The sequence below is a fragment of the Aphidius gifuensis genome, linkage group LG2 (genome assembly GCF_014905175.1).
Source record: "Aphidius gifuensis isolate YNYX2018 linkage group LG2, ASM1490517v1, whole genome shotgun sequence".
In the NCBI taxonomy this organism is placed as follows: domain Eukaryota; kingdom Metazoa; phylum Arthropoda; class Insecta; order Hymenoptera; family Braconidae; genus Aphidius; species Aphidius gifuensis.
The window spans coordinates 13,179,510-13,243,253 of record NC_057789.1 but is presented as its reverse complement, the minus strand read 5'-3'; the positions used below and the strand labels follow the sequence as shown (position 1 = coordinate 13,243,253).

At 27.4% G+C, this 63,744-nt stretch overlaps 2 protein-coding genes and 1 pseudogene across 2 annotated transcripts; 1 reads left to right on the top strand and 2 right to left on the bottom strand.

The window, feature by feature from the left end:
* Positions 1-13,037: 13,037 nt before the first annotated feature.
* LOC122850400 (3-hydroxyisobutyryl-CoA hydrolase, mitochondrial-like) lies at positions 13,038-39,591 on the top strand. Its single transcript, XM_044149553.1, has 5 exons — positions 13,038-13,260; positions 13,393-13,447; positions 30,863-31,327; positions 31,560-31,834; positions 39,578-39,591. The coding sequence occupies exons 1-5, from the start codon at positions 13,038-13,040 to the stop codon at positions 39,589-39,591; spliced, it is 1,032 nt and encodes a 343-aa protein (XP_044005488.1).
* Positions 39,592-49,966: 10,375 nt separating this feature from the next.
* On the bottom strand, positions 49,967-53,096 carry LOC122850399 (annotated as a pseudogene).
* A 3,841-nt stretch (positions 53,097-56,937) lies between these two features.
* On the bottom strand, positions 56,938-57,925 carry LOC122850398 (MKI67 FHA domain-interacting nucleolar phosphoprotein-like). Its single transcript, XM_044149552.1, is given in 5 exon segments — positions 56,938-57,179; positions 57,270-57,378; positions 57,458-57,573; positions 57,645-57,741; positions 57,812-57,925. Coding segments are annotated over 5 exon segments (678 nt in total).
* Positions 57,926-63,744: the final 5,819 nt, after the last annotated feature.

The following is a 63,744-nucleotide window of genomic DNA, read 5'->3' as shown; positions in this document are numbered from 1 at the left end:
CATACTCTTTGACTTAGTTTAGCCATCATGTTGTTTTTGTTCAACTGAAAACCCAGAGTTGAAGACAGAGAAAGAAAGATAGAGAGAGTGAAAGTTGAAACAGAATGTTGGTACTTGGTAGCCAAGAAGACTAGAAATACTTTTAGTCTTCTTGTTGGTAGCCTCAAGTCTGGGACTGCTGTCACCCGTAGTCCGTACATATATGTAAACTCACAGTACAAGTGTGTGTACCTGCCGATATGTGGAGGTGGTAGCTAGGGATGTGCGATAGTTGAAAAGAGACCGATAATAATATATCGGCGATATTAAAAAAATATTATATATCGGCCGATATATATTTTTTAAAACTATCGATATATCGATAATATCGCCTAAAAAATATTATCGGTATTTATCATATAATATATCGTTGAAATAAAAATAACAATTTCTTTTTTTTTTTAATTAATATCTTATTATTATTAATTTATTATATTATATTAATAGAATTGAAATTTGATGTCAAAATTACAAATTCACAGTTGATGCTGTTTATATTTTTTATTTTTCCTTTCTTAGCTCTGCTTGTCCTTAGTCATTTATTTATTTAACAAATAAAATACATGTCATTTATTTTTATTAATTTAGAAAACCAAGGACAAGCAGTAGCTAAGAAAAAGATGAAGCTAAGGAATTAATGTAGCCCAAAAAATCATGTGAAAATTAATTCATTAAAAATTATTATTTGGCAAAATAATAATTTTTAATAAATTAATTTCTCCAGAGAAATTGACATTTGGTAACATCTATTCCTTAGCCCCGCAATTGCCATGAGTTAATATTTTTTTTTTTTAACAAATAAAGCTATCAACAAATGGGCTAATGTTGTCAAATGTTAATTTTTTAAGAATATTAATTTCTCCAGAGAGAAAGCTATCAACGAATGGGCCAAGCAGTGTTGGGTTTGTATAATACCGCGGTATCATACCGGTCGTAAACCTCGGTATAATACCGGTATTATACCGCGGAGGTTTCATACTTTCATACCACGTTAGTAGCGCCATCTGTAGGAATTTTTCGTATATTACGTCACACACCATTTTGAATTGCTCATAATTTAAATTTAAGAATATCATTCCTTTAATTATAGCATAATAGTAATAATCTTCATCCTTTTCTCAGACTTTTGTCAGTAGTAATAAATTTATTGAATATATTAAAAACTATTGACAAATGTCTAAGGAAAGGATGAGGCTTACCTGTTAATTTCTTTGGCTCAATTAATTCTTTATAAATCAATATGTGGCAACACCCTTCCTTAGTTATTTTTTCCATAGTTTTTTACTTTTTTATTTATGTAAAAACCTATTGGAAAAATGTCTATGGACAGAATGTTGTTTACATGTTAATTCATAAAATATTAATTTAGCCAAAAGAATAACCATTAGCAAACATCCTTTCCGTAGCTAATTCCCATAGCTTTTATTAATTTAAACAAATAAAAGTTATATGAAAATAGTAGTTAGGAAAGGAAGTTGTCACATACATTTATACGAAATTATTTTGACAGAGAAATTAATATGCAGGCAACATCCTTTCCTTGGGATATTTTTCCCATAGCCTCTTTTTATTTATTTAAATAAAAAATGGTCATGGTGAAAAATGGTAGCTGAGGAAAGGATGTTGCCTGCATGTTAATTTTCTTTGGCAAAATTACTCGTATGAAGTAACATGTGATAACTTCCTTTCTTAGCTACCATTTTCCTATGACCATTTATTTATTTAAATAAATAAAGAGCTATGGGAAAATATTATCCAAGGAAAGGATGTTGCCTGCATGTTAATTCTCTGGCAAAATTAATTTCGTATAAATTAAATGTGATCCTTTCCTTAGCTACCATTTTTCCTATGACCATTTATTTATTTAAATAAAAAAAGGTCTATGGAAAAAATATTAGCTAAGGAAAGGATGTTGCCTGCATGTTTATTTCTTTGGCAAAATCAATTTCGTATAAATTAACATGTGATTGTCTTCTTTCCTAGCTACCATTTTCCTATAGCTTTTATTTATTTAAATAAATAAATGGTCATAGAAAAACGGTAGCTATGAAAGCGATGTTGCCTGCATGTTAATTTCTTTGGCAAAATTCATTTTGAATGAATTAACATGTGACAACTTCCTTTCCTTAGCTACCATTTTTCCTATGACCATTTATTTATTTAAATTATAATAAAAAGCTATGGGAAAAATGGTAGCTAAGGAAAGGATGTTAATTACTTTGGCTGAATTAATTCTTTAGAAATTAACAGGGAAGCTACATCCGTTTCTTAGCCATTTGTCAATAGCTTATTATCTGTTCAAATAAATTAAAATACATTACTGTTGTTGTTTTTATAATCAAATATTGTTCATATTATTTGTTTATTCTGTAATACATCTATTAATATATCAACAAAAAATTTGACATTCGAGAGTTTTATGCTGGTATGGTAGACAATTTTGATGCCATAGGGGGCGTTCCTGAGTTTCATACTTTCATACTTTCATACCGGTATTATACCGGTTTAATACTTTCATACCGGTATGAAAGTATTAAACCCAAAAATCGACCATTTACCCAACACTGGGGCCAAGGAATGGATGTTGTCAAATGTTAATTTCTTTGGAGAAATTAATATTCTTAAAAAATTAACATTTGACAACATTAGCCCATTTGTTGATAGCTTTATTTGTTAAAAAAAAAAATATTAACTCATGGCAATTGCAGGGCTAAGGAATAGATGTTACCAAATGTCAATTTCTCTGGAGAAATAAATATATTAAAAATTATTATTTTGCCAAATAATAATTTTTAATGAATTAATTTCCACATAATTTTTTGGGCGACATTAATTCCTTAGCTTCATCTTTTTCTTAGCTACTGCTTGTCCTTGGTCTTCTAATTTATTAAAATAAATTATAATAATTTTATTTGTGAAATAAATAAATAAAAAACCAAGGAAAAGCAGCAGCTAAGGAATTAATGTGAGCAAAGAAATTAAGTGGTAAGCAACATTAATTTCTTCCCAAAATAACTACATCATAATTCTTTAGACATTTATTCATTTAACGAATGTTATTTTGTTTGTTTCAAACGGTTTTTAATAATCAATAAAAAAAAATTTATGTCGGTAACAACAGTATTTTCTGAAAAAAATATCGGATATCAATATATCGGGGTCAAAAAATATCGGCGATAATATATCGATATATATCAATATAATATTGGCCATTAAATATATCGGTGACTATCGCACATCCCTAGACTGGTAGCAGTCTGTTGCAGTCGTTGCAGTATTGCAGCTCAATGATAGCAAGATACGGTCTTGAAATCAAGATTACAAACCACGTGGCAATCGACTTTATAAGGTATGTAAAGTTAAATACTATTTTATTCGCGTGCATCGGAAAAAAAAATGCATATAAAATACAATCAATTTACGGAGAAAAAAAAACGACAAAAATTGTTGAGAAAACAGGAGAAAAATTGTTGTGCTGCACAGCAAAGTAGTGGCCATGTTAGAACTCTACAATATTTGTTCTGCCGATTGTACAGTTTTTTGTTCATCCGGTAGAGTAATAATTGCCCTGTTGTTTAAGGTACAACCAGGGAACATTAAAAATAATGTCGATTTTACGAATTTTATAGACTAGATAATTGAAATAACGATACATCTTTCTATGTAATCAGTTTTAATTGTTTCAATATTTGTTTTTGATTAATTAAGGTTGTTTGTAAATATTTGAGTTTCTACTCGATTTTTTTTTGATTAGGCTTTTTTTTAAAATGAAATAATTATCTATGTTGACAATTTATTTCAGTTTTTTTTGCCTCGGCTTTTTTTAGATAATGAATGTCAAAGTTGACAACTTTTATACTCTCGTCTCGAATATTTTTATCTCTCGTCAGCTATCTTTCGTCTCGTCTCGACTTTTCTCGGTCAATAATTCATCTTTGGTAGTCCCGAGTGGAAATTTCAGTCCGATTCGGATCCAGGACGGATCCGGTTTACCTGATTACATATCCGAATCGGATCAGGCTGGCCGGATCCGATTCGGACTGAAAATGTAACGCCGGCTAGGCTCCGAATCGGATCCGGTGAACCGGATCCGGTTACAATAAGGACACCGTGGCTAAATCGGATACCAAATTATGTATCCGAAATTACATTTAAATCGGATCCGATTTTACATCCAAAACGGATCCGATTTTACATCTAAAACGGATCCGATTTTACATCCAAATTGGATCCGATTTTACATTCAAATCGGATCCGATTTTACATCCAAATCGGATCCGATTTTATATTTAAACCGGATCCGAATTTTGTTTTAAAAAAATTTTGATTTAAAAAAAAAAATATATTTGCTTTTTTCAATTATTTTTTTTAACAATCATTATTAACAATATTTTTATCTTAGAAAATTCAACCTAAACTAAACTAAAATTCCGGATTTTGCGGGGATCGATCTCGGGGCTATTCTGTTCAAAGTCGGCAACTCTATCCTATTGACCACGGCGGCGTACGTGGAATCCATAAAATCAAAAGTCCTTTACAAGTGTAGAAAAAGTTTCAAAAATTACAATAGAAAAACTTGATATGATTAATTCTATATATATGCAACAATGTATTTAATATTATCAAAAAATAAAATGACATTCTGAAATTAATTTTTTTTTTTTTTTCAAATACTTGGATCCGTTTCAATCAGGAAAACTGATCCGGCTTACCTTAGCCAAGCCTGACCGAATCCGGAAGTTAACTTTGACAAAAAAAACAAACTTCAATTAAAGTCCGGCATTCCGGATCCGATTCGGATCAGGATAGAGTAAGGAAAACCGGATCCGGTTAGCCTTAGCCAAACCTGACTAAACCCGGAGATAACTTTGAAAAAAAAAATAAAGTCCGATTAAAGTCCGGCAATCTGGATCCGATTCGGATCAGGAAAGAGTAAGGAAAGCCGGATCCGGTTAGCCTTAGCCATAACGGATCCGAAAAGGGTCAGGAAACCCGGATCCGGATTACCTTAGCCATACTGGATCCGATTCGGATCAGGATCCGGCCAAGCCGGATTCAATTTCCACTCGGGCGTGTTTTTTACAATATAAATAATAGATCCATTACTTTGATTTTTTTATAATTTTTTTTTAAATTTTTTAATGCGAATTATTTATGCTTAGATATTATTTGGTTATTCCAGTAATTTTTCTGCGAAAAACAAATATAATATGGAGAATAGATATATGTTATCTACTGTACTATACATAAAACAAGAAGCAATATAAATTATATTATAATCAACATTGATGAAAAAAAATCAAAAATTTATTATAATAGATTTAACAAAATTATGAAAGCATTTAAAGTATAATCAATGAACCAAAAAAAAATTTATTGAAAACGTTTTCAATAAATTTTTTTTTGGTTCAGTGATTATCTTTAGATGCTTTCATAATTTTTTGTACAAGTAATCTAAAACGGGTTAAAATTGTATTGTAAGTAGATTGAAAATATATAAAAATTAAAAAAGATAAAAACTAAAATATTTATCTTTTGACTTTTCTCTCGCATATCGACATCGGTGTCTCGTCTCGTCTCGAGTTCTCTCGTTTATCGCGGCATCACTAAATTGCTTGCTTGCTAGCAGTAGCAGCAGTAGTGTTAGTATCTGTCTGTATATGCACAGACACACTGAAAAGCCAATTTTCAAGGCAGAAGCGCAACAAAAGTTCGGGTACCCGGGCATAAAATTTAGCCTTACGATATACGGGCCCCTCAAACTACAAATATTGGTTCGACTATGAACTTTTACAAACAACCTTAACTGTTGAAGTTGATCCTTTTTTTCGAGGTTAAACATAGGCTCTTACGGAAAATAATGTTCGGCTTTTCATAATACCCCGCTTTTCAAAAACTCAAGGATGAAACTAGAAAAAAAGACGAAAAAACGTTAATAGATGATAATAAATTTTTGTCTTTGTCTAAATACTTGAGTAGAAGTGAGAAACAGTATTCTCTTTCTAATTTTTCGTTAATTTCGCAACTGAATTCACCTAGGTCCCTCATGAGTATATAATGTTTTTAGGAAACATCCGCCAGATGTCTTTAATTTTGCCTTGGTTGTACCTTAACAAATTTTGTCATGCTTCAAACAAAAATAAAAAATTGATAAATATACAACAAAATTTGTAATGCTCCAAAAAAAAATTTTTGTATTTAGTTTAATAATTTTTATTATTCCACATAACGAAAATTCGCTAAAACCATATTTTTTTTTTTCAAAATTACGGAATAAATTTTTATTATGATAATTAAAAATAAGAAACAAACAAATTAATTCAAATTACGATGCTTTGATATATTTTTGATATTTATTACCAAAGATTAAAATAAAAAATCTCTGGATTAAGGTCGAAAGTAAAGAAAATTTCCCTTTTATGAATTTTTGATTTTTTGAGCTTAAATGAAAGCCTGAATAATTATCTATTTCCATGAATTATTTCAAATTTTTCTCACTAGTTTTTTTTAAGATAATTGATGTCAAAGTTGACAACTTTAACACACAAGGATATGGATAGAACACACATTTACGCTTGTAATTAAAAAAAGTCTTTCTATTTCTTTTATTCGTCGTGCTGCCTCATGTTTTTTGGCTATGGTAGTATGTGTGTGCCTATCCAGATGGAATACAGACACGCATACTATCAAGAACCTGTCAGTGAATATATTTGGACAGAGGGACACTGAAAATATTTTTTATAACCATATGTAGATGCGCACCCTCTTGGGCCCAAGCTTTGTTCGACGATGGGATTTACTTTCGACCTTAAGGGAGTACCTCTGCGATAATCGAAATAGAAAGTCTAGAAAAAAGCGTAGTATTGATTGCAACAAAAAGTCTACATCGGAGCCCGAAATTTTTGCCAGATACTGTACAAATCCCAGCCAATCACGGCCAAGTTGTGTTCAGGAAAACGCTCGGATAAATGTGTACTTGTGTTTGTGCGAATGTATGATGCTTGTTGTGACAGCTGTTTATTTATAGTTGTAAATTGCAAATAAACTTCAAAGTTACTGGAGGTTACTGTTGATTGTGAACAATAAAATTAGCCATATTGCATGCATGCCACTTGCTTTTGTTACTTATTACAACTGTAAATAGTATGTTTATAATTATTATTGATAATTAAATAATATTTTTTTGATTTGTACTTATTAAAATTCATGGAAAAAAAATTATGTCTACCCAGCACAACAAAAAGTGACAGGATAGGATTTCGCCTCTAGTTTTTCGTGCTGTCAGAACAATTTTAGTCGTTTTTTTTTCTCCGTGATATTGATTTGTATCAAGTTTTTTCCATTAAATTTTTTAAATTTAATATTTCCCAGCATCATAATCCATTGTGATTTTTTTTTTTTTTTAAGTTGCACGAAAATTAAAAATGGAGACTGATTCAAATGAGATAAATATGGACAGTGCAGATTTAATTCCTTCCGAATGGCATGAAAAATTCCTTACATTTTTAAAAGAAGAAGTAAGTTTTAGATTATATATAAATATAGTCTGAATATTATATATATATGTATATAGTCTGAATATATTATATTTTTATACAGCTATACTGTAATTATTTATCGTTAATTGAATTGAAAAATAAATTATTAATTTTTTTCATATAGAAGGAGTCAAAAATAGCTGAAAATAAAGAATTATATGGATCTAGTGATTCCGAAAATGATGATGATAACGATGATAATACCAACGATGATGATGATGAAGATGAAAGTGATTATGATGATTATTATTATGATGATGATGATGATGATGATGATGCTCATACTAATACTTACGATGAATATAGAAAAAAACGACAAGCACAGTGTGATTCGCGTATGATTCGCATGACTCCTCTAATTGCTAGTCAACCACGACTCGAAAAAAGTAAGAAAATAACAACACTATAATTTTTAATGATATAGAAATATAATTTTGTATTATACTCTTAATAGTAAATATACTAATGAAAATATTTAATTAATTTTTCAGTATGTAAAGATGAGAAGAACAAATTTCTTTCTAGCTGCTTTACAAATTATACACTTCAGAGCAATGAAAATTATTCAGTTGATGAAATACATAAAAAAAAAAATGATCTAAAATACTTACTGAATCTTTGTGGATTCAATTTAACAAGTCTGGATTTATCATGTTATCCTAATTCTCAAATAATGCTGATAATCAATGCTAATTGTCCAAATCTTTGGGAACTTGCATTAGGGTTTAAAGAAATAACAAGTCAAGATTTTGAAAATTGTTTTTCTAATATATCTCACCTTCAAAGGCTGACGATTGACTGGAAATGTAAAAATTCAACTCTACCAATGACTTTAGCCAAGTCATTAGAACAAATTAGTGGAACTTTGACAAATTTGGAACTTTTGTGTGGCTTTCTAGAAAATGATATTTTTTCACTAGATTCATTAGCTCCGGTAAATTCGAATTTGTAATAAATATTATATCACAATAATAAATGTTATCCATTTTTTAAAATTATTTTTTTTTTTTAGGTATTTCCTCGTCTAATCCTTTTAAAAGATTTAAGAATAAGGAAATTTGGACTAAGTCAACTATTACTCCAGTCGATAAGTGAAATAAAAAATTTGGTTGATCTAAGGATAATATTTCGTTGGCAAAAAAATGTTCCAATGTTTGATACAAGAATCAATATGTATCCAATCGGGAATTTGAAAAATCTCTGGTTTTTATGGATTGATTGTGATTATGGCGTTACAGATGAACTTCTGATTAATATTTGTAATAATAATAGAAAGTTAAAGAGTTTACATATAACTGGCAGAAATATAACTGATATTGGTATGAGTGCAATTAATAATTTAAAACAATTGCTTTTTTTAAATCTTAGTTCAACTTCTGGTCTTTGTTTTCCGCGAATAGCAAAAAATAAATTTATCACTGATGAATCAATTCAATGTTTATTTAATAAAAGACTGACATCGTTGAATATATCAGATTGCATCAATATCACTGATAAATCAGTATTTAAACTTGTTGAAAACTTACCAAATTTAACATGTTTACATATTAAAAATACAAAGATAACTCGTGAAGCTGTCGAAAATATATATGAATTAAAAAAACAACGTAATGAATCAATACAAGTACATCATTCGGTTCAAAATAATTATTGATTATTTTCAAATCATTTGTGGAATCAAAAGTTTTTTTTTTTTTTTTGAGTCTAGAGTTAGATAAGTATAAAAATTATTATATAAATGTAATGAACAACAATAAAAACAGTTTTATTCTCAATCAATTTATTTTCGTTTGTTTGTTATTTCTCGATCTGAAAATAATTTAAAATAGTGTTACGTACCAAGTTGAAAAATTAAAATTAAACTATGAAATAACAAAAAAAAAGAAAGTATATGTTAACCAAAATTAAATAGGCAAATAATCATAGAATAATTAAAATACATCAACTTGGTATTTCACGTTAATATTAAAAAATCCTCTTATTTTGTTATTCCCTACAGGGTAACGGGTTAGGAGGGAATGTGTATGATTGTAGATGTACCTTTGATGTAAGAATTAATCCGAAACAAATATTGTTGAGAGCGTGTCAATCTGGATGGTCGCCTGTTGATGTTGGTAGTCTCGAATAATCCAAACGGTAAAATAAACTCGAAGCACAGAAAAACAACACCCCGGAAAAATGTCACAGTCAATTATTTTATAAAGTATTAGGAACAGTCCATTGATAAACAGAAAAATAATAATTCAAACACAAAGATTATTTAACTTAAATTCACTCTAAAATTTTATTTATTAGCACGAAAAGATTAAATTGATTTTATTATTTATTTAATTTGATTTTATAAAATTTAAATTTAAATTTAATTTAGATATTGCCCAAACAAAAGTTGTCGCAAGAGTGAAGCTCCTTAAATTATAAAATAATAATTCCCATAAAAATTAAATTAAAAAGTAGAGATGATCTTAGGTGGAAACATCTTTGACCAATCAAAATTGATGGTTCTCATGATAGTCAGCATTTAATTGTTGCTGAGATATTATTCTAAATAATTAATAAATTCAACGGATGTTAAATATCGAGTTGCTGATTTAAAAATGCAACTGCGGCATGAGAAAATAAAATTTAAAATGAAAAATTATATTGAAAAAGTAAATAATATTTGAAAAATGTCCATGAGGCAATATTATTATTAAAAAATAGAAAGATAAAATTTATGTGCTACTCGATATTGTACTATATCCCTTGAATTTACCAAATATTATTTATTAATTAATTATTTTTAAATATTAAAATACCAGTACGTAACAATAGTAAAAATAATATATTTTTAGTATTTGTTATCCAATTAATTATAATGAATAATTTTTATATAATAAAAAAAATAGTAAAAAAACTGTTAAAAATTAACACACTTAAGTGTTAAAAATAGTATTAGTTTTATTTATTTATATTTTAATATTTTTCATTTATAAATTTCTTATAGCAAATGATCATTTTACATCAGATTGACATTGCTGTTAATTTTTACAACTGCATTGAGGCATCACGTTTTGCAAGATTTCTCTCATCTCTTGTAAACCATTGAAGAAAGAAAATTGAAGGTGCAAGAAAATTTTAATGATAATTATTTTCATCTTTTTTTTAAAAATTCATATTATAGTTTTGGAAGTAGTGAAATATGAAATAAAAAAATTTAATCAAACCACAAACATTTACTGTATTTAATAACACACGATACATAGATGTGCGTTAAATTAATTTTGAGCTGAAAATATACATTATTGAAATTAGCTGTTTTCGTTAATAATCAATAATTAATTTTATTATTAAATAAAAAAGCAATTATGATGAATAAACTCTTTGTATAAATTTGTATTCTTTATTTTTCAAATAAAAAATTAATCAATAAATTCTATAAATAATTATTTAATAATATAATTATTGATGAATTATTGATATTTATATTTACATAGATTTCCATCGAGTTGAAAAAAATAATAATAAAAATAAAAATAGACATTAGAAAAAAATTATAGAAAGGTAAAAGGTATATTCATTGTTATCATATGACACTTGTGATTAAGTTCAGAACAATAATAATAATAATAATAATAATAATAAAGGGGGTATTTCGAGAGGGTGATGAATTTGTTGTTGGTAAAAGGTTTTATAGCATGACGCACCAAACGAAACGGCCAATCCCGGAAATAAAACAAAAATTACAAAGCAGTATAGTAATTTCTATTCAACATGGGTTTTAATTTTTAGTTAAAATTTCTCTCAGTGTATACATCCATATTATATAAGCATATTATATATATAAATATATGTGCTATAAATTCAAATTGAATATTCTAATACTAATGTATAAATATCGAATATTATTTTTTAAAAAAAATTACATTTATTGTTTTTTAAGCTGATTCAGTATACGAATTTGAAAAAATAAAAAATAATGTTTAATCTTTCAATCATTCAACGAAAATTTTGGAGAAAGAGAGAAAGAGAGAGAGAGTCTGGGATTGCCGTCAACCGTACTGTACGGCCCTCATGTATCGAAAGGTACGTGTACCTTTCGATATGTGAGGGCCGTAAAGGCAGTAGCAGTCAAGCAGTGTTGCAGTATTGCAGTCTTGCAGTCGTTGCAGTTCAGTTGCATAGCAACAGATAGCGAGATACGGGCTTACAAGCAAGGTTACAAACCACGTGGCGATCGACTTTATAAGGTATGTAAGGTTAAACACTATTTTATTCACGTGCATCGGAAAAAAAATGCATATAAAATGCAATCAAGTTTTTTCGATTGAATTTTTCAAATTAAGTATTTGACGGTATAATAATTCATTGCGATTTTTCTTTTTTTTTTAAGTTAAACGAGAATAAAATATGGAGACTGATTCAAATGAGATGAATATAGAGACTGCAGGTTTAAGTCCTACCGAATGGCATAAAAAATTCATTTCATTTTTAGAAGAAGACGTAAGTTTGGAATTATTTATTATATTTTTGGAGCTACGGTAATTTTTCGATTTTCATTAAATTAAATAATAAAATATTAATTTTTTTTTTATACAGGAAAAGTTATCAGCAATATTTTTAGATGATGAAGTTATAGAATCCTTGAAAATCGATTATGGAGATAATGACGATGAATATGAAAAAGAACAAAAAGCACATTCTCATTTGCGTATGATTCGCATGGCTCCTCTATTTGCTGGTCAACCACGACTCGAAAAAAGTAAGAAAAGAACAACACTATAATTTTCAATGATATATATATGTAAAAAAAAATTTTGTATTATACTCTAAATTGTAAATTTACTAATGAAAATATTTAATTAATTTTTCAGTATGTAAAGATAGAGAGAACGAGTTTCTTTCTACAAGCTTGACACATTATACATTTCATCAGATCGATGAAAATGATTCAGTTGAATTATATAAAAAAACAAAGGATTTAAAGTACCTGTTGAATCTCTGTGGAATTAATTTCACATGTCCAGATTTATCATGTTATCCTACTTCTCAATTAATGCCAATAATCAATGCTAATTGTCTAAATCTTTGGGACCTTGCATTAGGATTCAAAGAAATAAAAAGTCAAGATTCTGAAAATTGTTTTTCTAATATGCCTAACCTTGAGAAGCTGTCGATTTACTGGAACTGTGGAAAAACTCTACCAATGACTTTATAGCCAAATCATTAGAACAAATTGGTGGAACTTTGACAAATTTACAACTTTTATGTGACTTAAAAGGAAATGATTTGTTCTCACCAGATTCATTGGCTCCAGTAAGTTTGAAATTCTAATAAATATTATATTACAAAAAAAAAAATGTTGATTAATTTTTAAAAAATTTTTTATTTATTTTTCAGGTATTTTCTCGGCTCACTGCTTTAAAATGTTTAGAAATATGGAAATTTGGACTAAGTCAACTATAACTCCAGTCGATAAGTGAAATGAAAAATTTGAGTCAACTAGAATTAACGTCTCGTTGGCCAAAAAATCATCCAATGTTCGATACAAGAATCAATATGTATCCAATTGGAAATTTGAAAAATCTCTGGTGTTTAAGAATTGATTGTGACTATGGTGTTAAAGATGAATTTTTGATTAATCTTTGTAACAATGCTAAAAAATTAGCGCTTTTAACTGTAACTGGCACAAATATAAGTGATATTGGTATTTGCGCAATTAATAATTTAGAAAAATTACACAATTTCGATCTTGGTTTAACTTTTAGTTTTTTTGTTCCGCGATCAGCAAAAAATGAATTTATCACTGATGAATCAATTCAATGTTTATTTAATCAAGAATTAGAAACGCTGAATATATCAAATTGCATTAATGTTACTGATAAATCAGTACTGTAACTTGTTGAAAACTTACCAAACTTAACAGATTTATATATTGAAAATACAAAGGTAACTCGTAAAGCTGTCGAAAAAATATATAAATTAGAGAAACAACGTAAGAAACCATTGAAAGTACATCATTCTTTTGAAGATGATGATTGATTATTTTCAAATCATCAGAGAAATTAAATAATGTTTTATTTTTTTGAGTCTAGAGTTGAATAAATAAAAAAACTGTTAGTGTATTATTTTAATAAACAACAATAAAAACAGTTTTAATTTGAATATTTACTTGTAATTAATTATTATTTTTATTCATTTGTTATTTCTTTTGTTAAAACTAAAATAACAAAAATAATATATTCCTATACTTTTTATCGAAATAATAGTCATGAATTTTTATCAACTAGTTGACCTTGACGATAGTGAATAAGTATTACTAGGTATAATATATATTCGATTACCTAGATTATAATGGTAGATTGCAACCAGTAATCACCAACTATATACTTGCTAGCTAGTCTACTATGTTAGTTTATAATCGGCACAGTCATTCAGCTAATTAGTTAATAAATATTAAATATTTATGATAATATTATTTATTAAATAATGGGAAATGATTGAGATTAATTTATAAATCATTTTGTCATCTTAAAAATTACAGTATTGCATTCAAAAAGATATACGACAATATATATATTAGGTGTTGATATTTTTCTTCACTATCTTCATACAAGTTATATTAAGTTTTAAATCATGCCAGAGTAATTTGAACTATTGAAAATTTAGGTAAATATTGTTTTTCCATTTGATTAACATGAAAGTTTAATATTATTTTATTTTTATTAAATACGTTGGTCTTATTTTATAGAGTATTGAATTTTATAGCATATAATATTCATAGTTTTGATCATTTACAATTTTGTTTTTCAGAAAAATTGTAAATACTACCTTTTTGAAGCATTATTTCACTATTTTTTTTAATTGTAAATGATCAAAACTATGAATATTATATGCTATAGAATTTAATACTGTATAAAATGAGACCAACGCGAACTTGAACGGTCGAAAATTAAAGCCTCCATGATCAAAATAGTGAATGAAGTGTATTAACCCCATGTTAATCAAATGGAAAAAACAAATGACTCCTGAACCACCTCTAAATATTTTTCAATTGAGTTCAAATTTTTTCTGGGCATGATTTAGAGTTGTATGAACTTGTATAAAGATGGGTGAAGAGAAAAAAAAATATCGAAAAAAAAAAAAACACCCTAATATATATACATATATATTTCCTACTATTATTTAAAAAACAAAAATTACATTCATTGTTTTTTAAGCTGATTCAGTAAACCAACTTTAAAAAAAAACGTAAAAAAATAATGTTTAATCGTTTAAATTTTTAACATGAATGTTAACTCAATTAAGAAAATTGGCGGTATTGCCGCTTGGCATTAGTGCCGGCTCAAGAAAATTATTGAGGGGGCCAAGTCGTTGGTTCCCCAAAATATATTACTTTTATATTGCGTAAGATGGAGCTCGGGGTATCGAAATATACCCTGAATATATAATAAGATAAAAAGATTTAGAAATAAAATTAAAAAAATTGGTGCGCCTACCGCAGGACATTACACCCCCACAGTAAAACCTTTCGTTCAGGGAACGCAGTGTACGTAAACGGAAGGCTTATCGTCCGATTCCGTAATTATCTACGTCCATATTTTACCTTAATTCTAGGTTACATTTTTACTTAGTATCTATAGTTGAGTCTAGAAGTTCTCGAAGTTCTGGAAGTTCTTGACGTTCATGAAGTTATTTTCTTTTTTTTTTTTTTTATATTAATTTATTAGAGGTCACGAATTCCATGGTGCAGATTTTACATTGATTAGAATTGCTTTTCTTGGTGATTCTTTGGCAGTTGAATGGTAACTAGTTGTTCCACTTTTCTTGCCCCTTGACTTGTTGGATGGCTATTCCACGATTACAAGTTGTGCTGTTCCAGCAAAATTGGATTCATAGGCATTTGCTACGTTGTTGGCTTACTCTCTGGGTAATAACCTTTTTTTTGTAAAAATTTTTTTTTTGTTGGGTTGATTTGTGGTTTGCTTAATATTTAGCAGCTGCTGTTCATATTTAGCAGTATGATCAGTACCATAGAGTTGACAGTTAATGTTTGATTAGGTTTATATTTGATCTTCAATCTTTATCTTCATACACAAATTGTATACATAAATTTACCCAGTGAAATTTTGTCAACACCTTTTTACAGCTTACACAATGGATGTCCACCTTGTCGTCATTATTTGCCTACCAAGTCAGGTTATGGATGACATCGTAATTTCCCTTGATGATATCCTGGTTCCCTCCAAAATTCTTCCCATCTAGTGCATAAACAAAATCATCATCTGCAATCGATTGTACCTGTGTTACAAAGTAGCACTTGACGTATTTTGCTGACGCCATATTGTTGTCACCTCGTTCTTGTTGTTTGATGAATTGTTGACTGATGCTGATGATTACCATTAAACATATATATAAATTTTATTATCCTACTTAACGACTATTTCTTGTCTTTAAAATTACGATTTCCCGATACTTATTTCTACATGCTTAAGGTATAACTTGCCAAAATGAAAAATAGTCTGAGGCTCATGAAATTAATAATTTAGATAAATGAAATAATAATGCATCTTTTTGTCAATTCAGTTTTTATGTTATAATACTTTTTTTTTTTTAATAATTATTCAAAGTTGACATAATTTAGAGAGGTTAAACATGGGCTCTTATAGGAGGAGGTGTTAGAAAATATCTACGAACTTAACAAAACAATACTTGTTTTGGTCTCACCTATCCCAAAAACTAATAGATAATAAAAGAAAAAATAAGGAATTTTTTGATATCAGGATGAAATGGGCTTATAAGACTAAATCTCACGTAATTAATAAAAATATAAGCTAAAAACACGATTTTTAGCAATTTTATGAGAACAAGTATTGAGGCTCTGGCAACAGCGCATTGAAGCGGGAAAATTTAAACAACAAATTTAGCAAAATTTAGCATCCATGTTTAGCTTTTACACAGCATACACACACATACATTCATGAAATAGATATTAAGATGGCGTCAAGATCAGTGTTGCAAACTGACAAAAAAAGCACTATTGCCGGGGTCATTACGAGAAAATAAAAACTAATTAAAATTGTTTAAATTACAAGAATATGATTTATTATGCAATAAAATAGACGAAATGATAAGATTCTCTAGTAAAAAGTATTATTAATAAGCCACAAACACCCGAAAAAGATCCATTTTTTTAGTTATTTGGGGTTGGCAGCGCAAAAACTATCCATGTAAAAGCATAGGCAGTATATTTAGGACACGCCCCCAAAAATTTTGGCAAGTTATACCTTAAGCTTTTTATTGCGTATCATTACCCCGCTTGAAGGGATAAATAATTCAGAGATTATTTATTCCTCCAATTTGGTTCTTACTCTGTTTCTAATTCAGTTATCAATTTATCTTCATATTTTACCTATTTATCTAATTATTTCCGAATATTCATTTTTAGTTTCTTCGTAATTTCACTATTCTTTTAATTGTTCAATTGTTTACTTGGCCACTATCATTATTATTTACCTATTTCTTATTTATTTATTTAATATATAGAAAAAAAATTTCGAAGATCAGGGAGTTTATCAAACCTGATTACCGTTCATATTTGTTGTTACTGCATTCCTAAGAAAGCAGCAACTATTCGAGAGACCACAAAAAAAATTTATCAGAAAGATTATTTCTAATAGTAAATAGCAATCCTGTTTTTCCTTTCTACTGTTTTAATATTTTCTCAAGATAGCCAGGATTTCGTCGTCTCGTCAGACGTCTTATCCCTTCATCTTGTTTCAATATTTTCTAAAGATAGCCAGGACTCCGTTGTCTCGTCAGACACTTTATCCCTTCATCTTTAACCCCTACGGTAAGCGTGAGTTTGCCCACCTTTTTTCCTTTTTGGAGAAGGAGATAGAGAAAAAGAAATAGTTATTAATTTCATAGATTATTCATGCAATGATAGTTTTGTTTCCATTAGTAATTATTGAGTTCGATTATTGGGACGTCCCTTTCCTATAATAACAGAAAAAAAAATTTATGCTTGTTATTAACTGCAGCTGCATTTCTTCGTGTACACGTTCTTAATTTATCGTAACACTGGATTTGGGTTGTAATCAGTTAGCCGACAATTGACGGGCCGACATAAAACTAATGATTGTAATCGATTGTAATCGATTTGTACTTCAATGTAATGTATTTGTAATTATTTGTAACCCCCCTCATTAATTGTAATTAATTAATCAAAATTCGACGTTGCACTTAGCCGACAATTCATAAGGAACAACTGTAAAAATTAATTTATGATTGTATTTTATAGGAAATCATTTGTACATTCCAAATGTATATTTGTAATGTTTGTCCGAGGTCAACTTTTTTTTAAATTAATTAAACAAACATTTAAAATTAATTGCCTAATGAAAGCTGTACGGCGCATGCGCGTAGATTTTTTTCAATTATCCGGTTCAGTCCGATCCGGTCCAGCTGTCAGCTGAAAAAGATGGCGGCGGATGTTTATTTACAATAAAAATTATTAACAACAACAACAACAACAACAACAACAACAACAACAACAACAACAACAACAACAACAACAACAACAACAACAACAACAATCAGCAACAAAAAAAAATAAATTGGAGTAAATTAATATAAATAAAATTATATTGTTGAAGTAAATTTGATTGCTGTTTGTTGTTAATAATTTTTATTGTAAATAAACATCCGCCGCCATCTTTTTCAGCTGACAGCTGGACCGGATCCAAAAAAGTTGACCTCGGACAAACATTACAAATATACATTTGGAATGTACAAATGATTTCCTATAAAATACAATCATAAATTAATTTTTACAGTTGTTCCTTATGAATTGTCGGCTAAGTGCAACGTCGAATTTTGATTAATTAATTACAATTAATGAGGGGGGTTACAAATAATTACAAATACATTACATTGAAGTACAAATCGATTACAATCGATTACAATCATTAGTTTTATGTCGGCCCGTCAATTGTCGGCTAACTGATTACAACCCTGGATTTGTTCTATAACACTTTAAAATATTAAAAATTATTAATATGTATCTTTACCATTATTAAGAATGTTATTCCCATTCAAATTCTCAGGATTCTTTCGAATTTTCTATGATTTACTACTGTCTCTTTATGCTGGGTGGTCAGCGCTTGAAAATTAGAAAATATTATTAATATCATTACCTCCTATCTACTGGATGGCTAGTGTAAGAAGAAGTATAATTTTGATAATTTTTGAGATCGGCCATCGTCCTACCTTCCCCCCCACAGTAAGCGTGAGCTTGAGGGAGGCAAAGCCTTACGCTAAGCGACACGTTTATACTTTCATAAAATTACGTCTACTTTTATACGAATTTGCATATACTTTATTAACTGAATTTATTTCTGCATATCCGGAAAAATTGCACTCTATATTACTTGGCGAATTTGATTTATTTTCATTTTAATTTGGGGTTAAAATTTCTTCTCCAATTTTATTTATTATTTTCCTTTTTTCTTTTTAATACTATTAAATGCTCTTTTTTTTTTCTTTTTTTTTTTTTTTATATTGGTTAAATCGTATAATTTCATTTTCAGATTCATATTCTTTCTCATGCAATAATTTTTCCTTCAATTCGTAACATATTTTATTAACTTTTAAATTTTCATTTTTACTCTCACTCAAAGAATTTTCATTTAATTTTTCATTGATACTCTCACTCAAAGAATTTTCATTAAAACTCTCACTCAAAGAAGTTTCATTTATACTCTCACTCAAAGTATTTTTATTTATGCTTTCACTCAAAGAATTTTCATTTATCATTTCACTCAAAGGATTTTCATTAATACTCTCACTCAAAGAATTTTCATTTATGCTCTCACTCAAAGAATTTTCATTAATACTCTCACTCAAAGAATTTTCGTTAATACTCTCACTCAAAGAATTTTCGTTAATACTCTCACTCAAAGAATTTTCATCAATACTCTCACTCAAAAAATTTTCATTAATACTCTCACTCAAAGAATTTTCATTAAGACTCTCACTCAAAGAATTTTTATTTAAATCAACATCATTTATTTTTAATAATTTTTCATCAAAATGCCTACCCAAAGGGCTTTTATTTTTAATAATTTGATTCACATTGAAAGGTAATTTTTAACGTTTTCAGATTGGACATATATGAGAATGAATTTTCAAAATGTTCATTTTTAACATGTTTGAATCTCACTTGAAGTTTTTCGAGATTAACACAATTTTCATTAATCAACGGCATTATTTTTGAATCATCATAAGCTAATATATTTAATTCTTTTAAATAAGTACCACATCGATTTATCAATGGTACCAAAAGATTTACTTTGTCAATCCAAGACGAGGTATCATCACATTTCCAATAATTTAATTCAATTTTTTTTTCATTACACCATGAATAAACAAGAGCGTTTTTCCAATTTTTGCAAACTGTAAAATTTTTTAACCACAATGAGTATTTATTTATTTTTTTTATAAAATTATTCTTTTTTATTAACTTACCCAATGCAAGTTTTGGCCTCTCGAATACCGATATATACTTAAATATGGGAACCAAGCATTTTTCATTATCATAAATTGTAATTTTTTTTGTAGGTCGATCATTCGTATTACACTCGTTGTCACAGAGCGCCTAAAAAAAAAAAAAAAGCTTTAATCACAGAATCCAAAAACTCGAAAAAAAAAAAAAAGTCCTAACGTCAGGCTTTGAACCCATATTCATGGGTGTAAGAAACTAAAAGTTGAATGGAAAAAGAAAAGCAAAAGTTGGGGTAATCCAGAAAAATCAGAGATAATAATAATTACGACAGGATTAAGAGCTATTAATTACTTCTAAAAAAAAAAAAAAAAAAAAAAAGACAAAATGATAGTTATTAGTAATAGCTTATTACATTTTTGACATTCTCAGTTTCAATAGTTATATTTACAAAATATAAATATAACTAATTATTTTATGATTATAATAATCTAACTATTTATAATTATTATTTCTATAAAAAGACACTTACCAAGTTTCCATCTTGTGTTTTAATTTTCGTTATAGAATCCATATTTTTCAGTGCTACCGCGTAAATATATTATCAAATAAATATAGCTAATAGAAACCCGAAAGATTATTTAATTTTTTACAAAATTTTATTGAAAATAATAAATTCCACTGGATTGAAAATAGCACAAGATATACACCACTATTTTACAAGATGGCTCAATGATGACTGACCGTAAACATTGGTCAACATCAAGTTAGCAAAAAAAAACCAGTTGAAAGTTCCAGGAACTAACAAGATTCGGATAAACATGGAAGTATAAAACTCCATGTGGAGAATATATATTTAAGGTCGACAGTTCAGCAACAAAAAAAAAAAAAAACAAAATTGAGTATTTACAATTACAACTGATTCGTATTTACGTTACAACTGATTTTATTGTCTACGAATTATAAAAAAAATCAACGATAACATTCTATATATTAATTTCTTTTTAAAAGATAAATAGTAGCTCATTAAATATTTTGCTTATACCACGTCAACGAAAACAGTTGGAAAAAAAGAAAAATTTGGTCTGATTGAATGTCTTAAGGTCGAAATTAATGTAGCCAACAATATGTATATTAATAAAGAAGTCAAACTTCGACAAAGGCTTATGTGCTCGAACAATCAATAAAGACAATGAATCAAAATAAAAATCCCCGGCACTTGATTAATTAATAGAAAATTATGTTGTCAATTATTTTGTAATAAATTAAATTACTAACTTGGCTTGGTGAATACGCACAAACACATCAAGTAAATATAATTTTTTTTTTTCTATCAAATAAATTGAGAATTTTAACAGTTTTAATATATAAATTTTATGAATTACTGCAGAGGTGTTCGATTTGAATAAATTTAAAATAGGTGATATTTATATAAAATCGGTAAATTCATGTTACTCAACGATAAATTTTTTTGGTAACATTGATTTCACACAGAAAGCACTTATATCATATCTGTGATTAAATCTATTGATATACTAATGTAAATTCTCTTGGTATATCACAAAATAGTGATGATGATTTGATTGATTTTGAAGATGAAGAAGAGCTTGATAATCTTGAAGAAATCTATAGAAAACTATCCAATATAAATGGAAAATAATTATATCTATAGATTTAATGAAAGTCGTGAAAAAAAATCATCAAAATTAATACCTGGCCAAATAATAACGCGATGAAGCCGTTGATAGCCTAGATGATTGAAATAGAAAATAATAATTCAATTAAAAATAAAAAACATAAATTAAATAAATCAATAACGATTGGAAATGATTTATTTTATGATATTAATTTGGAGTTAAAAAAACTAAGAAATTATTTTGTTGGACATATTAATAAAACAAAAATTATTTAAATATTCTTCAGAGATAGAAAGAATTATTAAATTGATCGAAAATATATTAGCCAAATTGTTAACAAAAAATAGTATTATAATTGAGAATAAAAATTCTTTTTATCATAAAAAAAAGTCAAATGAATATAAAATTTTCATCAGAAATAATTACATTTGAATAATTACATTTGAATAATTACATTAAATATTAATAATATTGTAATCAATCTACCAACTTTTTGAATCCATATAAAAAGAATATATTGACTTTTGTTTGCAGTAATTATCATGCAGAGCAGTAATAAGTACCAATATTGGTTAAAAATATCATTTTCTTTATTTTTTGTATTTAAAACATCAAGATGAATATGTACAGATCAACTATTATCATTTAATAAAATATATTCAATTCCCGATACAGCCGATGATGAATATGACGTGTATTCATTACAAATGATATAGTATCATTTCTCTTGAGGACAAACCACTTGAACCCCATCTTTAATTTGTCTTTCTGACTGGACAAAAACAGTTAATTTTTTATTATCATTTAAAGTTTTTTTAATAATTTCTAGTCAAAGTCCAAGTCATTGAAATACGTTCAACATCTTTTCTGGGATTTGAAAAAAAATTATATTCTCTGTAACGGGCAACAAATATAGGATGATTTTGGGATTGAGAATGATTCACTCGCTGCATCTAGCGGAAAAATAGATAAATATTATCGACAATAGGAGAAGTTTACTTGTCGACGATTATAAACTCAATTTTCAATTCTCCAGGGAAACGTTTTTCTGGAATTTACCTGAATTTCCAAGTAAAGATTTTCTTGTCAGAAAGGTCTTAAAAAAAAAAAAAAAAATACTGACCAACAAGTTTTTAACCTTAAAATTGTTTTTCAAAAAAGAATAAGGGCTTTTGTCAATAAAAAAAAAACTGTATTTAACAACCTTTTATCTGTATTTGAAGGATCTGAGATTTTCAAAGACATTGACAACAGCATTTAGAGATAAGTGATGATAAGTGCAAGAAAAATATATCTTGGGGAAGATCCACAAACCTCTGATGAGACTGACAATCACCAAAAAGTTGACATTAATTCACTGGATTATGACTCTTTAGCACAAATTTTTATGCTGCTACCAATAGCAGAAAGGATGGACATGGAAAAAGGTATATATTATCATCAAAAAAAAGTTTTTTTTTTAAATCACTAATATGATAATGCTTCTATCAATAGTTTTTTAATCAGCTGATACGTTTTATTTTAGTTTGTACGAAGTGGAAAGAGGCAGCTCCACTAGCTTGGTGTAACATTAAAAAATACAAATGTGAAACATCAATTGGACGTTCTTATGATAACCGTCTGTTGACACAATCATACCTCGAGAAAATATTATTAATATGTGGTTTTTATTTGAAAGAATTGACTCTTTCAAATATTTGTCACTCAAGCATTATGCCATTTGTTGGTGATCACTGTAAAAATTTAACAAGCCTTGAATTTGAATTTGACAATCCATTAACTTCTCCTGATACTAATCACTTTGTTCAAGCATTTACATTGTTGGATAAATTAAAGTACATTAAATTAAAAGTAGATAATAGATACTTTAAAAAAACATTCAATCTCTTTGAAATAGTTAGAAGTCTCCCAGAAGAAATCAATGAAATTCATTTATATTCTCGTTGTAAGTATAGTAGACAAGAAACAGATTCTATGGTAAGTTATAATTAAATATCAACTAGTTGTTTGTGTATCACCAGTAACAAACAATTCCAGTGGATAAGTAAATAAAAATTATTTAAATTAATTTTTTTCATTTTTAGATTTTTAAAAAATTCAATAATCTTCAAAAGTTGACAGTACGAGGCTCCTACTTGGACAACATGATGTTTCAAGAAATAGCAGAAAAAAAAACACTTGTTCACCTTGACATTGAACTATATCATATACACGATGGTTTTAATCTATTTGATAAACTTGTTGATTTGGAAAATATCAACCTATTTATAACTGTCTATTGCTGGACAAATGAAGAAGTTACAAAAGACCTCACTAGCAAAGTACTCCAACTTATTTTTTGTACATGCAAAAATTTAAAACATCTCAAAATAGATTGTAGTCTTTACCATATGACTGAAATTTTTCTCAACAAATCGATAAACTTACAAAACTTACAATATCTTGGTCTGTCCTACAACTGTCATATAACGCCTGACTTAGCCAATAAAATTGTTGAATATTGCAAGAATTTGAAACATTTGAGGATATGTAAAACTTCCCACTCTGCTCTCGAAATTTTAACAAAGTTAAGAAATATTGAACGTCTAAAGCTAATTGGTATTGGCATGCTAAAAAAAGAATTGATAACCGCAATTTCAAACAATTGTAAGAAACTTAAGCGTTTAAAAATTGATGATTGCTCTATAGTACCATCTATTAACGGTGACCCACTTTCTTCTTCATTTGTTCTTGATGAGTTATCCAAATTGCAATATCTTGAACATCTAGACTTGATGTATGCAGATAATCTTGAAGATAGTACAATTATCGCTGTTGCTAAAAATTGTCAAAACCTAAAATTTTTAAATATCTGCGGTGTCTCAACTATTACGGAAACAGGTTTTGTTGCTTTAACAAATTTGAAAAACTTACAAGTACTATACGTATGCTATCTTGAAAGAATTACGGACAACTTCATTATCAAGTTAAAAGGATTGAAAGAAATGTATTGTTCTGGTTGCACAAATCTTACTGATACTGGTATCATTCAACTTATAAAAAATAACCCAGATCTTCAAAAGCTTAATGCTGCCTGTATAGATAATATTACAATTGACTCGATTATTGCTGCTGATGAGGCAACTAAAAATCGTACAAATGGTATTATTTTACACGTAAGGACAACTTCATTAAAAGTAAAAGCTTCTCAGTTGAAAAATAAATCTCAATGGTTAATTGTTACATAGATCTGTGTATATAAATTAATGATATACTCCTCTCCGATTTACACGTAATTTCATTTTACGATGTATTAATTTAAAAATTTGTAAAACACATACAAAATACAATACCAAGTTAAAGACAACTCGAAGATATTGTAAAAGAACATTCTTATTATTACTTATTTTCTATATACTTGGATTTATAAAAGGTTTAAATTTAATATCAATAATAATATTTTTGTATAACATATAGTTAAAACATAAATATAACTTCTCAAATGGTTTTTTGGTATATAAAACTATTATTTTCACCCTATGATATCCAAGTAGCCTAAAAAAATATAAAAATATTTTCACATTTTTTTAATAAATGTGCCACTTATTGTTTATACTTTTTATTGATAATGTATTTTTATTATTAATAATTATTCATAAAAATAAATCGATTACCTATTCGCATCTAAACAATCTTTATGTTTAAAAAATAATAAATATTTTTTATAATAAATACAAATAATTCAATTTTTTTTCTTTAAAGTATGTATTGTTTTATTGAGCACTACAATTTATAATAATAATAAGTCATTGGATTTCAAGCAGAATAGCAGCAGTATAAGAAGAAAAAAAAGATTTTTTCTTATTCTCGTGTAAAAAAGTTGTCAACTTTGACATTAATTATTATCTCGATTCCACGACAATAGTACATTGCTTTACTAGGGTGTAAGGCTGATGATACTCGCACGATTTTGAGGCAAAGCGAGGCGCCTCCCCAGAATTGAAACCCCCCCAGAATTAAAAAAAAAAAAATTGATATGATTTAAATGAACAAAATTAATATGATTTAAATAAACAAAATTAATATGATTTAAATAAACAAAATTAATATGATTTAAATAAACAAAATTAATATGATTCAAATAAACAAAATTATATGATTAAACAAAAAAAAATTAATATGATCACAAAAAATAAAATTAACATGAATACAAAAAATAAAATTGACATTAATAAATAACAATATTGCTTTGAATAAATAAGAATAACAAATAAATCAGATGGCCTCAATAAAAAAAAAAATAATAGTATCCTACATTTATAAAATATCTATCTATTTTGATATATCTCAACAATTTATTAAATGTTTTTTTTTTTTTTTTTTTAAATTCCATGTATGCTTTTTTATATATATATAAACTCTTTTGATTTTTTTTGGCATTAGTTTCACTGTCACATATGACATTATCACTCATTAAAACAGTTTTTGCAATTTTATTTAATTTTTTTTGTTAATATGATATATTTTAATTATTAATTTTTGTTGAAATAAGATTGTATTTTGTTGTTAAACTGTCTCAAGCTGTCACTTATATTTAGACAGAATGTATACAAAGCCATGGTTATGTTTAGTTATGTTCAGCATGTTTAGTCGTCAGAGGGCTGCACCAGTTTATAAAAAAAAAAAAAATATCACACCGTCATACAATGTTTAGTTGTGTTGGTGGTTTCCCATTAAAAATTAAAAAAATAATGTGTAGTTTTTCATTTTACGCATTATTTCAGTCAAAACAATGTGTAAAATGAAAAACTACACATTATTTTTATTAATGTGTTTATTGAAAACTTTACACATGAAAATACGGGTGTAATGTAGTCTTTTTTAAGTACGAATGCCAAAAAAAAAATTTTCAAAAAAAAACTCGACAAAAAAAATCACGATCAAAAAAATCCCGATAGAAAAAATCACGACAAAAAAAATCTAGCAACAAAGTAAAAGATTTGGCCGGTAAAATAAGGTAGATAGTGATTGTTTGGCTACAATTATAAGTAAAAAATCTAGCTGAGTAAAATGATGTAGATATATTGATTGTTTGGCTCTTATTGAGGCTAAGCCAATTATCTACCATCTGAGTCAAAAATCTAACGGCTATATATGTATAAGAAAAATAATTTATATAAAATATTAAATTTATTATTTGGAAAAAAAAAAATTTATTTATTATATATTTAAGTGACCAATTATTTTTACAAACTATACATTCACATGTAAAATTATAATGACGCAAAAGATGTGCTTGTCGTTGATCACGTTCATTTTCAAAACAACTTGGCCCATATAATTATCATATATTTGTTCATCTTTTTTAATTGGTATCACATTTTTAACGACAACAAAACCATTAGTAAATATTTTTGTTATCATTCGAAAACAGCTATGATTTGTAAATGCAAGTGGTATTACTGTATGAACAATTGACATTTTTTCTCCAGCTGTTAATGCTCATAATTCATGGCTATTTATACCTGTTAAATGTGCAATTTTAAAAAGTAATTTTGTTAAAATATTATATAAAACGTGGATCTTCGGTTATAATTGGCGTGAATCATCATGAATTTTTTATTTATCACGATAATCAGTTTTTGTTGCCATAAAATATGCTGTTAAATATTATTATTATTGGCTAAATCAAAGCTCGTAGTTAAATAATAATTATATCATTTGGTTTTGATGAAAAGTAATAACTTATTCCTTGCAGTTTAAAATATGATGACATTACAGGACATTTTTTTTTAATTTCTGGCTCTTGAATTGTTACCGTTGTTCATCATCTGAATCTATAAATTCTTTTGAGCAATACGTAACTGAACGAAGTACAATTTTGTTCGTAAATGTTTGTAGCCATTCACCTGATTTATTTTCCATGTTGATTATTGTTAAAAAATTTTATTAAGCTGCACGACAATTTCCCCGTCCAAAATCATTTACGTATATGTAGATCAACCCTTGAGACCCTCGCAATATTCTACTTATCGCAGAGACCATAATAATTAATTCTCTTTACAACCAAAATATTATTTTTTTCATAGACAGTAATTATATGTAAAACAAATTCATAGACACATTTGATACAGCCTGCCAACGTTTTTGATCTATACATTGAGGCATGTGCGAACAAGAGATTCATGTAAACATCTGATCGAGACAACGTTGTCATTGCACTTTTCTGTAAATAGAAGCACTACACATGTATGCTTGAAACAACGTGTGGACCTGCATTGTACGTATATTAAATATTACGATTTTATAGTAAAATATGGTACAGCTTATTTTTTTCAAGTACCACGTATTTTATCAGGTGACCAAGTTCACAATAATAATATTGCAAAATTATAGTTTGTTAATTTCTATTAAACAATCTTTATTTTTTAAACTACAAATTAAAACAAACTAAAATTTTATTTTAATTATTCTTATTAGTTATTACAGTCATATATATAATATTTAAAATTTACAAAATAAAATATTTTTTTTTTGTTGTTGAAAAATATGTTTACAATCACTTATTTAGAGACTCGACCCAAAATCCCTTACTTTCTGTAAAGTTGAAACTGATTGAATACATTTTTTTGTATACTGCCAATTTTTGATAATTTAAAAAAAAAAACAATACTTTAAATTAAATTTATCAATTAATCAATTTAATTGATTGCGATATTGTAATTAAAATAAAACAATGATTGGCCGAGTGAATCAAAATGACTATATGTCATGTCGTCAAGTAATTAAAACATCATCATCATCATCATCATTTGATAGTTTATTTGACTTGTTATTTTTATCAAAGTGTCATTCGACTCTCAACACTCAATTTGAAAACTTTCGTGATAATTTCCACCATATTATACATTCAAAATACCATTTTATACATAAATAGTTTGTTATTTTTAAAATTTATTTTATTTATAATTAAATTAAAAAAATAATAAACATGTCATTTGAATGTAGCTGTAAAAACTATGTAAGAATGTTTACATTTTTTTTTGTTTAATTTTGCCTCATTGGTAAGATTTTTGTAATGTCGACAGTTTTTACGGTTCAATATATCAATCAAACTAGTTAATTTAATTGTCATTACTAATTAGTGTAATAAGTCATTGTAAAATCTCTGAAAATATTTCTTTAAATGATGTCGAAAAATTTGTTGATAATTTTCAAAAACGATAAATATAATAAATAAATAAATTAATTAATTAAACAAAAACAAATGGAATATTATTATTACTCATTGTTAGATTCGAGAAATAATCGAATGAATTAGAGCAAGGCTTCTTGTTTTTATACAAGGCTCTAATCAATCTTCAATATTGAATGTTATAAAATTTCTTCAAGCATTATTCTTCTCACCCCACCCCCCTTGACAAAAAAAATCGTAAATCAAGTTGAATTTGCAATTTCTCGTGTTACTGAAGCACCTGTTTTTAATCTTATCAATATTTCTAATGAGTTTGAAGCTTTAAACATTGCTGGTACATATATATACTGCGATTAATTATAATTTATCTGCTTCATTTATGTGTGATAAACGTCAAAGAAATTTGAAAATATTCATCAGGAAATATCTTTATAATGGTTAAAATTTTTAAATAATATTCAACGTTTGTATTATTGTATGTATAATTTTAAAAATATAATTGTATAGAAAAAAAAAAAATATTATTTATTTTATTATGCTTTTCATAACATCTGTTCATCATTTTTAATTGATAAACTTAATAACACGAGTTCATCGAAAAACAATACGTGAATTATCGTAACTTATATTACAATGGCTCAAAGCATTTTATTTAAATTGGATTAATATCAATTTATTAATAAACATCAGTTTAATCGTAATAATGAGATAATTTTTTTTCTGATTATTGACTGGATCAACAGTTTAAAAAAAAAGTATTGCATGTACCTTGGAATTTTAGTACTCCTTTAGGCAAAAAGATTTCATAACTTTTTTTTTCCGGACCTTCTAAGAAAACTTTGAAATATGGTGATTGATAGAATGGTCAATGGATCGTCGAAAATACCATTATGGCTTTCAAGAGAAGTTTTCAAATATAGTTTTTCAGATTTACGAGATGTCGTTATTTCTCCTATCTTTTTGATACCCTCATAAGTGCTCATAAGTTATATTGGTACCGAAACAACCAAGGCAAATTAAACTTGGTGAATTTTCAACAGCTTTAATGAATGAGTAATCAGTAAGTAATTATAATTCGATCATATCTTGAAATAATATACAACAGAAAAATCAGTGATTTGGATTATTTGTAACATATACCAATAGAGATATTAAAATTAAATATTTAAATATACTTAATATTTTTTTAATAAATGTAACTGCTGAATTAATTACAGGCATATATAAGCTGGCGTATTGAGCAACTTTCAATACACTTAGTACACTGTCAAAGTGAAAGAGGTTTTTTTATTATCGTATTTCCTAATAATATTCTAAACTCAAGCTGGTTTCAAAAATAATAATAATAATAATAATAATTATCAGCCAATTAATAATTATTATCAATTAAAATGAATTACAAGTCATTGTTTTTTCGTGGAAAACAAACACTCCACTGTTTATTCTTTCGTTTAAAATCAACACAAAATATTTCTGGTATGAAAAAATTTCTACAGAGAAAAAAAAAAAATAATTTTATCGTTAATTAAATTTTTTTAATAATCATTATAGCTTTGAACAAATTAAAATTAAAAAATGGTATCCAGCATATTGAGGACGACGTACTTTTTCAAGAGGTATTTAATAATTTTTTATTATCTAATTGCTTATATGAATAATTCTAACTAATATATGTAAATTAGTTTGGTGATAAAGGCCTTATCACGTTAAATAGACCAAAGCTAAATAACTGTGTAAACTATACGATGTTGGAAAAGATGATAAAAGTACTTACTCATTGGGAAAAGACAAAAAAAGTTGTAATAATAAACGGAGCAGGAGAAAAGGTATTTTCATCTGGTGGAGATGTTAAGGCGTTGTATCAATTATTACGTACATCTGACACTTTGGAAGATGTCCATCAATTTATGCATGAATTGTATTCGTACGTAATAATTTTAAATTATATCAAAAAATTATAAATTCAATTGTTTTTTTTTATTTATTTTTCAAACAGATTGTATTATCTGATTGGAACATATAAACGGCCCATTGTATCACTGATAAATGGACTTGCGATGGGAGCTTCAATGGGAATATTTTTTCATGGAAAATATAGTGTAGCAACTGAGACAACTCAATGTGGAGTACCAGAAGTATTAGTTGGACTTATTCCAGGTTTTGGTGCGAGTCATTTGTTTCAAAAAAAATTGGAAGGTCAGCTTGGATTGTATTTAAGTCTTACTGGTCGTAGTTTGAAAGGTGTTGATGTCAAACTTACTGGTATTGCAACGCATTACGTGTCATCATCGAAACTGCCAGAAGTTACTAAAGCTTTACTTGCACCTGGTGATGGAGATGTCAAAAAAATTCTTGATGAATACGATGAACAAGATCCTCATGCAGAATCATGTTTGTCTAAGTATACAAAACAGTTGGATGAATGTTTTTCTGGTGATAGTGTTGAAGATATTATTCAAAGGTAATTTAAATTTTACAATAAAGATTCCCTGGTGAAAATGATTTGTCTCATTTTCTTTGATTTTTTTCCGATTATCTCTGACTTGTTCTGATTTTTTCCGATTTTCGTCCGCATTTTCTCCGATTCTTTTCGAGTTACTCCGATTTCTGAAAATCGTAGGAAATCAGAGAAATCATTTTCACCTGGGTTGAATGAACAAACAAATAATGATAATTGTTTCGTTTTTTTAAAGACTAAAGAATGATGATAGTGAATGGTCTCAAGGTGTATTGAAACTCCTAGATAAAATATCTCCAACATCTCTTAAAGTAGCAAAAAAAGCTTTCGAAAAAGAAAAAGAACTTGGCTTAGTTGAAAGTTTAAAAATGGAATTTATTGTCGCACAAAATATGATGATTAAAAAATCAGATTTTGAAGAAGGTGTACGTGCTCAGATAATTGATAAAGATTACAAGCCAAGCTGGAATCCACCAACACTTGATCAAGTCACAGATAAATATGTAGAGAGTAAATTCATTCCTTCATCGGATAACCAACCAATAATTAATTTCGACGATCTCCGGATAAATAATTAAAATTTTAAAGCTATGTAATTATGTAATTATATCTCAAACGTTAATTATTCATTGAAAAGTAATAAAAAAACTTCGTTGAATACATTGTTAGTGTTCTTTTTTTTTTCATTCCATTTTTTTATACAGCTCGACTGTTGACAGACTTCAATAAAAAAAAATAATCAAAAGTGATCAACGAGCTGATTAGTATTTACGTTATAACTGATTTTATTGTTCATGAATAATAAAAAAAAATGAAATATAACATTCTATATATTAATTTTTTCCTGAAAGATAAAGAGTAGCTCATAGCATAATCGATTGAAAGTAGAAGAAGCAAAGTACCGTATGTTAGAAGAGAAACATACTTCTGACAATGAAAAGCACCAAAAAGAGATGTCTTTAATGGACTTAAGTATTCAAATGATGATTTGCAAATCTTGGAAAAATCAAAGATGTGAGTATGAATTTTTCAAGTCAATATATCACATTTGAAATACGTATAATTAAATTTTTTTTGTTTGTTCTTTTTCTTAGGATGAAAAAAAAAAAGATGAAAAAAAAAGATTTTTCGGCATCCTTAATTCATAATCGGATCTTTTTCTCATTTTATTTAATTTAAAAAATAATACAAATCTAATATGATTATTATAAAGATAACAAATATTTAAAAAAATTTAACAGTGGTTTTGATACTTTTTCTTATTTTCATGGTTTATTATAAAGTTAAAAAAATAACACGAAAAAGTTACCAGTGTTTTTTGATACCCTTATGGAAATATTACTCCGGCATTTCTCTGTTTTTGGCCCATTTCCGAAGAAATTACTCCGGCATGAGGTTGGTGGTGGAGAAATTACTCCGGCATAAAAGTAGTGGCAGATTAATTTTTCTGACATTAATCTCGTGGCGGAGTAATTACTCTGCCATCAATACCTCATGCCTATTTTATATCATGCCGCCAGAGTAATGTCGGCATAATATTTCTACCATCAGGGACGTATTTTTATTTTCATTGGTTATTATAAAGTTAAAATAAAAACACGAAAAATTTAACAATAATATTTTCAATATATAATAAAAATTTCAAAAATGACTTAATTATACAAAATTAGAACTGTTGATTATCATTTTTTATCATATAATCATCCAATTTCCTTGTTTATTAATTATTTAACTCACGTCTGCGTTCATTCACCATTTTGAACAGATATTACTTAAATAATTTGTTATTATAATAATATTGTTACTTTATATTTTTTTTTTCACAAACAAAAGGTATTTTTTTCCACAACAACACTTCTAAAAAATTTTCAAATTGCGAAGCAAAAAAAAAAAATTTTAGCGTTATTTTTTCTTGGGGAACAGCAAATTTTAAAATTCAAATGAAATCAAAATAATTGATGTTCAGTTTTCAAACTTTGTGAATAGTAATATCAAGGTGTAGTCTTGATAATAGAGCAATAATCTTACAAAAATTGTATTGAGAAATATTTGTTTCAAGTCTTGACCTACGTCAAACATTCAGTCGAAAAATCCAAGTTTTCGATTTCAATTTGTGACGAATTATAAAATCAAAAAGAAATAATTAAAATTAAAATTGAATATTTAGAGAAAAAAACAAATATATAAGTATTGCCTAAATTATTGGAGTTATAATCTCAAAATCGTGTATAACGATACAGGTGCGCAAACCACTCTCATCGTTACTCGTAAAGAAAAACAATTGACTTATCTGTGTGTTTATTATTTTGTAAGTATTGTTAAAAATATTTATTATTTTTGAAATATAATATTTGTTTAGATGAATAATTAATCAATTTATTTTTGTGAATAATTATTTATTAAAAGAATATGTTAAGGAGTATCAACAATAAATGGCACTTGGATACTTGATTATTATATAGGGTAAAAATAATTATTTCATATTGAAAATCATTTGAGAATTTAAGTTTATTTTTAAATTTTGTAATGTAAAAATATTAGCACTACTATTAGACTTTTAATAAATCCAAGTATATAAAAAATAAGTAATAATAAAAATGTTCTTGTACAATATCTTCATGTTGTCTTTAACTTGATATTGTGTTTTGTATGTGTTTCTAAAAATACATCATGAAATGAAATTACGCGTATATCTATGTAACAATTAACCATTGAGATTTATTTTTCAACTTATAGAAGCTTCTACTTTTAATGAATATGTAGTTATGTGTAAAATAATACCATTTGTAGCGTTTTTTAGTTGCCTAGTGAGCAGCAATAATCAAGTCAATTGTAATATTATCTATACACATGACATTAAGCTCTTGAAGGTCTGGGTTATTTTTTATAAGTTGCATGATACCAGTATCAGTAAGATTTTTGCAACAATTATAATGCAATTCTTTTAATCCTTTCAACTTGATAATGAAATCGTCCGTAATTCTTTCAAGAAATGATACGTCTAGTATACTTGTAAGTTTTCCAAATTTGTTAAAGCAACAAAAGCTGTTTCCGTAATAGTCAAGACATGGGAGATATTTAAATATTTTAGGTTTTTACAATTATGAGCAACAGCGATAATTGTACTAACTTCAAGATATTTCAATTTGGATAACTCATCAAGAGCAGATGGAGAAGAAAGTGGGTCACCATTAATAGATGGTACTATAGAGCAATCACTCATTTCTAAACGTTTAAGTTTTTTACAATTGTTTGAAATTGCGGTTATTGATTCCTCTTTGATTTAAACGTCACCAATTCATATTAAACATTCAAGATTTTTCTGCTTTGTTAAAATTTCGAGAGCAGAGTGAATCAAATAGATTTAACCCATCGTGTATATGATATAGTTCATTGTCAAGATGAACAAGTGTTTTTTTTCTGCTATTTTTTTGAAACATCATGTGATGTGTCAAATTAATGACTTCGTGCAGAAATTATCCCTTGTTTCATATAACTTTTTGCATTATCATTGTGTTTAGATCAAATAGGTGGTTTAAAAATTTTTAATTTTAAAAAGATCTGGTAACGTTTGTTGGGGCGTGTGGCCCGCGTTACCGTTGAAAATTAAAAATTTTCAATACTCCGGCTAGGGCCGTGTTAAATTTTATCTCTTAAATGGTTTTTGAAAGTAACAATACAATAATAGTACATTTTTTTTTATTTTTCTGAAAATCCATTTTTTTTTTTTTTTTTTTTCGTTCAAGTTAAGGCAAGCTATAACTTCTGTTAGAATCAACGGAATGACTTCATATTAAGCTCAAAAAACGTGCTATTTAAAACTCTATCGCCCCTTAAGGAGTTTATCCTGATTCCAATAGTCAATTTTTTTCTATTTTTGAAACAAAAGAGACAAAAATATTTCAAAAATTCTATTTTTTACTATTTTATGAAAACTATAATTTTTTTTGAAAAAAGTTTCGACTAAAAGTTGTAGGATTTTACCACACATGCTTTTTAAGTCTTATAAAAAGTATCTGGGACGATTTTGTCGAAAGTTAGAGCGTTTTTCAGAAATTACTCGAAAACTAGGAATGCAATAACTTTTGATAAAATTGTAGTAGAGACTTCGTATTAGGCTCAAACAACGCGTCTTCTGAAACTCCATCGCCCTTCATGAAAGAGCATTATCTGTTCAGTCACTTTTTTTTTTTTTTGAAAAAACTAAATTTAAAAAAAATTTTTTTTAATTTTTATGAAAAATATGATTCATAGATCAAAATTTTTTCGAAGAGGTGATAGAATTTTCGAATACACATGTTTTAAGCCTAATATGAAGTCTCTAACACCATTTCATCATGAGTTATCGTTTGCCTAAAAAATGAAAACGGCACAAGCTATAACTCAAAATAGAGTAGTCACCAGAGGTTTCATGTTAAGCTTAAAATCGTTTTTCAAATTCTATAACTTTTTTCCAATCAATTTTATCATTACAAACAGTATTTTTCGTGCAAAAAACAATTTTTTTCGTTTTTGGGAAAAAAAAAATGGCCGTATAGATAATGTTTTTTTTTTTTTATTAGGTGAATTAAATTTCAGAGCCGCTTCTTTTGAGCCAAATCCGAAGTCTTTACGACAATTAGTTTAGAAGTTATGAACGTTTTTTTTTTTTTGGGAATAAATCCAATACTGCGGCTGAGCCTTTTGGCTCCTAGCCTCCGTAATATTTCATCTTTTTCTTTTCTTTATTAAGAAGATCAAGAAATATAAATTTTATTTGAGCTTCATTATCAAAAATAATTTTTGTTGATGATATAAACTCTGTATCAAAAATTTCAATAATCTTTTTGTCCAATTTCTTTTTCCATTCTACCAATGATGGAATTTCGAGCTTTTCTTCATCTGTTGTTAAAAAAATAAAACCAATTCTTTATTATTTATTTAATTTGTATTTGTATTTAAGTATAAATGATTTTTAGCTTATTCATTTTGTAGATTGAGATGTTAAAAAATGACGTTCTCAATAATTAACAAAACTTTTATTCTTTTTCTCAGAATTAATTTAATTCACTTTTTTAACTATTTTGTATTTTGAAAACAACAATTATTAAATATTTCAAAATAATCTCCTTTCTATTCTTGTTTATGTCATCACAAACAATAGATCGAAATCAATAAAACTTAATACACAAAACGACATTGAAAATATCATCAAATCGATTATTTGACAATCAATATATACTAAGTTAATCAATTAATTATCTTTAAATAAAAAAAAAGAATTTACGTGTACAAATATTATTTCGCAACAATTTGAGAATGAATGGTACCCCTGGTGAAAATGATTTCTCCAATATTCTCAGATTTTCTCCGATATTTTTCGGTTTCTCTCCGATATTTTTTCGTTTTTCTCCAATATTTCCTTCGATTCTTTCTAAATTACTCCGATTTTCAAAAATCGAAAAAAATTGAAGAAAATCGGAGATATTATTTTCACCAGGGACTTGAGTAAGAGCAAAAAAATGATCAAATGAATATGATAATTTAACAGCTTCAGGTAAATCAATATCGCAATACTCTTATAACTCATTAAACTCCCTTAAATTATGATCATAGTTATAAAACTCACCAAGATCTGAATAATTATCAAGGTCACTTAGTTTCGCCATTAGCTTGTTTTTAATTAAATAATAAAATGATGTATTTTGAGATTGGCATGTTTTAATGAAATCTTTAAATTTTTGTATTGTTTTCATTATTTTTTTTACGTTCTTCGGTATGATCGATTTCTTCGTAGATATTGCCAGTATAAATCCAATCATCACGACATTAAAAATAAAATTACATTTATTTTATTTATTAAATGAATAAAAAATACCAAGGACAAGCAGTATTTGAGGAAAAAATGTTGCTAAGGTATGAATGTTGCTTAAAATATAATTTTTCTGGCAACATTAATTCCTTAGCTACATCTTTTTCTTAGATACTGCGTTTTTTTGTGGGAGACAACGCTTTTGTCCACGTCTGGGGTAATCTTCGACGGTCTTTGAAAATCTTTACTGACAAAAAAGTTCAAAGATTTTGTTAAAACATAAGTATTGCGTTATTAATTCACCTATGAAGCTGTTGAATTATCACGTTTATTTGATCAATTTCTTAATCTTACTCAAGTACCATTCATTCAATTTGTTACTAAATAATATCTGTTCACGTGAATTATTTTTTTTCATTAAAAGATAATTAATTAATTAACTTACTAAATTCCCTGGTAGAAATTCGACGTCAGGCCCGACTTAATATCCCGGGTGGGAAATAAGAAAAATTAAAATTGAAAAATTAAAAAAAAAAATATACAGTCGTCGATAAAATTAAAAAATATGGCTGGAGAAAGTTTGGAGAAATTTGTCTGCCATTTCTCCAACCATGGGTCATTTTCGTAAAAAGGTGGAGCAATGGCGGAGAAAAGTTGGAAAAAAGATGGAGAAATATATCTACCAGTGATATCATTATATCAATTATTTTACAATCAACCCTAGTAGAAATGTTCCGTCGAATCGATGTCGGGCCCGACTTAATATCGAGATAACATGTATAAGCATAAGGAAAAATTTTTAGGGTAAACACGTTATGTCGATATTAAGTCGGGCCTGACGTCGAATTTCTACCAGGGAATTTAGTAAGTTAATTAATTAATTATCTTTTAATGAAAAAAAATAATTCACGTGAACAGATATTATTTAGTAACAAATTGAATGAATGGTACTTGAGTAAGATTAAGAAATTGATCAAATAAACGTGATAATTCAACAGCTTCATAGGTGAATTAATAACGCAATACTTATGTTTTAACAAAATCTTTGAACTTTTTTGTCAGTAAAGATTTTCAAAGACCGTCGAAGATTACCCCAGACGTGGACAAAAGCGTTGTCTCCCCATAAAATGCAATATCTAAGAAAAGATGTAGCTAAGGAATTAATGTTGCCAGAAAAACATATTTTGCAACATTCATACCTTAGCAACATTTCCTCAAGCTTGTCCTGGTATTCATTTAATGAATAAAATAAATGTATTTTATTTTTAATGTAAATGATATTTAATACTGGCAATATCTGAAGAAAATCGATCGCCAAGAACGTAAATAATAACAATACAAAAATTTAAGATTTCATTAAAACATGCCAATCTCAAAATACATCATTTTATTATTTAATTAAAACAAGCTAATGGCGAAACTAAGTGACCTTGATAATTATTCAGATCTTGGTGAGTTTTTAACTATGATCATAATTTAAGGGAGTTTAATGAGTTATAAGAGTATTGCGATATTGATTTACCTGAAGCTGTTAAATTATCATATTCATTTGATCATTTTTTTGCTCTTACTCAAGTCCCTGGTGAAAATAATATCTCCGATTTTCTCCAATTTTTTTCGATTTTTGAAAATCGGAGTAATTTAGAAAGAATCGAAGGAAATATTGGAGAAAAACGAAAAAATATCGGAGAGAAACCGAAAAATATCGGAGAAAATCTGAGAATATTGGAGAAATCATTTTCACCAGGGGTACCATTCATTCTCAAATTGTTGCGAAATAATATTTGTACACGTAAATTCTTTTTTTTTATTTAAAGATAATTAATTGATTAACTTAGTATATATTGATTGTCAAATAATCGATTTGATGATATTTTCAATGTCGTTTTGTGTATTAAGTTTTATTGATTTCGATCTATTGTTTGTGATGACATAAACAAGAATAGAAAGGAGTTTGGACAAGTGAATTTTAGCTACATAACTTTTCCATGGAATTAAAAACGAATTAAAATTGTTGTGTCAATACGTTGGATAATATTTCCAGTCGTTTTAATCGTTTAAAATTAATTTTTTAATATTTTATTTAGAGATTATTTTGAAATATTTAATAATTGTTGTTTTTAAAATAAAAAACAGTTAAAAAAGCGAATCAAATTAATTCTCAAGAAAAAAAATAAAAGTTTTGTTAATTATTGTGAACGTTATTTTTTAACGTCTCAATCTATATACAAAATGAGTAAGCTAAAAATCATTTATACTTAAATACAAATACAAATTAAATAAATAATAAGAAATTGGTTTTATTTTTTTAACAACAGATGAATTAAAGCTCGCAATTCCATCATTGGTAGATTGGAAAAAGAAATTGGACAAAAAGATTATTGAAATTTGTTGATACAGAGTTTATATCATCAAATTATACATTTAAAATTAGCTTTAAAATTTTAATTATTTATCCGAAGATTGTCGAAATTAATCATTGGTTGGTTCTCAGATGAACGTATAAATTTACTTTTCTACATGGCTATCCGAGACTTGGTCAATGTTGGTGGATTCAGTTTGGTTTGTAATCTTTATCAATTATCTGAGCGTACACTTTCTTCAAAATCTGATTTTTTAATTATTATATTTTCAGCTACAATAAATTCCATTTTTTAAACTGTCAACTAAACCAAGTTCTTTTCCTTTTTTCAAAAGCTTTTTACATTTACTTTGAGATGTTAGGGAGATATTTTTATCTAGTATTTTCAAGACACCTTTAGACCATTCACTATAATCTCGTTTCTTTGGTCTTTAAAAACAGAAACAAGTATCATTATTTGTTTGTTCATTCAGCAGGTGAAAATGATTTCTCTGATTTCCCTACGATTTTCAGAAATCGGAGTAACTCGAAAGAATCGGAGAAAATGCTGACGAAAATCGGAAAAAATCCGAGCAAGTCGGAGATAATCGGAAAAAATCAAAGAAAATGAGACAAATCATTTTCACCGGGAATCTTTATTTTAAAATTTATTACCTTTGAATAATATCTTCAACACTATCACCAGAAAAACATTCATCCAACTGTTTTGTATACTTAGACAAACATGATTCTGCATGAGGATCTTGTTCATCGTATTCATCAAGAACTTTTTTGACATTATCACCAGGTGCAAGTAAAGCTTTAGTAACTTCTGGCAGTTTCATGATGACACGTAATGCGTTGCAATACCAGTAAGTTTGACATCAACACCTTTCAAACTACGACCAGTAAGACTTAAATATACAATCCAAGTTGACCTTCCAATTTTTTTTGAAACAAATGACTCGCACCAAAAGCCGGAATAAGTCCAACTAATACTTCATAATTTACTCCACATTGGAGTTGTCTCAGTTGCTACACTATATTTTCCATGAAAAAATATTCCCATTGAAGCTCCATCGCAAGTCCATTTATCAGTGATACAATGGGCCGTTTTATATGTTCAATCAGATATACAATCTGTTTGAAAAATAAATAAAAACAATTGAATTTATAATTTTTGATATAATTTAAAATTATTACACGTACGAATACATTTCATGCATAAATTGATGGACATCTTCCAAAGTGTCAGATGTACGTAATAATTGATACAACGCCTTAACATCTCCACCAGATGAAAATACCTTTTCTCCTGCTCCGTTTATTATTACAACTGTGAGTTGCGGTTTTATGCTTTTTGGATTTTTATTTTATATCCAAATTTTACCACAAATTACTTTAATTTAATATTACAAGATTTTAGTTAAATATTTTAAATAAAATCAAACACAAATTTTTAATTTAATATTATTTTAACTCTGTATTTTAATATGCAAATTTATATGATATACTGGTAAAATATGCTTTAATGTATGGGTGATGTGGTAAAGCCACGTCACCAAAAATATTTATAATTTTTATTTTGCGGACGCACTCGATGGTGGCCGGACTAGAAGTATTTATAATTTTTATTTTGCGGACGCACTCGATGGTGGCCGGACTAGAAGTGTCGTTTCTAATTTTCTCTCCCTATCGAGACACACATACAAACATTTTTACACCTAAACTCTCTCCGTCTAGTGTCACGGACACTCATACATACATCTTATACATATATATATTTGTACATAAACTACCACCCCCTTTTCATTATACATGATTTATCATATTAATGAAAATTATAGTAACGTTTACATACAAAGTAGTATACAAAAATATTTACAATAAACAATTTAAAATCCTTAATCATCATAGACTTTAAAATCACTATTATTTTACATTTAAAATTAGTTAACTGTACCCAAATAAAAATTTATAATAATCCTATTTACAACCACAAATATTTCTTTTTAAAATCAAATTAATCTTTGACCTTGAAATTTAACATACAAAATTATAGTTATCAAATATTAAAACTTTACATTATTTTTTTAAAAAAGGATATAATATACATTTACATTGATTAGTAAAATTCAGATGAATTTCTGCCACATCTTACATATTCCCAGCATATTGTAATCGTAGCATCCATCATTGAGTTATTGAATTTAACTTCTAGAATATTATATACGATATATAACATTGAAGTTATTTGAATTAGGATCATCAACAATATGCCACCTGGTCCTTGGCATGAGGCAAATGACATTAACCAGAGTAATTCAGCATTCACTCTTCTCAATTGAATAGTCAAATCAAAGTCAACAAATATATCCAAATGACCCAAATATCTTTTACATCCAAATTTGCCATCAAATTTGTACTTTCTGCCATTCATATTATTATTATTAATTAAATGTTTGTATTTTATCTTGCATTTAATTTTATTTTTAATTTTATTATTGACACTATTGACCAGTTTGTATCGTTGCCCAGTATTTACTTTTCCAATATTATTGTCATATTTATTATTGACCACATTGACTTTCATTTTATTTTCAGCAACACTCAAATTGTTATTATTAGTATTATTTTTACATATATTATTATCACAAATTATTTGGTGATAATTATTTATTTTCTCAACATGATTCTGGTGATTATTATGGACAAAATTTAATTCATTTTCATGACAACCATTTGTTGCATCAATGTATTGATTATGAATTTTATCCACAACATTAGATACACTTTTATTTTCACAGATATTTTCAACAAAATTTAATTTATTTTGCTGATTACAATTTATTTTATCATTTTGATTGTTGTGATTATTCATCACAATATTAAATTTATTTTTATTTTGATTATCAACAACTATTGTTTGATTGTGTTGATCACCCATTGTTTTATCATTGTGATTAACATTTTTTGAGATATCACCCCCCTGCTGATCATTTATTTTTTCATTTTTAAACATATTATCATCAACATTTAATTCATTTTGTTGACAATTATTTATTTCTTCAATATGTTTAAATTTTTCCTCAAGCTGTGCTCGGGCTTTATCTGCTCGTGCACACGCTTGCTCAGCTTGCGCACGTTCACTTTCAGCTCGCGCACGTTCACGCTCGGCTTTTAGTTGTGCCTGTCTCGACTCTTCTATCTCAAATTTTAATATTAATATTTCTGCCTCTTTGGCTGCCATCTTGCACAACAATGTGTTATTTTTATTTTTATTATTTTTACTTTTATCAACATTTGTTGTATTTATTTTATTTTTATTTTTACTTTTGTGGCAATCTCCTGAGGTGTTACCCCCCTGTTGCTCACTCAATATTTTCATGTTTTCTATAATATTTAATTTTTCATTTTTATGTTGTGACTTCATATCACCAAAATACTCAACAATATTATATTTGTTTATGCTGATAGATTTATCACCATAATTTATTGACACTTCATTTTTAATCATCCATTGATAGCCCAGTATCATATCATACTCAAGATCATATTCCACAACTGCTTTATCATAAAATTTGACCCCGTTTATTATATATGTAAAATAAACTGTTTTATTGGCTGGATTATTTTGGTCATCATCTATTTCTAAAACTTCTAGATGTGATTGTTTAAAAACATTGTAAGACATCACATTGTGTGCACTACTTGTCCTTATCAATGCTCTGTATTCATTTTTTCCAATTTTAACTATCAATTCTGGACATTTTACATTCAATATATCATTTAATTTCTCCATTTTATCATTATTTTAATACCAGCAATTATTATTTTAAATATTCTATTATCACTTATTTTATATTGAGTATATTTTTAATGAAAATGTTGTGTTTAATTTTCACATATTCTTTTCATACAATTAATTTTGTTGAAAATATTATTATTATTATATGTACTTTATTATTTTTATTTTATTTTTATGATGAAATATTCAATACTATGACGTGTCCAACTTCTAGTTGCCACGTGTAATTTTATTTTATTTTTATTATTTTTAATTTTCTTGACAAAATTTTACACATCAAGCGTGTCCAACATTAGTTGCCACGTGTAATCAGATTTTATTATTATTATTATTATTTAATTTTTCTGATGGAATTTTCACAAATATGGCGTGTTCAACACTTCGTTGCCACGTGTATACAAATTATTATTATTGTTATTTTGCTCACAAAATTTGTTGATTTTCGTTTAATTTATATGCGAAAATTCTTTCTCAACAATTTTTTATATTTTAATTTAATGATATATTTTATACATTTATCAATTTTATATACAATATTACTCTTCTCACTCTCGTGATTGAGATTATAATTTTGAGACAATTATATGTACTCACGACTGAATTTTCACAATTTTATTGATTTCTTTCTTTTATCAAATATTTATATATATATATTTTTTTTTTCACCTCGTGGTTTGAGCTGCTAATTGGAAGCCAATTGTGAATTTTGGTCACAATTACAATTTATAATTATTGATTTATATAAATTATTACTCTTTTTTTTTTTTTTCACCGCGTGGTTTGTGCCCCACGTTGGGAGCCATTTGTGAGTTGCGGTTTTATGCTTTTTGGATTTTTATTTTATATCCAAATTTTACCACAAATTACTTTAATTTAATATTACAAGATTTTAGTTAAATATTTTAAATAAAATCAAACACAAATTTTAATTTAATATTATTTTAACTCTGTGTTTAAATATGTAAATTTATATGAATATACTGGTACAATATGCTTTAATGTATGGTGGTATTTAAGCCATCGTAAAAATATTTATAATTTTTATTTTGCGGACGCACTCGATGGTGGCCGGACTAGAAGTATTTATAATTTTTATTTTGCGGACGCACTCGATGGTGGCCGGACTAGAAGTGTCGTTTCTAATTTTCTCTCCCTATCGAGACACACATACAAACATTTTTACACCTAAACTCTCTCCGTCTAGTGTCACGGACACTCATACATACATCTTATACATATATATATTTGTACACGCTACACAACTTTTTTTGTCTTTTCCCAATGAGTAAGTACTTTTATCATCTTTTCCAACATCGTATAGTTTACACAGTTATTTAGCTTTGGTCTATTTAACGTGATAAGGCCTTTATCACCAAACTAATTTACATATATTAGTTAGAATTATTCATATAAGCAATTAGATAATAAAAAATTATTAAATACCTCTTGAAAAAGTACGTCGTCCTCAATATGCTGGATACCATTTTTTAATTTTAATTTGTTCAAAGCTATAATTATTATTAAAAAAATTTAATTAACAATAAAATTATATTTTTTTTTTTCTCTGTAGAAATTTTTTCATACCAGAAATATTTTGTGTTGATTTTAAACGAAAGAATAAACAGTGGAGTGTTTGTTTTCCACGAAAAAACAATGACTTGTAATTCATTTTAATTGATAATAATTATTGGTTGGTTGTTGATTATTATTATTTTTATAACCAGCTTGAGTTTAGAATATTATTAGGAAATACGATAATAAAAAAACCTCTTTCACTTTGACAGTGTACTAAGTGTATTGAAAGTTGCTCAATACGCCAGCTTATATATGCCTGTAATTAATTCAGCAGTTACATTTATTAAAAAAATATTAAGTATATTTAAACATTTAATTTTAATATCTCTATTGGTATATGTTACAAATAATCCAAATCACTGATTTTTCTATATTGTATTATTTCAAGATATGATCAAATTATGCTTATTAGAATGCTCTAATCTTACTGATTACTCATTCATTAAAGCTTATAAGACATAATTCACGTATTGTTTTTCGATGAACTTGTGTTATTAAGTTTATCAATTAAAAATGATAAACAGATGTTATGAAAAGCATAATAAAATGAATAATATTTTTTTTTTCTATACAATTATATTTTTAAAATTATACATACAATAATACAAACGTTGAATATTATTTAAAAATTTTAACCATTATAAAGATATTTCCTGATGAATATTTTCAAATTTCTTTGACGTTTATCACACATAAATGAAGCAGATAAATTATAATTAATCGCAGTATATATATGTACCAGCAATGTTTAAAGCTTCAAACTCATTAGAAATATTGATAAGATTAAAAACAGGTGCTTCAGTAACACGAGAAATTGCAAATTCAAGTTGATTTACGATTTTTTTTGTCAAGGGGGGAGGGGTGAGAAGAATAATGCTTGAAGAAATTTTATAACATTCAATATTGAAGATTGATTAGAGCCTTGTATAAAAACAAGAAGCCTTGCTCTAATTCATTCGATTGTTTCTCGAATCTAACAATGAGTAATAATAATATTCCATTTGTTTTTGTTTAATTTATTTATTTATTTATTTATTATATTTATCGTTTTTGAAAATTATCAACAAATTTTTCGACATCATTTAAAGAAATATTTTCAGAGATTTTACAATAACTTATTACACTAATTAGTAATGACAGTTAAATTAACTAGTTTGATTGATATATTGAACCGTAAAAACTGTCGACATTACAAAAATCTTACCAATGAGGCAAAATTAAACAAAAAAAAATGTAAACATTCTTACATAGTTTTTACAGCTACATTCAAATGACATGTTTATTATTTTTTTAATTTAATTATAAATAAAATAAATTTTAAAAATAACAAACTATTTATGTGGTATTTTTATGGTATTTTGAATGTATAATATGGTGGAAATTATCACGAAAGTTTTCAAATTGAGTGTTGAGAGTCGAATGACAGTTTGATAAAAATAACAAGTCAAATAAACTATCAAATGATGATGATGATGATGATGTTTTAATTACTTGACGACATGACATATAGTCATTTTGATTCACTCGACCAATCATTGTTTTATTTTAATTACAATATCGCAATCAATTAAATTGATTAATTGATAAATTTAATTTAAAGTATTGTTTTTTTTTTTTAAATTATCAAAAATTGGCAGTATACAAAAAGATGTATTCAATCAGTTCCAACTTTACAGAAAGTAAGGGATTTTGGGTCGAGTCTCTAAATAAGTGATTGTAAACATATTTTTCAACAACAAAAAAAAAATATTTTATTTTGTAAATTTTAAATATTATATATATGACTGTAATAACTAATAAGAATAATTAAAATACAATTTTAGTTTGTTTCAATTTGTAGTTTAAAAAATAAAGATTGTTTAATAGCAATTGACAAACTATAATTTTGCAATATTATTATTGTTAACTTGGTCACCTGATAAAATACGTGGTACTTGAAAAAAATAAGCTGTACCATATTTTACTATAAAATCGTAATATTTAATATACGTACAATGCAGGTCCACACGTTGTTTCAAGCATACATGTGTAGTGCTTCTATTTACAGAAAAGTGCAATGACAACGTTGTCTCGATCAGATGTTTACATGAATCTCTTGTTCGCACATATACCTCAATGTATAGATCAAAAACGTTGGCAGGCTGTATCAAATGTGTCTATGAATTTGTTATACATATAATTACTGTCTATGAAAAAAATAATATTTTGGTTGTAAAGAGAATTAATTATTATGGTCTCTGCGATAAGTAGAATATTGCGAGGGTCTCAAGGGTTGATCTACATATACGTAAATATTTTTGGACGGGAAAATTGTCGTGCAGCTTAATAAAATTTTTTAACAATAATCAACATGGAAAATAAATCAGGTGAATGGCTACAAACATTTACGAACAAAATTGTAGACTTAGTTAATGTCAACAACGAAGAATTTATAGATTCAGATGATGAACAACGGTAACAATTCAAGAGCCAGAAATTAAAAAAAAATGTCCTGTAATGTCATCATATTTTAAACTGCAAGGAATAAGTTATTACTTTTCATCAAAACCAAATGATATAATTATTATTTAACTACGAGCTTTGATTTAGCCAATAATAATAATATTTAACAGCATATTTTATGGCAACAAAAACTGATTATCGTGATAAATAAAAAATTCACGATGATTCACGCCAATTACCCGAGTGGAAATTGAATCCGGCTTGGCCGGATCCTGATCCGAATCGGATCCGGGATGGCTGAGGTAATCTGGATCCGGCTTTCCTTACTCTTTCCTGATCTGAATGGGAACTGGATTGCCGGACTTGAATCGAAATGTGACTCTTTTTTCAAAGTCGACATCCGGGTTCAGTCAGGTTTGGCTAAGGTAAGCTGGATCCGGGTTTCTTAAATCTTTTCGGATCCGAATCAAATTTGGTTGAACGGGCTTGAATCGGATCTGGCTATTCTTACTCTGTCCTGACTTAAATCGGATCCTGGACGACCGACTTCGATCGGACTTTATCTTTTTTTTTTAAAGTTATCTCTGTGTTCAGTCAGGAGTGACTAAGGTAAGCCGGATCCGGTTTCTTTTATTTTTCCTGATCCGAATCGGTATTGCTAAGGTAAACTGGATCCAGTTTTCTTTACTCTATCCTGATCCAAATCGGATGCAGAATGCCGGACTTTAATTGAAGTTCGATTTTTTTTCAAAGTTAACCTCCGGGTTCGGTAAGGCTTGGCTAAGGTAAGCCGGATCTGGTTTCCCTGATTTAAAACGCATTTAACTCAGAAGAATTTGAAAAAAAAAAAAAATTAATTTCAGAATGTCATTTTATTTTTTGATAATATTAAATACATTTCTGCCTATATAAATAACATTAATCATAGCAAGTTTTTCTATTGTAATTTTTAAATAACTTTCCACGCTTGTAAATGGCTTTTGATTTTATCAATTCCATGTACGCCGCCGTGGTCGATAGGATAGTGTCACCGACTTCAAACAGACAAGCCCCGAGATCGATCCCCGTAAGTTCCAGAATTTAAGTTTAGTTTAGGATGAATTTTCTAAGATATAAAAATTGTTAATAATGATTGTTAAAAAAAATAATTGAAAAAAGCACATATTTTTTTTTTTTTTAAATCAAAATTCAGATCCGATTATTAAGTATAAATTCGGATCCGATTTAAGTATAAATTCGGATCCGGTTTAAGTATAAATTCGGATCCGATTTAAGTATAAATTCGGATCCGGTTTAAGTATAAATTCGGATCTGGTTTAAGTATGAATTCGGATCTATGCTGGATATGCATTTTGCAATCCGATTTTGCTAAGGGGTCCTTATTACAACCGGATCCGTATTCCCTGATCCGATCCGGATCTCTACCGGCGTTACATTCGGATCCGAATCGGATCTGGTAAACCGGGTCCGAATCGGACCTTATATCAGGTAAACCTGATCCGAATCGGACCAAAATTTCCACTCGGGTAACCGAAGATCCACGTTTTATATAATATTTTAACAAAATTACTTTTTAAAATTGCACATTTAACAGGTATAAATAGCCATGAATTATGAGCATTAACAGCTGGAGAAAAAATGTCAATTGTTCATACAGTAATACCACTTGCATTTACAAATCATAGCTGTTTTCGAATGATAACAAAAATATTTACTAATGGTTTTGTTGTCGTTAAAAATGTGATACCAATTAAAAAAGATGAACAAATATATGATAATTATATGGGCCAAGTTGTTTTGAAAATGAACGTGATCAACGACAAGCACATCTTTTGCGTCATTATAATTTTACATGTGAATGTATAGTTTGTAAAAATAATTGGTCACTTAAATATATTGATGAAGATTTACCAAAGCATATCCAAACGTACTTATTAATTGTCACAAATAATCCAAATGAACTTATCACTGATTCTTCAGTTGTATTATTTCAAGATATGATCGAATTATGCTTGCTAGAATGCTCTAATCTTACTGATTACTCACTCATTAAAGCTGTTGAAAATTCACCAAGTTTAATTTCCCTTGGTTGTTTTGGTACCAAAATAACTCATGAAGGTATCAAAAAGATAGGAGAAATAGTGACAGCTCGTAAATTTGAAAAACCTCGATATGTGAAACCTTCTCTTGAAAACCATAATGGTATTTTCGATGATCCATTTTATCAATCACCATATTTCAAAGTTTACTTGGAAAGTCCGGAAAAAAGAAGTTATGAAATTTATCGGGATAATGAAGCACCGAATGTTCAACATACACAGAGTACTTTTTATTTGAACTGTTAATGCAGTCAATAATAAGAAAAAATTTTCTCATTATCACGATTAAACTGATGGTTATCAATAAGTTGATATTTATCAAATTTAATTAAAATGTTTCGAGCCATTATACTATAAGTCATGAGTCATGACAATTCACGTTTTTTTTTTTCGATGAACTCTGTGTTATAAGAAATTTATAAATTAAATTAATAAACATGTTTGTCAAACGTAATACAATATTCTTTCTCCAAATTCCTAAAATAAATATTTTATATTACATCTGATAATTACGTATTAACTTATTTACTATATTTTTTTTTTCTATATGTTGTATGAAACTTAAAAAAAAAAAAACTTTACTTCTCTAATATGTTGCAAAATATTTATCACCATAATTTTTACCACCTTCATCTGCTCCTTGTTTGATTAATAATAATTTACCAGCATAACTACATATAAAACAACCAATTGGTATATCATTTAGACATCTTTATATTTTTGGAATCATGTGCAGATTATTATCACTAAAAATAATTGTTTATCAACTTTTTGAATTAAATTAAAATACAAATATAAATACTAATTGAAATTTAATAATAAAAAATACATTAATTTTATAAATACAACCTAATTGACAACATAATTTTCTATTAGTTAATCAAGTGCTGGAGAATTCCACTTTGGTTCATTGTCTTTATCGATTATTCAAGCATTAAAAAAAAAAAATTATTTATGATACAGAAAATTTCTACTTGTTATGAAATGATTGTATAATTATTTTTTAACGAAAGAAAAAAAGTGGCTTAATAATAATTACATAGAGTTAAATTTTAATTGTTTATCCAAAGACATTGGTCGAAATTGATTATAAATATACTCATTTGTAACTTCAGCGAGTGTTTTTGGATTCCATACAGGCAAAAAATCTTTATCAATCAGCAAAGCACGAACACCTTCTTTGAAATCTGACTTTTTTTTAATTAAATTGTAATCCACAACATATTCCATTTTCAAGCATTCAGCAAAGCTCATAGTTTTTCCTCGTTTTAAAATTTCCAAGGTTATTTTAAGACCAGTAGGTGACAGTTCTTCAAGTGTCTGGATGACACTTTGAGCCCATGTGCTATTGTCTTCCTTCAATCTTAAAGAAAATAGCGAATTAATATATATTTTTTTATAATTGAGTATATTTTTTTTTAATTACCTTTTAATAATTTCTTCAACAGTATCACCAGAGAAACAATAGGCAATTTGTAGTGATGCCGCGATATGACGATATGACGATACGATACGATATGGAGGTGACGATATCCGATACGATATGGGGTTTCATATCGTATCGTCAAACTCGATACGATACGATATGGTCAAGACGATATATCCGATATATCGTCCATATCGACGATATGACATTAATTTTTTCATAATATTTAAAAAATTTTATTAAAAATTATAAATTTAAATTATAAAATAAAATAAATTCAAGTAACTGAACGGAGGATTTTTTTTTTCACTTTTTTTAATGAAAAAAAAACCATTTCATTAAAAAAAACAACACTTCGCCTATAATTTGAATGTAAAACAACCCAATAACTCATTTCGAAAGGTTAAAGAAAAAAAAATGAGACATTGACGGGAGAGTTTATTCAAGAAAATGACCTCCAAAAAACCGTTAGAAAAAAAATAAAAATCATCTGTATCTGCAACATTTCAGAGTTTTATTTGTTGACAAAATAATTTTTCAAGGAAAAAAAAAACAGAAACCGTGTTTAAACAGCAGGGTATTCACAACTACAGTATACAAAAATATATGAAAAAAAGATAAGACAGCATTGTTTGAAAATATTTTAATGGGCCTTCCTGCCGGAAAACCAATTTGCACGCCTTGACCCTGAGCCTCCACCGAAGTTTCTCAATTCTACTCTTTGAAAACTTTGTATTTCCTCGAAAATATATTGATCAGCATTAAAAACATTTTTAAAAATCCAGATGCCGAAGTATACACATGGTAAAAGTAATAAAAAAAAATACATAACCAAGTAGAAAAAATATATTTAATGGAAATATAAATTAAATCTGATTATCTGAAGGACTTACAGTTTTGGACTTACTAAAATTGAATTTAGAAAAAATTTAGAAAAGATTTAGAAAATATAAAATAAATTTATTTTATATTTCCAATAAATATATTTTTTTTTTCCACTTGGGTATACAGGCGGTTCTGTACTAAGAAAAAGAATATATAAAATTTCGAGAAAGTACAACAAAAACTGAATTTTTTTATCCAATATCGTCGATATGACGATACGATACGATATGGAGACGATATGACCACTTGACGATACGATACGAGACGATATGGCCCATAAAAAATCCGATACGATACGATATGAGGCCTCATATCGTATCGTATCGTATCGCGGCATCACTAGCAATTTGTTTTGAATGATCAGCTAGACTCAGTTCAGCTGTTGAATCGTGCTCATCAAATTTATCAAGAATTTTACCAACATCAACAACACCAGGTGCTAAAAGAGCTTCATTTAATTCTCCAAGTCGAGATGAAGACACATGGTGTGTTGAAATTCCAGTATGTTTAACGTCTCTTCCTTTTAATTTGTATCCAGTTAAACCAAGATAAAATCCAAGTTGTCCATTCATACGTGGAAGAAAGTAAGTAGCACCAGCATTTGGATAATATCGTTTCTGTTGATACTCTGTATTGTCCATGGATTGAGAGACCAGCACCACCTCCCATCACAATACCATTTATAATTGCCACGTAAGGCTTTCTGAAGGTTCCAACTAAATGGCTTGCTCTTGTTAAAGAAAACAAAACATTATTATTTTTTTAAACAAATTATATAAATTATTTTAAATTAAAAACCATGATATGGTAAGATAAATACATACATATAGAGTTGACGAAAAGCATCTCTTACAATTTCTGTACCACCTGGTTTTGATAGATCCAAACTTATTTTCTTAATATCTCCACCAGCACAAAATACCTTTTCATCAGCTCCTTTTATCACTACAATTTGCTTTGTTGATTCCCATTGTCTTAAAACTTCATTGATTTTTTTTAGCATTGAACCAGTCAGTGTATTCATGACTCTTGGTTTGTTTAGAGTGATCAAACCTTTGTCACCAAACTATAAAAATACATTGAAATTATATTATTATTGCAGCAGCTATTTTTTTTTTTTTCACAAATTTTAAGCTTAATTAATTACCTCTTCAAAGATGACATCTTCCTTGATGTCTTTTGATAAATTATTTTGTGTAGTATATTTTTTTGTTGCTAAAATAATAAGATGATTATAATTTTTTAATTTACGATCATCAAACAATTATAAAAAGCTGTATTATTCAAATATTACCTTGAATTCCTGGACACCATTTTCTGAGTAAATAATTGCGAGGATTGTTGAACATCATCAACTTTGAGCAGCTTAACATCTTGAATATTTTTATTATTTTTATATGATAAGTTAGCTAGCAGAATATTCACTTTATATATATATATGACAAATAATGAAGTGAATATGTCAAGTAAACTTTGATGAATAAAAACAATTTTTTCTTTAAGGGAGTTTGAACGAGAATTGGGAAACTACAAAGGGTACCACCAGGCACCCGGTATCACATATCCTGTTTCCTACAATTCACATACAGTTGTGTTTACCACGATATGGACAAAAATTATTGTTGCTACTATTACTTCACTCTCGGCTACAAAAAATTTTTCTTATTTTAAAATCACTGATTGTTTAACTTTTTAAATAGTGAATGTAATTTTTTTTTTTTCCTATGAATATTTCGAGATTTTCAAGTATATATTTTAATCAGATAGTGTTTTTGCTAGTGGCTTTATTGGTAAACATACACTATGAAAAAGAAATAATTTATCAGCTATCTAAATGAAAAAAAATAACAACTGTTAAATTCATTGGAAAAGAAAACACCTTTACCATTACTTATTTATTTATCTTTTCTATTTACTTTTATGAATTATTTATTTACTAACGTGTGTCATGGACGCTTCGCTTAAATTAATTTTGCCTTCAATTGATTTGTATTCATGATAATCATAGCAAACACTCACACCAGTTCTTGTGTGTATCAATGATGTACAAACTATTTTATTTACAAAAAAAAAAAAAAAAAATACAATATATAAAATATTTATTTGTCCTTAATTTTGTGTCTTTAATTTTTTTTTTTAAATATTTACTATCGTGTTCTTTCAATGAATAAGTCACGATAATTCACGTATTGTTTTTCGATGAACTTGTGTGATTAAGTTTATAAATTAAAAATGATAAACATATGTTATGAAAAGCATAATAAAATGAATAATATTTTTATTTCTTATACAATTATATTTTTAAAATTATATATACAATAATAAAAACGTTGAATATAATTTAAAAATTTTAAGTAATTCAATTAATACATATAACCATTATAAAGATATTTCCTGATGAACATTTTTAAACTTCTTTGACGTTTATCACATATAAATGAAGCAGATAAATTATTATGTACCAGCAATGTTTAAAGCTTCAAACTCATTAGAAATATTGATAATATTAAAAGCAGGTGCGTCAGTAACACGAGAAATTGCAAATTCAACTTGATTTACGATTTTTTTTGTCAAGGGGGGGGGGGTGAGAAGAATAATGCTTGGAGAAATTTTATAACATTCAATATTAAAGATTGATTAGAGTCTCTTATAAAAAAAGGAAATGAAGACTTGCTTTAATTCTAAAATTGCATATTTAACAGGTATAAATAGCCATGAATTATGAGCATTAACAGCTGGAGAAAAAATGTCAATTGTTCAAACAATAATTCTATACCAATTAAAAAAGATGAACAAATATATGATAATTATGGGCCAAGTTGTTTTGAAAATAAACGTGATCAACGACAAGAACATCTTTTGAGACATAATTTTACATGTGAATGTATAGCTTGTAAAAATAATTGGTCACTTAAATATATTGATGAAGATTTACCAAAACGTATTCAAACTCAGTACCATAAAATGAATGATGATTTTTTTCAAATTTCAGAAAATTCAAAGAAAATTAATTCAATCACATTATTCAAAATATTATTATAAAAATAATAATTGTCAAGCTAATTAAAAATTATTAAATGATGAAACACAAAATATTATTAAAATAATTGAATTTTGTTATGGTAATCGTCAGAAAAATTTATCAGAACTTAATAATGCAATTTAGCTAAACGTGATGCTTCACCAATAAAAGATTCAACTTCATCAGAAATTACATTTGTTTGTTTTCCCTGTAACGATGATATTGTTTCATCAACTGTTCTATGAAACATATTTACTTGTTTAGCACCAGCTAGTGCGTCTGGTTAAGCATGTTGTTCCGGGTCGAACCACATGTCTGTCGGTCCCAGACTGACCAGATTTTTATTCTTTTTATTTTTTAAACAAAATACAATAAGTTGATAAGTTTTAAACATTACTCTGTTTTTTATGGCTAGATCACGAGATCATACAATTTCAAATAACATATGACTAACAATTTTGGTTTATATTTTTTCTAAAATATTTTAAACAACGATTTAATTTATGTACTTTTAATAGCTTTTTACAAACTCGAATATTCCCACACATGGTCAACTCATGCATAGACTTTTGAGTAAAAATCACGTAACAAATAAAACCATAAACTCAAGTTTCTCTTTGGTACTATTATAACATATTTTTTAAAAACATTATTTGTCAAGAATTAGAGAAAATCTCACATCTGTCAAACAACTGCACTAACGTATTTTCGATACACAGAATGATCGTAAAATCGACAATAAAAAAGTAAATTTATAACTTTTTAAAATAAACTAAATTCATGAAAACGTCTTGGACTTTCCGGTCGTAAAATCTATATTTTTTGTTTACACATGGTATTTTTTATGTCACCCTTTGGACCACACAAGGCCCAATTTTATGTCTAAAAATCCCACCACCTACACCTAGTTTTTTTACCCTCTCTTGAACTAATTTTTGACCAATTAAAACTAATTTTTTAACTAAGTATACACCCATTTTTTGGACTTAACAATTTTCAACAAACTGAGAAATCAGTTGCTCTTCAACACTCGTTTACGTAACATCTCTAATTAATATTGATTCGCGTACAACGGGATTTCTTTATACTTACAATATAAAATAGTAGTGTCTGTCCATGACAACACTTTTTAGAGTCAACTCAATACACAATATACAATACAATTAATTATAATTTTAGTGAAATAATAAAGTGAATATATTAATAGAATTTAAGCCACAGTGTTTGGATTTATTTAAAGTGTTATTCCTATTATTTCAATTCTACACATCCTTTGATAGCCCTGTATCAAACATAAGGCTTTACAACCCTTGTGAAATTATCGTGGTATATTTGGATACGTGGTGCGATACACATGTGCTAACTCATTAGATCATCCATTGTTATTTAATATCATTATTTTTTTTTTTTGTGTATTTTATTAATTTCTGGATTCTGTTTAATAATTTTTCAGTAATTTTAATTGTCATTAATACACGATTTTCACTTGATAAGTTATCAAGCATGGACAGAAGCCATGAGATTTATAACAACAAATGAATAAATCTTATTATTATTATAGCTTTGTTTATGTCACAAAATAATACATATAAACAAAAGTAAAATTATAAATAAATAAATAATTATAGTGAAAAAACAAGTTTGGCGTTAGTTTTTCTTGTCATTGAATATTAATTTACAAATTTTACAATAAATAAATATTAAACATGCAGTTTTGATTCATAAAAAAAAATAGAAATACTAGCAACAAAATTTAAAATATTTATCGTTATTTAATTTTACAGATGTAAAAAAAAGGATGACCAGAATATATTTGGCAAAATGACATGACAAGGACAAAAGCCTGCGTTTTTTATTGAACAAAGAGAGGTTGTAAATATTGTCATTTGTTATAATAAATTTTTAACATATATTTAACTACTCACTGAAATATTTTTATTATTAAAACTTGCATAAATACCAGTGCATATATAATGCAAAATTGCAACAGGTAAACAAAATAAAAATTGTTATTCAGCTTGTTTTTATCAATTAATTAATAAGAAAGCGTAAACAATAATAGATTAATAAATTACAAATGGTTAATTGTAAATTTGAGATTGGCTTTTGTCATTACAAATCAATTCGTATATTTTGCAATAAATGAATAATTAAAATAAAGGATGAATTGATAAAAATATTAAATTTAATAATAGCCAAACAAAAAATTGAATAATTATCAATTTTATAATGTTGTTTGACTAATTTTAAAGTCTAGGTCAATCCCTTCTACTTTTAATTTTTCTGATAAAGTAGAAAAACTTTCCATAGTTTTTTTTACCTGAAGTTCGTGCTTCTCCTCAGAAATTGGAGCATTATATTTATCAATGTAGTTAGCTCGGTTTGTCAATTTTGGATATGTTGTTTCTGACCATTGTGGACCTTTAAAATATTTTTTTTGTTGATCTTCTGGAGCAACATAGGTGGCTATAAAATAAAAGAGGAAAAAATTAATCATCACTGACTTGTGCACATAATAATATGTCTATATATTTATTTTTGTTTATTACTACTTACTTTTAACTAATCTACCAGCCATCAGATAATTGTTCATGGACTCTGCAGCAATAACTGCAACATCTGGCATTGCAAACTCAACATAACCATAGCCTCTACTTTTTCCAGTCTGTTATAAACAAGAAAAACATTTGTAGCGTCAAATTTTACAAATGAAATTTATTCAAATTGAATTATTCAATAATTACCTTGGCTGATCTGACTAATCACACTCGTGTTACTCTTCCAAATTGAGAAAAATATTCTTTCATTTGTTCTTCATAAAATCCATGAGGGATATGACCAATATAGACTAATCCTTTTTCTAAATTTTTAACTTGAGCCTTTTAAATGTCTTTGGTTTTCTTGCTTTAATTCCTTCGATTTTAATTATACTTTTACTTTTATTAACCAAACGAAATGGTCTTTTTTCTTCTACATTTTTGGTCTTTTTTTCTTCTACCTTATTAGTCTCTGTTGGTGTAACTTTTTTCTAAAAAATCAAATTATTAATTTAGCATGACAAAATTATTTGAGGTTGTAATTTAATACACTGTTCATACCTTCAAAATTTGTTTAACATTTTTAACAGCTTTGTTCAAATATGACTCGCTGTTTTTTGTTACTTTTTTAACTTTTAAAACTGGCTTTTGTTTACAGTCTTGTTTAATCTTCATTTTTACTTTTTATTTTTGTTAATTAAATGAATAAAATTAAACTGTAATATGGTAATATTCAACACTGAATTAAAACACACGTGTTTTGCTGATTATTGTTATTTCAGACAGCTGGTTAGAGAATAGAACTATGTAAATGATCAAGAGTGAAGAGTCGTCAGTCGTGTCATGAATCATGATCTGTGTAGAATTATCATGAAGATGAAGAGTGGAAAACAGAGTTATCTACAGTAAATTACAGTTGTGGAATTTACACCAGAATTGAGATATATATATATATACTTATAGTTTACTTGTAGTTTAAGGACAAGTTCACTGATATAGCAATGAATTCGAGGACTGTTCTCAAACTACTGATTTTGTATGTATTTAAATATATACACTTAGTGCTAATTTCCAATTTCATTAATTTAATATAGTAAAATTATTTTTCCAAGCAGCAAGTTATTATAGATTGTATTTTATACCATAAAGAAGTTGAACATTGAGTTTTTTCTTGTCACAATATGCATCGCCCGAGATGAAAAAATCAAGTATTCGAATAGTATTATTGATATTTTACAGTGTTTGAATTATATCCGGCGATGTTTATGAGGAATTGTGAGAATACTTATGAGTATTTTCGATATTTTGGTGGTATTATGAAAGAAGTAAATGAAGAGCTCGAATATCGGTTCTCGGATACAATTATCCCTGACAGGTATTTTAAATGTTTGAGTATTTTAAAAGTCTTTGAAAAGTATTCTGATACTCCAGTTTTTGGACTTAGAAAAATTTCAATATCATAGCACCGTATTATATAATAAACTCCAATTATTTTTAGAGTTAAATAATTTATTTATGAGTTAATTAATAATTATTTGATAATTTTTTCTATCCTTATATTAACATTTTCAATTTATTCTAGTAATCATGCTGGGGACACCACATCTTTTCCTTACGTACATTTGCCAATAGCTATTTAACTATAATTAATTATGGCAAATGTTGATTAGGAAGGGATGTATAGTCAAATAAATCGAGTCGTAATCTAAAATAACGATAGTGAATCTTTTTTTTAATTTTTTAAATAAATTATATTTGTATAGACCTTGTAGCTTATGTAAACAAAATTTCAAATTTATTAACTTGTAAAAATGGTCTCGCGGTAGAGTGTAGGTTTAATAATTAGGAAAACGTAGGATCAAACCCGGGTAGGACCGAATTTATGTAAAAAAATATACACTGTTAAAAATGTCAGTCCGAAATTTACTGTACATGTACAGGGAGCACTTGTACAAGGACATGTACACTAACTCGTTTTCTTGTACATGGTACAAGAAAATCATTTCCACTACTGTAGTGTAATTTTCGAGTAAGATGCTGAGATTTTAATGCACAGTTAAAAAAAATTTCCACTACTGTAGTGTAATTTTCCAGTATGACGCTAGGATTTTACTGCACAGTACCGGAAAACCATTTCTACTATTGTAGTGTAATTTTCGAGTAAAATGCTAAAAATTTGATGAATAGGACTGCATTTTCCAAAAAAATTATGTATAACAAACTCTTGTTGGAATTTTTTTTTTTCAAATAATCAGCAGATATTTTAACCGGATACAATTGTATTTTGGAGTATCCCGAGCAAGTATTTTAACCAGATACAATTGTATTTCAAATACTCGTCAAACATAATTATCCTGCTAAAAATACTTTTCAATCGGTATTCGAAAAGTACTTTTAATGACGCTCAGAAACACAATTTCAAGTATCAAACACAATTGTGTTTCGTCAAAATACCTCAATTTTTTCACCTCGGGATATCCAACAACAATCTATAGTCAGTGTAAAATAATGACCAACTATAATGACGTGAAAACGTCATGTGTTTTATTTACATGAAAAATCATTGTCAATTTTTTTTTTTATTATTTTGTACTGAATCATCAAGACATTAATGTTTTAGCGGACCTCCACACAAACATTGTTTGAAGACATTCTCCCAGAATCCATAAAAAAAACTATCAAAAATTAACACAGTTACGTGTTAAAAATAGTGTTAATTTTATTTATTTATATTTTAATATTTTTTACGGAGGTGGGATAGACGCGAAGCGTCCCACCATAGTTTTGTTTTTCACTATATGTTTTATGAATACCGCTCATAGCTTCCATAATAATTAAGCTAGATCATTCGTATTAGGCTTAAATTAAAGATCTCGATGAGCTCTAGAGCCTCTGATAAAATTGAAATTTTTCGGGTAATTATTGAGTTTACAAATGACGAAAGAAAAATGTAACAAAATCTTCGAAGTGAAATATTAAGAAAACTAAGAAAAAATCATGGATGCAAAAATTTCACAGATAACAGTAAATAATGAAATAAAGATAATTAAAAAAAGTTTATATTTTCTAAAATCGAATTCGTTTGTTTATTCAAGAAAAACTGAAACGACATTTTTTTGGAACAGACATAACTTTTTAAAAAATTAACTACGAGGTTTTATTTTAGTTTTAATAGATTCCTCGTCAAAAAATCTACAACCAGAGCTATACTCAAACTTTTTTCAACAATTAGTTTTTTTATAATTAGCGATTGTTTATAAAAAATATCAGAGTGAGTAGTTTATAAAATAAAAAGAACCACAAAGAAATCATTCAATGAGCTCATTTGGCTTGACAGCTTGTAGAAAATTTTCTAACAAATTTTTTGACTATAGTATGAGATTTTTTTAGTTAATTATTTAAACAATTAATGAAGATTTAAACAATCATTATTTTTTTTTTTCATCATTTTTTTTTGCCGTACGCATGCGCACTTGTGACTGTAGAGTATAATACCACTCATTTTTACCATTAGATTTTTTTTTTTAAGATGGCAGATGGTAGCACTCAACAATTCTAGGAATCAATTTGGTTTATTTATTATTTTGTATTTATCCTGTTTTTTGAAAGTTTAAAGTTAAAGTTTTATAAATAAATTTAATATAACGAATAATTGTAATATAATAAATTATTATATTACAATTCATTATTAAATAATAAATAAAAATTATAATTTCGGAGTTAACGCGTCCTCCCACCGGAGTTTTGAAAATTTTCAATTTTCAAAGAGAATGCAGCCGTTACTAAATTTTGTTTTTTTATTTATGAATTTATCATAGCAAATGATCATTTTCGATCAGATTGACATTGCTGTTAATTTTTACAACTGCATTAGGGCATCACGTTTTGCAAGATTTCTCTTATCTCAAGTTTGTAAATTTTTTTTTTTAATTTCGAGGTTTTTTTTTTTTGGTTCAAAAACTATTGTTCGGAGCAGAAAAAATCCATAATGCGGGCTCTAGAGTTTTTGTAGACGCATTTTTTGAGCCTGAAACGAAGTCTCTATCTTGATTTTTTTTATAAGTTGTTGCTGGCGCCATTTTTTGCACCATTGAAAAAATTTTTGTATAAACGTCTGTCTTTTTTTTATTTGAATGCTTATCCATTTTAAAGAAATAAAACATGATAGAGAAATATCTAAAGATTATATCAACCCTCGTAACTTATGCTCTCAGATTCATAGTTTAGATGGCATTAAATTTAGAACAAAGAACGCAAACATTTTCCAAAAATCGATTTTTCCATTTTTTTTTCTAAAACTTTTAGTCACAGGGAAAAAGTTCATGATGGTTTTTGAAAAGTTTTTCGAGGTGCTTCTTTTGAGCTATGAACGAACTTTCTAAGTTCAGTGGTTCAAAAGTTATAGACTTTTTTTTTTTTTCGTTGATAAATCCAATACTGCGGCTAAGCCTATGGCTCCTAGCCTCCGTAAAATTTAATAAAATGCTAGGGTTTTTAATTTTTTCTAAGCCATCCAGATAAATCCAGACTTTTGCTCAGCCCCTCCAGACTTCTCTTTTAGACTGTCTGGCAACTGCTGGCAACCCTGGTATATCCCATTAGCATAGAATTTTATTGTTTATTAAAAAAATCTTAATAACTATTGAGCATATACTTTCATGGGCACGAAAAACGAATTCCCCACCTCGAAATTTCCTTAAAGAAAATCGTATTATATATGCGGAACATATTACGAGTATTGGTGTAAAAATTGATTTAAGTGATGAGTATCATGTGTTTGCCACTTGTACTGTGTACACGGAGAGAATTTCCGATATATTATCAAAATGTGATTTTATTTTGACAGGTTGTTGTTTGTCTAACCTTGAAAATGCATAGAAACTCAGATCTCTATTTCTCCTGGAATAACTGTTGCACCCAGAAACGTAAAGTCTTGTTTTTTTTTTTTTTTAATTAATTTTGGTGAAAATTTTGTACCAGACATGGTAGAAATATATACAGGCATGTCCATGCCTCGGACGAAAATAAAAATCTACTGCGCAGACCATTGGCGGCCATCTTGTTTGCATGTGTGTAAATCTGTGTGTCTGTTATATTATTATTATTGTACTGTTAATTATTTATGTATGGCATGCTTAAAAGTTACATTAATCATTGTTAATCATAAATGAAAACTTTAAAAATATTATTTGATAATTCTACGTATTTATAGATGTTGCAAAACAATTAGAAATTGAACTTTTACTTTTTCACAAAAAACAATTAGATAAAATAAAAGAAATTTTTACATGTTTAGTTAACAAACTAGAAATTTGGATAAAAAGAACAATATAAATATTGCACTGGATGCAATACAATGTTTGGTACATACTTGTACGTACATTTGACTCAGTTTTTAATGAGCAAATTATAGAAGATAATAAATAAAAAAAAAAGAAAAATAAGTTAAAAAAAATATGTAACAAAGCTTAATATGTATTTTATTTTTTATTTTTTATATAATTAATCATTTGTTTATGTATTTTTATTATTTTAATCTTCTATTAAATTTTAATCTTCTATCTTTTAATTTTTTGATTTTAATCTTCTATCTTTAATATGTATTTTAATTTATGATTTAAATAAAGTCGCGCCACTTTAGCCAATATGGCAACCGGTGGTCAGCACTTCTTATTGGCTTAAAAAAACGTATGCGCATGGACCTACCTGTATGATTCTACCATGGTACCAGACATTTCAAACTATTTGTAAAAATATTATTTGTTTAAGGGATTACCCACGCATATCTAGAGACCTCTTGCGTATGAAATTTAGAAACATAATATTTCTATGAGTGCGAACGAGATAAAAAAGAAGGAGAAAATCTTGTTTCTCACTTCAACTTGAGTATTTAGACAAAGACAAAAATTTATTTTTATTTATTGTAAAATAAAAAGGTCTCAAAGCCCTATTAATTTTTATATCAAAACTTTCCTTATTGTTTCCTCTATCTATCTGTAGTTTTTGAAAAAGCTATCTGCGTTTTCCATAAAATGGCTAACCAGGTTTCTAAAAACTAAACCGGACTCTCCATAAGAACCTATGTATAACCTTCAAAAAAGTAGCCTACTTTAGTAATTAATTACTAAGTAATTAGCTACAAGAAAATTATCAAAAAATTTGAGCGTATGTATTATTATTTCATTAATTTGCTCAAAAAATTTCAAGGCTCTATCTGCGTTTTTGATTGGTGGTGGTAATCCCTTAATAATTTAGCATATATACTGTGTATACCACATACGAATGACTGGATGAAATAGTTTCTCGAAATTTACCACCAGACGTCGTGGTGAATTGTGCGTTTCCCAATTCTTCATGGATTTACTATTACTTCACGCTAGGGATTTTTGTGTTTAGCCGATTTGCAGAGAGAAGTCTTCTCTCTGCGATTTGTGTTTAATTTGTGTTTAGTCAACCGCAAAACGTCAAAATCTGTCAACTTTTACATTACTTGT

What these genes read in the sequence shown, in the direction of transcription:
- LOC122850400 (XM_044149553.1), top strand. Translation starts at nt 13,038, where the DNA reads ATGAAAAATTTGAGTCAACTAGAATTAACGTCTCGTTGGCCAAAAAAT. An exon ending in GTTACTGATAAATCAGTACT is followed by an intron (nt 13,448 to 30,862) that starts GTAACTTGTTGA and finishes TTTTTCAAACAG; the next exon opens with ATTGTATTATCTGATTGGAA. An exon ending in GTTGAAGATATTATTCAAAG is followed by an intron (nt 31,328 to 31,559) that starts GTAATTTAAATT and finishes GTTTTTTTAAAG; the next exon opens with ACTAAAGAATGATGATAGTG.